General features: G+C 40.1%; 1 protein-coding gene across 1 annotated transcript; it reads right to left on the reverse strand.

The window, feature by feature from the left end:
• Positions 1–7,215: 7,215 nt before the first annotated feature.
• Nbdy (negative regulator of P-body association) lies at positions 7,216–24,558 on the reverse strand. Its single transcript, XM_051141586.1, has 3 exons — positions 24,194–24,558; positions 22,296–22,432; positions 7,216–7,501 (listed from the first exon to the last, which is right to left on the reverse strand). Exon 1 carries the CDS (start codon positions 24,427–24,429, stop codon positions 24,223–24,225), a length of 207 nt encoding a protein of 68 aa, XP_050997543.1. The 5' UTR covers positions 24,430–24,558; the 3' UTR covers positions 7,216–7,501; positions 22,296–22,432; positions 24,194–24,222.
• Between the last annotated feature and the right edge of the window lie 30,505 nt (positions 24,559–55,063).

A 55,063-nucleotide genomic window follows, 5' to 3' on the forward strand; every position in this document is an offset into this window, starting at 1 on the left:
TTGAAATGTTGGGACTTGAGAGATGGCTCAGTGGTTAAGGGCAAAGGCTGCTCTTCCAGAGGACCTGAGTTCAGTTCCCAGTACCCACATGGAGACTCGTAATTGTCTATATTGAGATCTGATACCCTCTTCTAGTGTGCAGGTGAGCATGCAGACAAAGCACCCATATCATAAAAATATAAAACAAATCTTTTTTTTTAAAAAAAGAATTGAAATGTCATCTTGGTGAATTTTTCCTTTGATGAGTATATAGTGCCCTTTTTCATCTCTTCTGATAAGTTTTGGTTTGAAGTCTATTCTGTTAGATATTAAAACTGCTACACCAGTTTGCTCCTTAGGTTCATTTTTTTGGAATAAATTTTTCCGATCGTTTTTCCTGAGGTAATGTCTATCTTTGGTGTTGATATGTGTTTCTTGGATGCAGCAAGAGAATGGATCCTGTGTTCACATCCATTCTGTTAGTCTGTGCCTTCTTATGGGGGAATTGAGACCATTGACAGTGAGAGATATCAATGATCAATGTTTGTTGGTTCCTGTTATTTTGTTGATTTTGTTGTTTTTGCTTTGCTGTTGTTGTTGGTCCTGGTGGTGGTGGTGGTGGTGGTGGTGGTGGTGGTGTGTGTGTGTGTGTGTGAGAGAGAGAGAGAGAGAGAGAGAGAGAGAGAGAGAGAGACAGAGAGAGAGAGAGACAGAGAGAGAGACAGAGAGAGAGAGAACAGAAGACAGAGAGACAGAGAGAGAGACGAGAGAGAGAGAGAGAGAAAGAGACGAGAGAGAGACAAGACAGAGAGAAAGAGAAGAGAGACAGCAGAGAGGACAGAGAGAGACAGGAGAGAGAGAGAGACAGAGAGAGAGACAGAGAGAGAGAGAGAGAGAGAGAGAGAGATGTGTGTGTGTGTGTCCATGTGTTTCTCTTTTGATTTTGCTGCTCTGAGGTTATTTATTCTCTGTGTTTTCATGGTTGTAGTTAACCTCTTTAGGTTGAAGTTTTTCTTATTTTCTCTTCTGAAAGGCTGAATTTATAGATAAATATTGTTTCAATTTGGATTTATCATGGAATATCTTATTTTCTCCATCTATGGTGATTGAGAGTTTTGCTGGGTATAGTAGTCTTGACTGACATCTGTGGTCTTTTAGCATCCCCACTGAGAAGTCAGTTGTAATTCTAATAAGTCTTTATGTGTTGCTTGGTCATCTCCCCCTGCAGCTTTTAATATTTTTTCTTTGTTGTGTATATTTAGTGTTTTGATTATAATGTGCAGAGATAACATTCTTTTCTGGTTCAGTCTAATTTATGTTCTGTATGCTTCGTGTATCTTGATAGGCATCTTCTTCTTTAGGTTAGGGAAATTTTCTCCTATAATTTTGTTGAAAGTATTTCCTGGGCCTTTGAGCTGGGCTTCTTTTCTTTCACTTTTTCCTATTATTCTTTGATTTGGTGTATTCATAATATTCCAGATTTCGTGAATGTTTCATACCAGGAGTTTTTTAGATTTTATATTTTTTTTTTGACTGATGTATCCATTTCTTCTATTGTATCTCCAATTACATCTCTTACATTCCTCTCTGGGTTTTAGGAGAGTGTGGTAGCTGTGTGTTGCCTGTAGAAAATTAGGTTTGTGGACCTGATAGGTGTCGTGCTGAGGATTCCAGGTAAAATGCGTTTCTGGGTATTGGGAATTGACACTTAAGAAGGGAGATAAGATGGGGACTTTGGGAGTTCACAGAAGGGGGCAGAGCAGAGTGCTCTATCAGAATCTGCGTATTTAGTCTCCTTGGAATGGAGGTAGATTCTAAAGAGCGGTCACCCCAGGAGGTCTGCTATAGAGCTGGGGATGAGACTAAATTATTGGCTTTTCAGTCAGCCTAACTGCTTCTCTGGCAGGTGTGGCTCTTGGACAGGGGTGCTGGAGTTGGGGCAAAATATCGAATGGAGTTAGGGAGGTTAGGAGTGGAAGAGCTGTGGGATCCTCAGGTGATGTGGTAGGCAGGGTGGGGATGCTGCAGCAGGTGTCCTGTTGCAGAGCTGGAGGTGAGATAGAGGGCTTAGGTCTGGAGGAACAGAGGGAGAGGTGAAGATCTGCAGTCACCCTGCCTAGTTCCCTGGCAGAAGTGGCTTGGGATTGTCAGAGTATGCCTGCTGGTGTAAGAGGCTGGGATAAAACAGAGTAGAGCGAGGGCAGGAGAGTAGGAGTGTAGGAGGGGAAGGTCTGTGGGATCCACAGATGTGAGCAGAGTGGAAGGAAGGCTGAAGCAGTTTGTCTGCCGCAGAGCTAGAGATGTGACTGGTGGGTTGCATTTGGAGGAAAGGAGGGAGTGGTGAAGGTCTTCTATTAGCTCACCTGTTTCCCCGGCCTGCTCAGCTGGTGTGTTCTCAGGGAATGCCAACTGCTGGTGTTGGAGGATGGGATAATGGAATAGTAGTTGAGGGAAGGACAGTTGGAGAAAAAAGATCTTTGTAATCATTTGGGGATATGGTCAGACAGAAAGAGAGGCCAGGGCAGGTGTTCCATTGCACAGCTGGGGGTGAGACTGAGGAGACAGGGACTGGGGTACATGAGACCCTGCCTCAAGAAAGCCAAAACTAATTCAGTAATCCAGTCTCTAGCTCATAGATTCTTTTTTCACTTTATTAGGTCTCTCTGATACAATTAGATTTTTTTATCTCATTTTTCCCTTTAGAATGTTTTTGTTTTTATTTGTTCAATGCCTAGTATGGGTCATCTAATGTTTTATTTTTCTTTATTTTCCTGAAGTTCATTGAGCTTCTTTGGGGTACCTATTTTAAATTCTTCAAAAGGGATTTTTATATCAAATCTCTAATTCTTCACGTTTGGCTACTAGGTTAGTGCTGTGTTTTGGTGGCTGTAAAGTTTTTAGAGGAGTAATAGTGAGTTGCTTTTGCTTTCAAGATTTGTTTTTATTTTATGTATGTGGGTATTTTTTTTTTGTCTCGTGTAGTGCCTGCAGAGGCCAGAAGAGGGCATCAGATCCTCTGAAATTGGAGTTACAGGTAGTTGCCATATAAGTTCTGAGAACTAAATTTTAGTCTTCTACAAGAGCAGCAAATGTTCTTAACCTCTGACCCATCTCCTCCATCCATCTGCTGTTTATATTTCTTGTATTACTATGCTGCGATGTGTGTTTGCATTAAGATAGCTATTTCTTAAGGTTTTATGCAAGGACCATCTTAATGAGTGGCATTCAAGACACACTATCACTCAAGGAGGGGAGAAAGCATACAAAATACTGAAAAGAGTAAGAAAAAAGTTGAAATAAAAACTACATCCATAGTAAGAATAGAAGAAAAAAATAGCTAAGATAAGGTAAGGTAAAACTAGAAAGTTGAAATATCACAAGAGTAAAGTACTAGTGAGGTTTTTTGTGCCTGGTTCTGGGATTTTTTAGTCTATGGTTCTTAGGGGGAACATTGTCAATATAAATTTAGGTAAATACTAAATAAATTGATTTCTTGCCGATTCATCAAGCAACTGTGGTGTTTGTGCATCATCCCTCCTTTCCTTTCGGTATAAACCTCTTTCTCTTTCCTCCCCAGTTGAACCCCTTCCCTGTTGTTCCATTTCCTACTTCCTATCACCTGTATCAGAAGCAAAGCCCTCCCTGTCTGTGGTTCTTTATGGTTTCTTGGTTTCTCTGGATACTCCATGTTGTATATTCACACCTGAAGATCTGGAGCATAAACAAGTCCAGAACAATGGCAATGGCCATGGCCATATTCATGTGAAAGAGGGAACCTTTACACAGGGTCTTATCCCTAGACAAAAAACTAGAGGCAACCAGTGATGGCTGGGAGAAGGGTAATTAGCCTCCCCCAGGGAGGAGCCTCTTATTGGTTGTACAGTACAAAGTGGTCAGCCCTGAAACCATTTACAAAGAGCAAAGTGCACTCAAAAGGTTGTATTTTTATATATTTGTACATACCAGTGTGTGTGTGTGTGTGTGTGTGTGTGTGTGTGTGTGTACACGTGCGCGTGCACGCGTCTGTAAAACAATAATAAAGAAAATGAGGCTATCAGCTTGAGGACAGATAGCACAGGAGGAGTTTGAGGGAGGGTAGCCAGGAAAGGCTGGAGAGAGGCAAGAGAGGGGGAAAGTAATAAAATTCTATTCCATTTTTAAAACATGAAAATATTTTTAAAGTATTAATAACAAACTAATAAAGGGAAATGCAGGAAGTAAAGGAGAGAAAATAGAGACAAGAAGGAAATTTAATGGTAACAATTACAAAGTGTGTGTGTGTGTGTGTGTGTGTGTGTGTGTGTGTGTGTACATACACACTGGTCCCTCCTTGCTGTGATGTAAGAAGGGAATCCTCCACTTCCCACCCCCAAGTCTTTTCCTTTTAAAATTACTAGCAGTAAGTGCAGGTCTGGGAACCATTTTCTTTCTCAGATGCAAACAGTTGAACCAGAGGCCTTCATTAGGCTGAGCCCCATTTCACCTTGCTGACAGGCCTGTGACCTAAGAATGACTGTTGCTAAAATGAACTTGTGTCCATGATTTCTCTAACAGTGAGCAGTAGAGCCACCCTCAAGCCACTTGCGCAGGCTGAGCCCAGGTCCTCGCACTTAGGTGCCCCCCTTGTATAGAGTCACAGTCAGTGTGCTCCAGGCATCGCAAATTCCCAAGCAATGGCTGTTTCCACAAAAGTCTAAAGATCTGAGACTAGAAAAGCCAACAAACCAAAGCAATCTGTACTGGGGCAGGGGGACACAGCATATGAGGCAAGCACCCTGAGCGATCTCTGCCCACATCATGCTTGTCTGCATCCTAGCACCTGCCCTATATCTACACACAATGGCTCTCATTCCTCTTCCAAGTGCCTCTTGGATGTTCCATACTGAAAGCGATGTCTTCTTTCCCCTTGTGAATATGAGCCTGTATCCAAGTCACAAGTTTCCTGGGGCCCTCAAGTTCGGTCTCAGTCGATAAAGAGTGGTTGGGACTTGAGACTCACAATTGAAAGTACCCCTGACTCTTAGGTTTGATGGTGAGACCTCTCTTTGTGATTCTGTGCCGCTGTACCAGTGAGCAAGCTAAAAGCCCAGCAGACTCCTTCTCCAGTGTTTAATGTCTGTGTTGGTCGCAGGTGTCCAACACAGGTTTTTAAACGACATTTTTGCAGAGCGCCAGAACTGTGGCGTTTACTGGGTCTCCTTTGTCTACAGCTCCACCTTAAGGGCATTTTGCCTTCTTGCCTAGGGTGTTATCAAATGCCAAAGCAAGTTGTTTCTCTCTTCTCTTACCTTCTGCTCCCAGTCTGAGACAAAATCTCTTCATGTAGTCTCCCAGTTACCCTGGAATTCACAGAAATCCACCCCTCTGCTTCCTGAGTGCCAGGAATAAAAGCATGCAACACCACACCCAGCCTTTAGGGTTGTTTCTTTTACAAATCTAAGATCCAGTACTTCTGGATTTCACATGGTCTCTATTGTTGCATGCCAGTACCTTCCCATGCTACCCCATCTCCCTGAAGACATAATCCTGCCTTATTTTAATATAGAAGAAATGTAGAAAAATGCTACAAATCTCCAACTCACTACTTTCCTCCCAATAGTGTTTTTTGAAATAATGCTTTAATTTTTTGAATAAACATGTAATTGTACCATAAAAAGTACCCACATTTTCATTGTCACTTTTTCTTTATGTATAACATCTAAAATAGCTAATTTAAGCTTACAAATACTCCCATTTCTTTCCAAAAAATGTGTAACCATTGGCTTGATGTCTTTGATATGTTTTATGTTAGGTTTTGGATGCTTTGTCAAGTGAGGATTTAGCTTCATTCTTTTGCATGTGGACGTCCACTAGTCACAGCAGTAACTGGTCGAAACACTGCACATCTCAGTCTTGCTTGGCATCTGTTTATAAATTATCTATAAATATAGCTTATTTCTAGGCTGCAAATTTATTTCATTAATCAATATATCTATCCCATACCATCTTGCTCAGTGTACTCCTGCAATACATTTTCAAATGTGGAGAAATAAGCTACTCTGGAAATGTTTTTGCCTATTCTGGTTCCATTGCTTTTCTATGATTATCCAGTTATCTTGGAACTTCTTCAGAAGGCAATCTGAACTCAGATACAGATTGCACTGGATATTTTAGAGACTGGCATCATCTCAGCCTTTGGACCTATAACATGCCTATCACCAGTGATCATTTGGTACAAGAAGTTCGTGACTTCATTTGTAATGCTTGTGTTGCTTCAAAAGTTTTAAAGCTCTAAAGTGCAATGAGAGATAGTGTCTTTAATGTACTTGCTTACAAATATATTAATTGGGCACTGTGTAACTCTGGATTAAAAATGATTATTGCTGTATATTTGTGATTTTGTTTTTCAGATTCCTTGTTTCCAAAGTCAGGGACTAAGTTCAGTGCTCTGAATCAAATACTCACATTTCACACTTTCAAAAAAATATTTGTCAGCTTTAACTACTTATTTGAACAAACTATATGGCCATTTTATATACTAAGTGTGTTTATATGCTGCTTTCAGATACACTATGTACTCAGAACAATGTACTTTTCCTTATTAGCATTCAGAAGATAGGATTCTCCCTCTTAGGGCTCTGGCTGACAATTGTTACAGTGTATACACAATTTTCCTGTGAATCTCCAATCCCACTCCCCAAACACTATTTCTGCTTTAGGTTCTGGCAAGTTGGAGTATTAAATCCAGGAACTTGAACATGTTAGGCAATTGCTTTACCATTCAGCCACATCCCTAGCCCGAATTCATGAATAATTAATGAACAAATAATTCACTATGTGAAGTGTAAGAATGTGAGTAACTAAAGTTTTCCTATACTATGCGTAGTTTTGCCATATCATACATGTTTATAATTAGGATACCGACTGTGTTTAATTCGCACCATTCTAGGAGTAGAGAAGTAGAAAAACAAGCACATAAACCATCTTGACCAAGAAAATAGTTAAGATGTGGAACACAAGGTGAGGGTTAATACAATAGGCTATGCATGCATGGCAGGGATAAATTGGTGGTAAGCTTCCATTTACTGGCAACCCAACTATTTTAGGATTTTACCTACCCATGCCTTTCCTGCCATAGTCACACTACAGTGATAACTGGATGGCCATCTGTAAGAAAAAGGTCAGATTTGGGCACTAATTTTAGTAATATTTTATATTTAGAATTTTTATGGAATATTTATTTTAAACTCAAAATTTAGTAGCTAATAGTCATATATCTCTAACATAGCAAAAAGACAAAACTTATTTGGACTTTAATATATTTATGCCATTTTAATGTAATACAGCAAAGACTGGGTATCAACAAAAGAGAGCGATGATTGGCTTCGGCAGGAACATCTCAAGGGCATTACTTGCTTTGGTGAGTTTACCATGATCCACACACACCATGGCCTTCAGTCCTTGAAGTCTACAACCTGATCTTGCCCATGTCCTAGATTCATCCAAATTCTGGAGGTGAAATCACAGTTGTTACATCATAATACTGAAAGATATAAAAAGAGAAGGATACTCATTTACAATGAGAAGTGCAATTATACAGGTCAAATACACCTATTCAGAAGACAAGACTTCAAATTCCCTTCTAAGCAGAATATGGGAAAAACAGATCGTAGGATACGGATAATCTGCAAATGCTTCCTACCTAATGCATTTGAATGCAAAAAAGGCTTTCCTGTCAACTAGATCAGATGGTTTTGCTACCCTAAGCACAATTTTCTCCCAGAAAATGGCTGGAATGCATGCTTCAGTGGCTCTTGCTTTTCTATGTATCCATCATGGATCACCTGGGCCCAGCATTGCTTCACTGACCTTGGCCAACTCAGATTCTTTAGAAAATTCATATTTAAACAACATGGATACAAATCCTCATCATAACACTTTCACCATTCTTTAATTTTTCCTGTCTCTGGATGAAAAGTACATATTTACCATTGTCTAAGCCTTTAAATATATGTATACATACATAATATTGATTTGTTTAATCAGTCCTTTGGATGGCATTGAGAATGATATAGTTACTACAGATTAGGAAAAGGTCCACAGTGGTTGATTTATGACAGAATGAGGTGGGGCTTCTGTTTGTATGTTGTTTTTATCTCAACAGATTTAACTGTAAAGAATGCACAACATCATTCATCATGGTTGACCATATACATTCTGTCTTCTATGACCTCTCTCTCCTTTGACCACTTTTGTTTTGTTTTGTTTTGTTTTTTGAGACAGAGTCTCTCTGTGTAGCATTGGATGTCCTGGACTTGCCTTGTAGACCAGACTGGCCTCGAACTCACAGCGATCCGCCGGCCTCTGTCTCCTCAGTGCTGGGATTAAAGGCATACGCCACCATTGCCCGACACTTTGACCACTTTTTAAAATCATGTTTTTGTACTACAAGACAGGGCAGTTTGATATGTTATTAGAAATAATTAACAAAGTATCCACTATACATGTTTGTGTGTATTAATGTGCACACCACAGTGTACATCAACTGTCTCCAAATTTATAATTTATTTCTTTAGATCCAAGTCTGAAAGGTTTATAAAATTTATTTTAAGGTAGGCGTAGTAAGAAGGGATAAAACATAAGCTATATAAAGATAGTATTAGAAGCTGGGTGGTGTTGCATGCCTGTAATCTTATCATTTAGGAAGTAAAGACAGGATGATTAGAAGCTAAAAGCCAACCTGGGCCAAATGAGACCCTGTGTCTAAAAAAATAAAAGAAAGAAAAATTTTAGTGATTTTCCCCCCAATAACCCCCTTCCCAATCTCTGCAGGTTGACAGATATAGTCTAGAGTAAATGCCCCACATTTTTATCACATTTATAAACTGATTTATTGACAAATATGGAAGGTTCTCTATTTGCTACTAAAAATGAATTTACATATTATACATTATTAGACAGTGTTTTCATTATTAACTCATATTCAGTAAACACTATAGATTTAATATGATCTTTTGAATATGCGTACAATAGTAGAGCATAATATTTTTACAATTTAACCAATAATTCTCTAAATAAGGGGTATTGAGTGTCTTTCCAATTGTCTTCATAAATATCCAAATACATTCTCAGCCTGTTAGATGTCAAGGCAAACCAAATTTTAAGATTCCCTAAGTATCTGTCAGAAAACTCTTGTTGATACTTAACTTCCTTATGTAAAATTGTATTGTACTTCTATATAGGTGACATGCATGCTTACATTCTTATATATAAATATCATAGATTATTTTATAATACATAAAATGATATGTATGATATATAAATAGTTGTTATATTGTTTAAGTGGTCTTTTAAAAGAAAAGTCTCCAAGCAAACTGATCAGATTCACTAATACAGTATAAGACAATCACAGTGACAAAGGAACCTCGTGGATCTGAGATGGGGGCTAATTGAATCCATAGACACAGAGCCTTTAATGGAGGGCCAACTGTGCTCTCTTAAAATAGTTATAATAGCCTATGCTCTGCATGTTTTAGACAGATCTCAGACAAAACTAGTTGCTCTTATACTTTAAATTTATGAAACATAAAATAACATGATATTTGATAATTATGTATCAGCAGTTATGAAGTTACATAAACAATTTTAAAATAATTTACCTTTAGCTACTTTAAAATCTGGTATTTTGTGCTCAAAGATGAATTAGAGGCAGGGTGTGGTGACACACAACTGGAATCCTAACACTTGGGAGTTAAATGCAGGAGGACCAGGAGTCTGAAATCAACCTGGATAACTATAGTGAGATCCAGGCAAGCCTGGGCTCCATAGCAAGATGCTACCTAAGAGAGATTATACTTAAAATTCCATAGGAAGCCTTAGTCAAAATTACTACTCTACTAAATAGATTCAACTTTCTTTCCCAATATAAGATTTTGAAATATGCCACACCAGTTCTTGTATTTATATTTTAGGAGGCTTCGTGGTACTATGAAACAAACCTAGGGATTCATACAAGCTAGGCGTGTTTTCTATCAACAGGCTATATGCTTAAGCTATGGTGCACTATTTTATGCACTAATAGTTTAATATTTTATTTTGTTTTTCAAAAAGTCTATACAATTGAAAACCAGAAACACAGAACGCAAGCAAAAAAAAGTGTAGTAATAAACACATTGTGGCTGATGTACTAGGGGAAAAACTCTCATTCCTACCAAGTAAATGTCAACTGACACAGGCAATATGGACAAATCAGAGAAAGCAATGTATTTTTCAAGTCGAAAAAGTACACAAAAATATATGGAGTGAAAAAAATAGAAAAGAGTAAGAGGTTCACCATAGTATGCTTTTTAAAAGGTAGGACAAAAGCCATAAAAAAGATGCAGAGATCACAATTTTTTTTTAAAAGAATGTGTGGCATTGCAAGCAGGAATTCCACTACTTGTTTGTCCAGATCCCTGTACTGCTTTCCAACCTCTTATCTCCTTCAGCTGAACTGCTGGCCGTGGAACCAGTACAGATTAGCAAAAATTCCTGGGTTGTTGACAAATGACAAACAGGAGTGGCTCCCGTTTGTGTATTTGGTTTTGGTTTCATCAGATTTAGCTATTGCTCTGCTTCCAGTAAAGAATGCACAGTATGCTTCTTTCTCAATTCCAACAGTCCACAGAACAGTGCCGGAATGTGCTGGGAGGATAACTTTCAAATTTGTCGTGAAACTCTGTGTGTTCCCAGTGTGGCCGACAGTTCCAAAGAGGTACAGGTGAACAGAAAAGGTTGGGCCTTGTGTTTAAGGCACTTAGTTCTATAGACACCCATCACCCCTAAAGGCACTATCCTATAGTTCTCCCTTTGGCCTCCACCCATTCCAGAGGACCCAGATCAACTGAGCCCAACAAAGGTGCATGTCCTTAGTGTGCATAGAGAGAGGGGTGACTGTCATTTGTCATCCAGTGGACATGGTATCTAAAAGGCCCAGGCAGCAATGATGTTTGCCTTCTGCCAAAAGCCAGATATTAGGCACCGGAGTGAACAAGGACAGCTAGGCTGAGCAGACCCAGGCTAAGCCTGATCTCTCATCGTGAGTCAGAGGCACCACCCAGAAAGAAGCCTGCATACCAGTGTGGTCCACAGGGCCAGTAGGCACTCCAGTTGCCCGAGGGAACACAGGCAGCAGTGTGGAGGCCAAGCAACAGGATTAGACCGTTGACAGTAGTATCCTTTGTGAAGACCTGCAGTGGCCCCACTCCTGAGAGCTACAGGCATGCTGGACCAGGTGTCTCCTTTCCTCACAGGATCAGAGCAGCGGACATGGTGGTGACGCACTTGTGCTTGGCACTTCAAGGCCTCAGTCAGTGGGAGCCTACCACCAAGCCTGCCTCCTTTTTCTTGCAGTGCTCCCATGCAGTGGAAACAAAGTGTCTTCTCTTCTTGTGATAAGCAAGCGGCCAGGGAGACACATGCTGATGCTTCCTCCTTACCGTCACTGATGGGTTTACACCTGCTCTTGTACTTGACTCTCTCTACTTACACTTTCCTCTGAATAGACATAGATCACACACAGATCACAGCTGAAACTCTTTCCCTGTCCATATACTGATGTGGGTCTGAAATCTTTCCAACCTCCAGAAAAGGCCAAGAAAGTCCTGAGCAAGGGGCTAAGAAACTAGGCTAGAGGACTTAGAGGACTTCTGTTCAGGCAGCAGACTGACCCGCCCCTCTGGCCTTCTCCATTTCTCTTGGTTCCTGCCCTTACAAGAACACACACACACACACACACACACACACACACACACACACACACACACACACAGAGTGTGACCCCATAAGAAGACACGAGTCATAGTCCAGCTCTCTACAGCATGAACTGCTAGTCCCAGTACTGGCTTAATCATAACTTTGCTGCAGGCCTTCTTTCTAATAAATTCCTCTAATAAATTCTAGTAAATTCCTCTGGAGGCCATACCACCTTGGGCTGAGACAACCAAACAGTCAGGAGAGGCTTTTACCCAGACAGAAGAAGAAAGGAGTGTCTTATATGAATGAGCACCAGGCAGCTTACTCCTGTATGACTGAGCAGAGTGGATGAACTATCACCAGAGAGCCCAGAAAGTCACCGGATATCTCAAAGCTCAAAATATCTCCTTAGCTCTGTCCTCTGAGCAGTTAAGAGTCTCTAATCACAGGAAAGGCAAAGGATGCTAAGTATGGGCAGAAAGGAAAGAATGAGACAAAGAAGCAGAGGAAGACTTGGTAAACTCATGCTAACTGGATGTTTCCTGGATCCAGTCCTTTTGAATGGGTGGAAACTCACATTCATGGTGAAAAGACAATACAAATGCCCTCCTTCCTGGTAAGGGTCATTATACCAAAAGTCCTCTTGTCGATGTGATGTTCCTTTAATAAGGACAATAAGGATACAACTGTAGGCCTGAAAGACCTAAAGATAGCAAAAAGACAAGGCTGAATTTTGCTCTTGTTATGGCATCAGCACACTTTAAGGGGATGGATATTGCTATGTCCCTGTATCCAATTGCGAACATCAGTGTAATTAAATGCTTCAGTGTAATTAAAGGAACAAACAAAAACCCAGTAGTAGTTGGTTTTACCCTAGGTCTCTGGGCTACTTAGTCTCAGGTTCTTGACCACTTAAGCAGTACCGGGCATGAGTTCCATCTCATGGAGTGGATCTTCAGTCAAATCAGACATTGGCTGGTTACTCTCACAAACTTTATACCACCATCGCTCTAGCATATTTTGCAGGCAGGACACTATTGTCAAGTCAAGGGTTTGTAGCTGGCCTGGTGTTTCCATTTCTCCTTTGGTAGCCTATAGAGTACCTTCCCACACAAGACACTAGAACAGAGTTAAAGGCTCTATGTAGGCACCAGGTCAACTTCTCCATGTTCAATGAGTTGTGTAGGTGTTGTCTTCGGCAGTGGGGCCTTGTTGTCAGTTCCTGGAGAGCAGCATATTGTCTTGGCAGCAACCTAGGTTCTTTAGGAATTTCCATGGGACACTTTCTACTGGTCTTAAAAGAAAGTAGTAATAAAATGGCTCCTGATGACATTCTGCTATACTCACAGATCATTACCCTGCTCAGCCATCATCAGAGAAGTTTCCTCCTGCAGCAGATGAGAACAAATACAAAGACCAACAGCCAGACAGTATATAGAGAGTGAGGGACCTTGGAACACTCAGCCCTAGATGGGATGCCTCCATCAAATCCCTCCCTCAGAACTCAGGGAACCTGTGCAAAGAGGAGGTGTTAAGAATGTAAGAACCAGCTGGGCCATGGTGGCACACACCTTTAATTCCAGCACCAGGAGGCAGAGGCAGGAGGCTCTCTGTGAGTTTGAGGCCAGCTTGGTCTACAAAATGAGTCCCAGACATCCAGAACTACACACAGAAACCCTATCCCGGGGCGAGGTCAGGGTCAGAAGAAGAGGCCAAGCCTCAATAGTTGAAGCTGTTTTAAAGAGTGTAAGAGCCAGAGGGGCTGGAGGACACCAGAACATGTTTCTATAAATCAACTGAGCAAAGCTCATATGAACTCACAGAGACTGGGGCCACATGCACAGGGCCTGCACAGGTCATCTGCATATATATATTACGGTTTCCACTTTAGTGTTTTCGTGGGATTCCTTAGTGGGTCTCTGACTCTTGTTCCTTCCCTTGGGCTCATTTCCTTCTGTTGGCTTGGCTTGTCCAACTCTGATGTGCTAATTTTTGTTTTATCTTATTATAACTTTATTGTATTTTATTTAAGATTTTACTGTAGAAATAAGGAAGTCATTAAATGATTTTAAGCAGAGAAACAGTATGGTTATATATATTTTAGAGATATCATTTTTCAATACTAAGCCCTTTACCATAGGACACTATTGCTTTTTGAATTTTCTTTAAAGTCAGGACATCAAACTCTCCCAGAACCTCTCTTCTACTTCCCCTTTGTTCATCTTGTTCTAGGTACTCTTGAGATTTTGGTGATCCAGGAGTTTTATTCATATGGTTCTCTATAGGTATTAATGTTTTAGAGCATCTAGTTTCCTCCTTTGGCTTCACGTATCATTCTTGATGGTTTATAACCTAGTTATCAAAACTTCTCTTGCCCCCTCAGATCTTAACCAGGCTTGCCAGGAATCTTCACCTAGACTGCTAACTTAAAACAGTGAAAAGGATTGCATGTACTAGGTCTTCTATCTCAGTGATTTCACATCATACTAAGTCCAGAAACTTAAGAATTGGGTTCCTTTATATAGAAATCTTCTCTGCCATGAACATTTGTCAAGTTAATTTGGCAAAGTTAGAATTCCAGTTACTCAAACAATGACTCCAGAACAACAGTGAAGGTGTTTTGTTTTGTTTTACCTTGTGAATAACATCTACAATCAACTGGCTTTAAATAATGAGAGAGAGGGATAATCTAGATAGATCTGATTTAGCCAGTTGATAGGCTTGAAAAATAGAGGCAAAGCTTTCCTAAAAATGTACATATCTGTTATAGCCTGTGCCTGAAAATTCCATGTACCCTTCCTCTGAGTCCAGTCTATAAGCCACAATCAATACACCACAATTGTATAAAATTTCTTAGTACATATCTCCTGTCTATGTTTCCCAGATTAAATCCCAATTAATATATCATCTAATCAATATTACATACATCTTTTTAAATCCACTTATCTGTTTCATCCCAACTATCAGGAATTGAGCTAAGGCTTTTGTTATTTGAAAGAATTTTCACATTATTAACCATCTTTTCAATCCAACCTCTTTCTATGCTATCTTCCATATGAAGATTAGTATGGTGTGTATAAAATATGCATGTGAACATAGCACTTTCCTTAAAAGGTTTTTTTTTTTTTTGAAGCAGGGTCTGACATCTCCCTATATAGCCCTGGCTAGCCTGGACTTTGCTATGTAGACTAGTTTGGTCTTGAACTCACAAAGAACCACCTTCCTCTACCTCCCAATTGCTATTATTAAAGGAGTGTGCCAAACTTGGCTTTCCTTAAAAATTTTTAATGACTTTCTATGTCTTATTGATTTATCTGGAAACTATTTAATAAAGAACACAAAGTCTTCATATTCATGTTCCAGGTTACTCAATAGGCTCATCCCTACATCCCAAGAAGTTCTACGAGTTGCAGATCTAGCTACTATTGTTGGTACCCTCTAAAAGAACAGGCTGTCTTGAACTCTGTATTTTTGGTCTCTACAATCTCACTACTTATTCTCCATTTTTCACTGTGAGGGTTTAAATGAGAAATGAACCCTATATTTAAATACTTACATCCCCAGTACCTTGATGCTGTTAGGAAATGTTATGGACCTGCTGGTGCATGCCTGTAATCCTAGCAACTCAGGAGGCTGGGGCACGATTGGTGCTTGAGAGTTCAGTGCCAGCCTCCTGGGTTTCAGGAAATGTTATCAAGCCTTTTTGAGGTAGAGTCTTTCAGGAGGAAGCAAGTAAGTAGGGGTGAACAGTGAGGGTTGGTAGCCTTGCCCCACTTCCTGCTAGCTCTCACTGCTTCCTGGATAAAATGCAACCAGCCAGCCTCTTGCTTCAGCTGCCTGCTGTCATGACTTCCTTACCATTATCGACTCTATCCCTCTGGAACCTTAAACCAAAATAAACCATTTCTTCCTTTAGTTGCTTTTCATCGTGGCATTTTATCACAGAAACAGAAAACCAATACATCTTTTAACTATTTCCTACCCTTAATACTTAAGACTACTTTTAAAGACCAGCACAGACACTGATCCACAGAAAAATCCAGCTTGGTACTCCTAATCTAAGCAGAATAGCCTCTTGCATTCTCTTACAGCATTATGTGCCAATCCCTAGAGAACTTACCAAACCAGGTTATGCCTTTAGTAAGTGAGTTAGACATCTTATTTTTTGCAGGATTGGCACCGGGCACAATGTCTGTAATGTAATACATGTTTGCTTTAATACATGTTTTTAAAACTATCTGCTAGTTGAATGAAAGAATGCATGATCAAGCACTGAGTGTTGGATTATAGTTAGCTGCTATAATGGAATGTGAGGAAAGCAAAATAATAGCTACCTAAAGGGGCTCACATCATAAGTCCCAGAATTGGCAACTATACCGATTACCTAGATAAAAGAACCCTGCTGATGTAATTCGGCTGCGGATTTCAAGACAGAAGAATTTCCCCCTGGGTTAATTGGCTAGCATACTCTGATAGAATGTCCATTTAAACACAGACGTCCTTTCCCTAGGTGAGTCAGAGAAAGGATAGATGAGAATAGGAAATGGAGAAATTTTAAGTATGAAAGGGACTCAACTTGTAGTTGGCTTTGAAGGCAATGAAAAAGGATCACAACTGAAAGGATTCTAAATGCTGGAAATGCCCATCACCAGACATCCATCATGAAAATGGGGCTCTCACTCTTACTTTTGTAAGGAACTCAATTCTGCCAACAACTTAAGGAACAGAATCCAACTTCTCTTCTAGAGCTCTGGAAAGGCATGCAGCAGGCCAGCACTGTGATTTATCAGATAAAACTTATACCAGGCTTCTGATCTACAGCAGTATAGTATAGTAAAGTTGTGCTTTTGAGCCTAAATCAATAATACACTCAGGGATGCAAGAAAATACAATATACAGCAAAAAAGGGGGAGTGGGCAGGGCATGAGGTGCACACCTTAAATCCCAGAACCCGGGAGGCAGAAGCAGGAAGATCTCTGGGAGTTCAAGGCCAGAGTTCCACACCAGTCAAGGCTAGGTCAGCAAGACCCAGTCTCAAAAAACAAAACAAACAAACAAACAAACAAAAAAAAAAACCCAAAGTTTCTAGATGGTCTAACAAGAGGTCAGAAAGTATGATTGCTAGGGAAAGAGCCTCACCATTGTAAAGATAAAGTATTATGAAGAAGTGAAAAAATGGGCTGATGAGATAGCCGAGCAATTAAGAGCATTTGCTGCTCTTCCAGAGGACTCAGGTTCAAGTCTCAGCACTCACATGGCAGCTCACAACTGTCTATAACTCCAGTCCTAGGGAATCTGATGTCCTCTTTTGGTCTCTGCAGGCACCAGGCAAACAATTGGTACATAGACATGCATGCAGGCCAAACACCCATATGCATAAAATAAAATAAAATGAAATCTTTACAAATAAATAAAATGTGAAAAATGACCAACCGCCTTGAAATGTTGAAGAGAGTGTAGGTGAGACTGCTTAAAAGACAAAACAAACAAAAACTCTGAACCAGCCAGCTAAATAAACACTCTGAAGCAAGAAAACATGAAGGCAGAATATGAGAACCCCCTTTAACATTGACTGCTTCTAGCCAGGCATGGTGGCTCAGATCGCTGTGAGTTCAAGGCCAGCCTGGTCTAAAAGCGAATCCAGGACAGCCAGGGCTACACACAGAAACCAAAAACGGAAAAGAAAAACCCACTGACTGCTTCTGCAAAGAGGCAACCAAAAGGAAGTATATGGTATTAAATATAAACTATATTTCTATGTGTGTCCCATAGAATAAAACTACGTAGGAAATACTAAGAAAATGTGCCTGCCTAGCTATCCATGAAATTACCAAAGGCATCAAAATCCTGTGATAAACTACCATTTGGCAACCCCTCATGCAATGTGATAGGAAAGACAGCACATCAGCTATGTAATCTTCTTGCTAAAAACGTCTAAATTATTCATGGTAAAATGAACCAATCAGAGAAGCCGAGATTATGAGCATATACAGGACAACTACCTGGATACAAGAATGGCCATATCACGAAGAACTGAACACAGAAAACAAGCAAATGTAGTCTAGATTTTAGAAGACCAAAGATTTATGATAAGTAAATGCAATGCATGATGATGTAAACAAATGAAGCCTACACAGGGCAATGTTAGGTAAAATTGATATGGAAAATATCTTACATAGCAGTACTGTAGAGATGTTATAATACCAATGCTTTTGTTCTTCAGAATTTGAAGAACTACTTAAAGGTGAAATATGGTAACGTCTAAAAGTTACTTGTAACTTTTGGTTTGGCAAAAGTGTGTATATATGCATGAATGCATGCATATACAAATGTATGTATGTATGTGTATATTCTGTATATTCAGAAAAAAAAGAGTTTATATGGTAAACTGTAAACAATTGATTGTCTATGAAAGATTTTAAACATATAAAAAGTATTTAGACATAGCTTATCCTTACTGCTAAATATAAATCTTATTGGTAAACTAAAAACCAAGTCACTGCATTCACACTTTTGGCAGAATGTTTTCTGAAGGATACAATCAACAAAATAGAGTGTAAGTAGAGTGAGCAAGATGGCTCAGCAGGTAAAGGCTCTTACCATCAAACCTGACAAAGATGAGTGTTGGAGTCACCCATGAGGTGGAGGGAGAAAACACGTTCTTTAACATTGTCCATCAATCACCACAAATGAGTCATGGCACACATGCCCTCCCACATGCATGCACATACCCCCATCACACATATGTACATAAAGAATAAATAAATAACTGTAATCTAAAATACTGAATGGGGCCAGGCATGGCAGTTTACACCTTTACTCTCAGCACTTAGGAGGCAGAGGCTGGTGGATGTCTGTGAGATCAAAGCCAGTCAGATATACATAGTGAGTTCCAGGCTACCCAGGGCTACATACAGAGACTTTGTATCAACTAAAAGGTGACCAGATTAAAGAACTGAAAAAGAAATGCCATCTCCACAATGCAGACTTACTGTTACTGTATTAATTGAAACAAAATAGATTTTAAGAAAAGGTCACAAAAATGATTTTTTAAAAAGATGCATCCTATACTTTACTAGGGATATAGAAGCTTTATACAACAAGGTAACACATTTAACAGATATTTATAGACCCTTACATATAATAGGTGGAATATACAAACCCTTTACAAACACACAAGAAACAGTAATGATTATGTTCTCTAAGACACAAGGCAAATTTCAACAAATATGAAACAATGTTTGTACTCCAAAATTAAATGTGAAATAAAAGATAAAAAGATCCATTGATCCACACCTCAGCTTGTAAATACGATCTCCCAGTAGCACAGTCAAATAGAGAAATGGTCAATGGGGTAGAAAATATAAGATGAGCCTGAAAGTAAGGAAGAAGAGAAATATTAAAATAAGTCAAAATATCTGTCAAAGAATGGTGAGCATGCTAGAGGATAGAGAAGACAACTTGAATAAAATAATTATGATGGCAACAGGCAATGAACTAACACAAAAATTTAGGTGCCTAAATATAATAAATAAATAAATAAATGGAGAAAAAAGCTTTCTCTTCAAGTAGAATATAAACTAGTGAATTCAGTAAAAATGGTGGAGCTTGAAACATTATTTTGTAGTCATAGTAAAAACATTTAGTAAAAAATAATCAACAGATGCCGAAACTGCTAGAAGATAGTTTGGTGAGGAACAGAAAAGTTATGCAATCTCCAAGTAGTCACAGCAAAATTGTTGGCTACAAAAAGAAAGCAATGGGTTAATCTAACAAAACCCCAACAACTTAACCAAGAAACCAAAGCTGAAATCACATCTGCATCATGAGCAAGCTAGAGCTATGATGCTGAGAGAAAAACTTCACATGATTTCTGTGCTCTTCTTGCCAACGTACATCATCAAAATATAAAAATAGGGAAATGATACATACACACACCTAAACCGAGGAGCCCTCTAACAAAACAATTGTCTTACGTTTTGAAAAATTGTCAGTGTCAACAAAGACAGAGAACTGAAGCAATTGAAGAAACTTCCTGATCAAGGACTGGAACGAGACACACACACACACACACAGAGAGAGAGAGAGAGAGAGAGAGAGAGAGAGAGAGAGAGAGAGAGAGAGAGAGAGAGAGAGAGAGAGAGAGAGAGAGAGAGAGAGAGAGAGAGAGAGAGAGAGAGAGAGAGAGAGAGAGAGAGAGAGGGAGGGAGGGAGAGAAACTAAGTGTAATACATCATCCTGGATTGAAATTTCAACCAAGAAACAGGTAATTAATTATGAGAAAGTATTTACTCCAAGTAAACACAGTGAAGCATTAAGAAGGAAAGCAGAGATACAGCCGCATGAGAGAACAACTGTTGCAAAGTATTGTTTGATAAATGTGGCTAAAGTTTTCTGTAATATCCTCATAGTTTAATCAAGGACTTATTCAGTATACAGCCTAACCATAATTTCTGTATCTATTGAAAGAAAAAAAAAAGCTTTCAGTTTTTGTTTTGTTTGTAGACAAGGTGTCACTATGTAGCCCAGGCTGGCATGATGCACTAGTAGACCAGACCTGCCTCCAACTCAGAGATGCACCTGTCGGTTTCCTGAATGCTGGAGTTAAAGGTATGCACCACCATACCTGGCAAGAAAAAGTTTTATATTACCAAACTCTACAGAGATGTACAGCAAGTATATAAATTTCTTTTTTGTTGCACGAAAGATTAAAAAATACTTTAGTGAAATTTAATTATACTTTGGTTAATGGATTCATAATGGGATTGTTTAAAAGAATGCATAAATAACTAGACATTTAAAAAACAAAAAAAAATGTCATAGGCTAGGGCTGGAGAGATGATTCAGTGGTTAAGAGCTCCCGTTGCTCTTGCAGAGGATGGAGTATAGCTCCCAGCACTCACATATAATCTCACATCCATCTGTAACTCCAGTTCCAGGGGATCTGAGGCTTTCCTCTGACATCCATAGGGAACAGGCATACACATGGTACATACATACATGCATGCAAAACACCCATCCATATGAAATGCCCAAATTAAAAAATTCATCAGAGATATTGTAAAGTGATAATTTGTTGAAGTATAATAACAAAACAATATATACAAACCTGTGAAATTCTTACAAAATGTAGAGAATACTTTGTAGTTTAAACCTTTTAATTTAGAAAAGAAATATTAATGAGCTAGAGTCCAACTTACTAAATTAGAAAATGAACAGATAAAAAAGAACTAGAAGAAAAAAATATAGATAAAAATAAAAGAGAAAGCATGGCTGGAGAGATAGCTCTGTAAGTGAGCCGCTTACTATGCAAACACAAACATCTCTAGCACTAAATATGAGCTGGGCACAGTTGCCAGGCTTGTCAACACAGTGCTGGGCAGGTGGAGACAGACTGATCACTTGGGCTCCCTGGCCAGGTAGCCCACCCTGATCTGGTCACAGTAACAGCTCTTGTCTCAAAACATAAAAAACAACCACAAAAACTCAATAAAACAAAAGACCAAAAAAGTGGATGATTCCTCAAGGCTAATATAGGGAGGCTAATCACGGCCCTGACCACACCCCCAAAGCATGTGAAAGCCTTGTCAAAATCAAAATAAGGAAACACATTAAAAATATTGCAATTTATCACATTGTCATGCTGTCATATGAATGAGGAAAATATGCTTATGCAAATAGATATAGACAAAATATTCAGTAGGAAAAAAAAAGCCTCCATACCCCTTCACAATTAATCCTCTCAGCAAACAAGGAACACAAACTAATTTTCCGCCAGGCTGTGATGGCGCACACCTTTAATCCCAGCACTCAGAAAGCAGAGGCAGGTGGATCACTGTGAGTTCGAGGGCAGCCTGGTCTACAGAGCAAGTCTAGGACAGCCAGGGCTATACACAGAGAAACTCTGTCTCAAAAAACAAACAACAACAACAACAACAACAAAACCCCAACTAATTTTCTTGGACAAACTACAAACTAAAAACAACAACAACAACAACAATAATAATAATAATAATAATAATAATAATAATAATAAATATTATAAAAGAAGGCAGTTCCATTAAGATATAATTTAAAGCGCCGGGCGGTGCTGCATGCCTTTAATCCCAGTGCTTGGGAGGCAGAGGCAGGCAGATCTCTGTGAGTTCGATGCCAGCCTGGTTTACAAAGTGAGTCCAGGACAGCCAAGGCTACACAGAGAAACCCTGTGTCACAAAAAAAAAAAAAAAGGTATAATTTAAAAATAGCCCAAGATAATTTATAAATTACCAGAAAAAATATAATCCAGAAAGGATACGTGTTATAAAATTAATATAAAAGTACCAATCATTTCCCCCTTTACTAGTAACAATTAGAAAATGGGGTTTAAAAAGGCTCACTTTCCAGTAATGACAGAAACCATAAAGTACATTTACTAAACTGCCTTGCAAATTTATGTGGTTATTTTTTTTTTGTTTGTATGGTTTCATATACTATAGAAAATGTTTTAATTGTATCATTAATGCTAGCTTTTAGGGTTTTGTCTGGTTATTTTGAAGATGCCATCATCAACTCCTTTTTTCCTCCTTTACATGAATTTTCAGTTAAAAAAAAAAAAAGATTACCTTTAGCATCACAACTTCCAGGTGCAGGACACCAGCAAAAGCAGGGTAGCATTGGAAAAAATCTTTATGGTCTTCAATGAGTGAACTATTTTACAAATGCACCAAGGAAATGGAATCATACTGCAATCTTTCACAGACTGAAAAAAAAATAACACAAGGTGAAGTCATTTCTTCTGTCACATGTAGTCTGTCTCATATTCCCCTGGCCTCTTCAGTGCCTTATGTTCCCTTCAGCTCCCAATTCAATGGCACATTCCCAGTAAATAACCGGCCGCACAGTACTAGGGGTTATTTCTGCACAGCAGCTTACGGCATCAATTCTGAAAGCAAGCATCTTCCTTTTTTTAATCAAATCGTATCATGGCCACTTAGTGTCGCACAACTTGTGACAACTTACAGGCCTATATAAACATCCTCCAGTGGATCGGTGATTAAACCCAAACACGCAAAGCCCTTTAGAAAAATATGGCATACAAAAAATTTCAGCAAGTATTCGCCATGACAGTTTTCTATGATTTAAATCACTGGGGAGAAATGATGCCTCTCCTATGTACTTCTTGCCCTGAACAGCCTCCTTTGTTTTCCAGGTGAGCAATTCTTTCCCTATAGCTTGCTAAATCACCACATTTTCCCTTTGAATAGAGGTAAAAATGAGGCAAGGAAGGGCCTGAGGAATGCCAATCATCTGCTTTTAGGTGAAATGGGACTCCTTGTTATGCTTTAGCAACAAACCTGGTATCTAGAACAGTCACAATTGCCAGTGTTATTCATTGACTTGCTCAAAATATCTGTTTCATTCCAGCTTTGTCACAGCCACTGTGCCTTGCATCTGTCCCCCCACATCCTCCTGTGCAAGGCCTAAGCACAGCAAGGACTCCATGATGGTTTATGGTATGAGATGAAGAAGGGCTTATGAGCCTTGAGTCAAACTTGGTGGGTTTTTGTTTGTTTGCTTTTTTTTTCAACATTCTATAAGGCTCATTTAAACAGGCTATTGGTTTCCAGAAAGGAAGAATTTGAGTCTTAAAACACAAATAGTACTTGTCTGGTAATCTCCTACGCTATTCATTCTTCAAGAATAAACTGCGTACTCTTTAGCAGAACAGTCAAGGCCCACAGCCCTGTGTCTCACTTCTTTCACAGATTCCAGACATGCTGCCCCAGAACAACCCTGCCCTGCCCTCCCTCTGGCTTTTATCCTGGAAACACTAGGCCTAAAAAGCATTCCATCCCATATGGCACATGTCACTCACCCTTTATAAGGCCCACCCAAAGTTCCCCCTTCCTCTTTGATGGCTCTTGATTACTAACAGGCAGTGATTTGGTCCATCCTCCATGATTCCTGAATACCTTGAACAAGCAAATTTTTATAGTACTTGGGTTTGACCATCATATTATAACTTTCATTTTCACTTATTAAATGCCATCATACACGGTAAAAAGAAAAAACCCTAGTTCTCAAAGCTCACCTGACAATCTCCTCTGGGCACAGGCATTAGGCCTTGAGTACATCCTTGCTCTTGGTCTTGAACTAAGCATTTTTAAATAGAAAAAAAATTTGCCAATATACACAAAAACAGAAGAGTATAGTAAATCCCCACCCAGTTTTAACAGCAACCAGTGAACATTTTGTTACTATCTCCTTACACCTTGGCCTGTCATGAAAAATCAAAGTACTGCAGTTTATTTTTAAAACTACAATTATCTCATGTAAAATATCATAATGACTCAATGCAGTCAAATACCCATTTCATCCAAGCATACTTTTCAACGCCTGTGCTTTGTTTCTCTTCTTTTTGAATTTGTGGAAAGAACAGGAAAGAGGGAAAGACTTGGGGAAAAGCATAGTTAAGTTTCAGAGAGCCTGGATGTCCCAGATGAGAAAGAAAGAATCTGACCTGATTTAGGCTGGGAAAAATCTATTTCACTACTTCTCCGGAGGAGGAGGGTGCGACTTCAGTCCAGCAGATGCAGGAGGAGGCGCCGAAGGGAGAGTCGTACTACCTCCACTGGGAGTCCCTTCTGGATAATCCCACCGCGGAGCCAGGAGACAGCGCTTTTTTGGAGGCTTGGGTTCCCGCGTATTTCCTGGTGGGAGCGTGGATCTCCCGGAGGCACAAGGTTGGTCCCCCATAGGTATGACAGGACCAGAGCGTCAGTTTTCTCTGGTGGGCCCTGGCAAGGCCGAGAGATCTGAGATGGCGGCGGATCCCCTCCAGGCACAGGGCTGGCTTCCTCCTGGTTTCGCTGTTACCGTATTTCCTGTATCCTGAGACGTATATCCCTTCTCCGCCTCCGCAGCGCTCGGTTCCCCAGCCCATTATAACCTTTCTACGAGAATGGAATGCAAAAAAAAAAAAAAAAAAAGTGCACATTTAGTAAAACGCTTTTCCATAGCACATCTCTCCCGCAGTTTAATTACCTGTATGGACAGTTTTATACAGTTTAATTTAAAAAGTATCAATTTGCCTGTAACTGGCCAACCAGGCATATCTTAATGAATGGGTGTGTGGGATGGTCGCGGGGGGTGCTGTAATGAAAGAAATTAAACGTTTTGCAGTGCAGTCGCTTATGCACATCTCAGAGGCTTGAAAGCCAGTAAAACCATCTAAAAAGCTGTATACAAACATGTTAACTGACTGATTGCAGTTTTAAATTGCAAGCCGATTATGGAAAACGGATGCACAATAAATTTATCATGTGTCATAAAAAGCAAGAACTGTGTTTACTTAATATTTTAAAATTTTTCTCATCTTTGAAAACTCACTGTATTTTTTCCCCTCATTCCAACATCCAAGATATCTCTGAAAACAGACAATTGGGGTCATTCCTTGTTTAATTGGCAAGATTTTATTTCTTTCTTAAGGCTATGGAAAACAATGACTCATCTTACTATTGTGGTATGTTATATTCTATGTTATATGGTAAGGAACCAGAACCAGCTACCAGAAGGTGCTAGAAAACTGAGAAAAGTCTTCTGCATTTCTTTGATAGGCATGACTAAATAATCTTAATGTCTATGCTACTTTGCCTGTTCTCAAACTATACCACACTTTCCACTACTGCCCTCATTGTTTTCTGATGGAGAAATTTCAAATGTCACAAGAACTCTCTTCACAAATTACCATTTACAAGTTCTGGTGTATTTAATTAAATTATTGGAATTTTGCTTTCAATCTATGATCATTTATGGGTGATCTATTTAAAGCACTTACTATCTCGTACCTCAAAGATAGCTACCTCCCTCCAAGCACTCAGGGCAGCCTTTTGCACAAATTAGGTGTCAATAGATATTTGGTAGAATTCAATGACCTTATGGGTTTTTTTAATTAAAAAAAAAAAACAAAATTAAAATCTAATGACATTATTTCTCTTTTTGCTTTTTCTACCTCCAATATGCCCTCCAATTAAGCCCTGTAACTAAAGATAGCCATATCAATTGCTACTAATATAACCAGAAAATCTTAATGAAAAAAAGTAAGGGAATATTAAGAGAAAATGCTTTAGAATCAAAAGAACATTTGTACCTGAATAATAATATAGGAGCCAACATTATAGAAGTAATAGTCCAAGTTATGGGTGTGAATGCTATGCCAAGAAAACACTAGAGAGAAAATAGAACTGGCTAAAACTGGAATGTGGGTAGGTAATGGCAGATGGAAGAAAGGCTGCTGCAAAGTTTGAGGAAAAGTGAACAACATCAGAAGACTCTGGCCTAGGACTTCTGAAACTTGATGCTGTTGCCTTTGAGGGTCCGTCACTTTTTTGTGAGGGTGATCTGTCAGTACACTGTGGGATGTTTACTAATATTCTTTGCCATGACTCTACAAGGAGCACTTCCTATACCTTACTTATAATAACCCCAAATGCCACAAGACGTATGTCTTCTGGGTAGCTGATACTCGTCATCGAGGATAATTAATCTATGTCTTAACTTCTGCATGTGCCTTTCAGGGTTAGTCCTCCACTCTGCTGTACACTGCCGCTGTTATATTCAAACTGAAGACCACACCAGGTCTCAAAATACTTAACATTTTCATAATCTTTTTACACATGTTTCTATTACTAATATGCAAAGCCAAATATATCCGAATAAAAAATGAAGTTAAAATTTTTTGAACTATAGTTTTAGCAAGTTTAGAGAAATGGATGATAGTTCTGGTAAGATGGCAAGAATTAAAATGTATAGAAATTTCAGGAAGGTTGGATTTATGATAAATTTGACTTGAGGTGACAAAGTCATGACTTAGACTGCTATCATCACTGTGGACCATTTGTACTACAACTAGACTGTTTTGAATTTTGCCTCTTTTTTTGAAATAGCATCTCAGTGAGGCTTAGAGGATAACCTCGAACTCTTAGCCTCTTGTCTCCACCTCCCAAGTGCTGGTGTTACAGGTATTTGCCATCACTCCTGGATTATGTGTTGCTTGAGATGGAACCCTGGGCCGATTGAACTATATTCCAAACTCTTATTTGTTCCTGTTGTGCAAAAAACACATTCTATAATTTTTATTATCTTAGCCATTTCTCTTTTTTCCCATTAGTTAATTAACTTATTCACTTTACGTTCTGATCATAGTTACACACACACACACACACACACACACACACACACACTCCTCTGCTCCCAGGGCCACACTCATGCTCTCCTTGCCCCATTCTCCCTCCCCTCCCACATGGGTACCAACTGACCCTGGAATCTCAAGTCACAGCATGACTAAGATCACCCTCTCCCACTGAGGCCAGATAAGGCAGCCCAGCTAGGGTAAAGGGATCTAGAGGCAGGCAACAGATCAGAGACAGCCCCTACTCCCATTGGTAGGGGACCCACATGATGACCAAGCTGCACATCTGCTACATATGTGTAGGGGGCCTAGGTCCAGCCCATGCATGCTCATTGATTGGTGGTTCAGTCTCTGTGAGCCCCCATGGGCCCAGGTTAGATGACTCTGTATGTCTTCTTGTAGTGTACTTGACTCCTCCGGCTCCCTCAATCCTTCCCACTCTTGCACAAAATGCCCTGAGCGCCACCTATTGTTTGTCTGTGGGTCTCTGCATGTTTCCATGAGCTGCTGGATGAAGCCACTTACAAGACAGTTATCCTGGGATCTTGTCTGTCAGTATAACAGAGTGTCATTAATGGTGTCAGGCTCTCTCCCATGGATTGGGTCTCAAGTTGGGCCAGGCATTGGTTGGCCATTTCCTCAATCTCTACTCCATCTTTATCCCTACATTTCTTGTAGGCAAGACAAATTTGGGGCGGAAGGTTTTTGTGGGTGGGTTGGTGTCCCCTTTCCCCCACAAGGTGTCCTGCCTGGCTACAGGAGGTGGCCACTTCTGGCTCCATATCTCCTGCTACTAGGAGTCTCCCCCAATAGACTCCCTAGAGCTTCCCCTGCCCAGAGATGCCACCCCCCACTGATTTCCTTTCTCTCTACCAGTCCTCTCCCACCTCTACTCTCCCAACATCTGATCCCCACCCCTGTTATCCTCCCCACCCTCTCCCATCCAGTTCCCCCCCATCTATTTCAGATGTCTGTTTTATTTCTTCCTCTGAATAAGATTCAAGCATCCTTCCTTGAACCCTCCTTGGCTCCTTTGGGTCTGAGGGTTGTAGCGTGGTTATCCTGTATTTTGTGGCTAATACCCACTTATAAGTGAGTACAAACCATGCATCATGTCTTTCTGGGTCTGGGCTACCTCACTCAGGATGATCATTTCTAGTTCTATCCATTTGCCTGCAAATATCCTGATTTCCTTGTTTTTGATAGCTGAGTAGCATTGCATTGTGAAAATGTACCACAGTTTCTTTATCCACTTTTTGGTTGAGGGACATCTAGGTTGTTTCCAGATTCTGTCTATTACGAATAAAGCTGCTATGAACAGAGTTCAGCAAATGCCTTCTTGGTATAGGTGTATGCCCAGGAGTGGTATAGCTGGGTTTTGGGGTAGAACTATTCCCAACTTCCTGAGAAGCTACCAGATTGATTTCCACAGTGGTTGTAGAAGTTTGCACTCCCACCAGCAATGAAGGTGTGTTTCCCCTTTCTCCACATCCTCTCAAGCATGTGCTGTCACTTGAGTTTTTGATATTAGCCATTCTGATAGGTGTAAGATGGAATCTCAGAGTTGTTTTGATTTACAGTTCCCTAATGACTAAGGACATTTAACATTTGATACTCCTTTGCTGAGAATTCTCTGTTTGGTTCTGTGCCCCATTTTTAATTGGGTTATTTGGTTTGTTGGTATCTAATTTCCTTTTTTTAATAATATTTTTTATTTTTTACATATACATTTATATTATTATACATGTATAAAATAAACTATATACTGCAGGAACCATGAAACAATCAGGAGTTATATTAATGGTACATTCATAGTGTTTTGGCTATTTATATTTGGCAACCTTGAAGAAAACATTTTCGTACCTTGGTGAGTCTAAAATTCTGAATGTAAATCAATATCTATTATATCTCATCTCTATGAACTTAAAACATCTATCTAGACCTAAAAGCATCTTAACCCCTAAACAACTAAGCTTAATAGTGAAAATAAACTATTTGGGCTTCAACCCCATCAGAGACTTGAGAAGGAATAAAATTAATTACCTGAGTGAACAGAAAGTCCAGGTTAGCAGCTTCCAAAATGAAAAAAATGACAGAGACAGTTTGCTGCCTGAACAGTCAACCATAATTCTCTATAATGTTGGAGCATCATCTTCAGCCTTCTGGGCCAATATATCTGACAGACATTATTTGTGAGGCAGGAACTATTGAGGACTTGTTTACCCTGTCTTGGCAGAGTATGGCCATCGACTCTACCTGCATCCAAGCTTGCCTACTTTTAGGTAGAATTCCCTCAGTGGTCAAAATGAGGACATTTTGCCCAGTGGCTGGTTTGCCACATTGCAAGCCATCTCCATAAGGAGGGTCTTTGATGCTTATCATCTTCTTTAAGATAGACTGAGTGTTGTCAGGAGTTAACCTGTCTTATTGTCAAAGAATCCTTAAAACAATAAAAACACCCTTAAATGTCATATTCTGTAGGACTCTGATGTTTTTGAAGACCTTATCTAACTATTTTATCTTATCTGTCTATAGAATCATATCTATCCATTACACCTAGTATGTATACTCTTGTGATAAAAATAGACTAGAAATTGACATGACCATGACTTGATCAATTGGCAATTAACTTGTCTAACTTATTCTGAATAGCCTGTAGTAGCACTTTCAATGTATTGGAAGTAAGCCTGGTATTCTACTTGAGTTGTATGGGTACAATACCTCATATCAGAGTAGAAATATATATATAATGTGTGTGAAGAATAATCTTACATTAGAATTTTATACCAATGTATCAAAATTAAATTGATTTTGCTTCAAAATACAAATTTCTATATCAATAAATTAAAAATAACCTTGTGAGGACAATTAAGGCTTTAAGTTGAGGATAATAATCAATAATCTACTTTTTGTCCTACCATCCCTATATATTCTCCCTTCTTTCTTTTCAAACCTCTATCTCCAAACCTAAGAACAGAAGACAAAAGAAAAGAGAGACATCCCTGAGTCCAACCTCGTTTTCTCTCTGGATAAGACCAATAGTAACTTATAACCAACTCCCAATGAAAATAAACATCTATAGCCCAAGAAAGCAACCAAAAACCTACCCAATCCCCCTTAAGGGAAAGGGGCATTGTTCTCTAGGGTTTCTTCCAGCTGATTTGACATGAATAATACCTTTGTAGGGGCCCAAATAAAATTGGGGGAAATGATTAAACAAGGTAGGAATAGCATTTGTGGTCCAGTTTCTATATGTTGAAAAGTTCCAGGCTTAATAGAAGTCCTGTGTGTGACAGTCTGAAATGCTGGACCAATTGAGAGCAGAAGCTTTCTTCGAAGCCCTCTTGGGAGCTGTCCTGTTCTGATGGAGAACAGCAACTGAAGCACTTGGAGCTGGAACATGAAGGATGCAGGATGTCAGTGTCCAGCATGATGAGAAGAGGAATCCTGTCAGGTCTGATCCAGCTTCAAAGTCTGGTTCTTTTGTTCTGAAAACATATCATTTCTCACAAGCATTATACAGTCCTAAAATTATAAGTGTATGAAGTGTGCAGGGTTCACAGAACAATTAAGGCTAGTTCTCTGCTCTTTGCATGAGCAGAAGAAAGACATCTGTAAATCTTCATTTATGCCATATGAAGAATGGCATCTAATCATAAATCACAGGGATTCTGTAACCAACAAGAAGCATTGTCTATGCACAAACATTAATGTCTCAGCCAGTCTCAGAGCTATTCCCATGTAGTGGGATTAGGACTATAAATTACCTGCTTGTTCTGCAGTTTTATTTCTTTAGATCCTGATTGTAGTCACCTCCCTCATCACCTCCTGATCCCACCCTCCCTCCCTCATCTCCTTTTCTCCTCTAGACCTCAGAAAGGGGGGGGGGAGCCCTCCTCCTCTAACATCTGATCTCAGCTCATCAAGTGTCACCTATACTACCAGTATCTTCTTCTTCTGTGGCCGGGCCGGGCCACCCAGCCAGGGGGAAGTGATCCACCTTGGGGGACCAGAGGACATGTCAGAAGTAGCCCCTACTCCCCATATTGTGGGACTCACAAGGAGACTGTGCTGGCTATGCACTACATCTGAGCAGAGTGTCTAGGTACTCACCATGTATGGTCCTTGACTAGTGCATCAGTCTCTGCAGCAACTCTCTCCTCCATCCAGATTTTCTAAGTGTATATTTTATTTATTAATTTATTCACATTACCTCCCAATTGTTATCTCTTACTTCTTATCTTCCCATTGCCACCCTCCCTCCCTCTTCTGCTTATTCCCCTCCCCTAGACCTCTGGGAACAGCCTATCATCAGGGTATTCTGCATCCCCTTCCACTGTGTCCCCACCAAACCATCTTACCAAAGGGCCGTGACCCAATAGTGGGCTCCCTAGTGCTTGTCAGAGGTTCAGCAGCAGAGCCCCTCTTCCCCCCCCCCCACAGAGGATCAGCAGTTCATTGGCTACATCTGATCAGGGGGTCTAGGTTCTCCGCATGCATTGTCCTTGACTGGTGCATCAGTTTGTGCAGACCCCCCTGTGCCCTGATCCGCAGGCCTTGATGGGCTTCCTGTGGAGCCCTGCTCCCTCCCAGACTTTCCATGCCCCCACTCTTCCCTACAACTCTCAGCATTCTCTTCAGAGTCCAGCTTCTAGACTCAGTATCTGTCTGTCCTCTTCGATCCCTCATTGGGTGGAGTCTCACAGAGGACATCTATATTCGGCTAATATCCACTTGTAAGTAAGTGTATACCATGTGTATCTGTTTTGGCCTGCGTTACCTCACTTAGGATGATCACTTCTAGTTCCATCCATTTGCCTGTAAATTTCAAGATTTCCTTGTCTTTAATAGCTGAGTAGTATTCCATAGTGTAAACGCACCACAGTTTCTTTATCCATTCTTTGCTTAAGGGACATTTCGGTTGTTTCCAGGTTCTGGCTATTACAAATAAAGCTGCTATGAACACAGTTGAGCAAATGTCCTTGTTGTATGGTGGAGCATCTTTCAGGTATATGCCAAGGAGTGTTATAGCTGGGTCTTGAGATAAAACTACTCCCAATTTTCTGAGAAAGCGCCAGATTGATTTCCAAAGTGGTTGTACAAGTTTGCACTCGTACCAGCAGTGGAAGAGTGTTCCCCTTTCTCCACATCCTCACGAGCATGTGTTGTCACTTGAATATTTTATCTTAGCCATTCTAATAGGTGTAAGATGGAATCTCAGAGTCATTTTGATTTGCAGTTCCCTGATAACTAAGGACATTGAACATTTCTTTAAGTGTTTCTCAGCCATTCGATATTCCTCTGTTGAGAATTCTATGTGTAGCACTGTACCCCATTTTTTTCTAGACTAGGTTTCTCTGTGTAGCCTTGACTGTCCTGGGCTTGCTTTGTAGACCAGGCTGTCCTTGAAATCACAGCAATCTGCCTGCTTCTGCCTCCCAAGTGCTGGGGTTAAAGGTGTGTGCCCCTGTACGCCACTTTTAAATTGAATTATTTGGTTTGGTTGTGTTTAATTTCTTGAGCTCTTTTACATATTTTGCATATTAATTAGCTCTGTCAGCTGTAGGGTTGGTGAAGACCTTTTCCCAGTCTGTAAGCTGGTGTTTTGTCCTATTGACAGTGTCCTTTGCCTTACAGAAGCTTTTCAGTTTCAAGAGGTCCCATTTATTAATTGTTGATCTTAGAGCCTGAGCTGTTGGTGTTCTGTTCAGGAAATTGTCTCCTGTACCAAAGTGTTCAAGGCTCTTCCTCAGTTTCTCTTCTATTAGATTTAGTGTATCTGGCTTTAAGTTGAGGTCTTTGATCCACTTGGACTTGAGTTTTGTGCAGGGTGATAAATATGGATCTATTTGCATTCTTCAAGGTGCAGGCATCCAGTTAGAACACCACCATTTGAAGATATTTTCTTTTTTCTATTCTATGGTTTTGAATTCTTTGTCAAAAATCAAGTGTCCATAGGTGTGTGCATTTATTTCTGGATCTTCAATTGCCTTCCAATGATTGACCTATCTGTTTTTATGCTAATATCATGTGGTTTTTATTATTATTACTCCCTAGTAGAGCTTGAAATTCAGAAGTTATTTTATTGTACAAGATTGTTTTAGCTATCCTGGGTTTTTATTTTTTCATATGAAGTTGAGAATTGTTCTTTCAAGGTTTGTAAAGAATTGTGTTGGAATTTTTATGGGAATTGCATTGAATCTGTAGATTGCTTTTGGTAAGATGGCCATTTTTACTACATTAATCCTACCTATCCATGAGCATGGGAGATCTTTCCATCTTTTGATACCTTCTTCAATTTCTTTCTTCAGAGTTGAAGTTCTTGTCATACAGGTCTTTGACTTGCTTGTTTAGAGTTACATCAAGATACTTTATATTATTTGTGCCTATTGTGAAAGGTATTGTTTCCCTAATTTCTTTCTCAGTCCATTTGTCTTTTGTATACAGGAGGGCAACTGATTTTTTCAAAGTTAATTTTGTATCCAGCCTTTTGCTGAAGGTGTTTATCAGCTGTAAGAGTTATCTGGCAGAATTTTTGGGGTCACTTATGTATACTATCATATCATCTGTGAATAATGATACTTTGACCTCTTCCTTTCCAATTTGCATCCCCTTGATCTCTTTTAGCAGTCTTGGTACTCTAGCTTTGACTTCAAGAACTATATTGAAGAGATATGGAGAGAGTAGACAGCCTTGTCTTGTCCCCGATTTTAGTGGAATTGATTTAAGTTTCTCTTCATTTAGTTTGATGTTAGCTATTGAGCTTAGCAATTTCTAAATATACAGGTCAATAGTGTTAAGTATGTTCACCTAATTCTACAAACAATCTCCCAACATTTTTATTCTCATTAAACACACATTCCTATCTTTGCCTTTCCCTAGAAACTACCATCACACTCACAGGCATTTGTATATTTGTTTTTTGTTTCAGTTCGGGAGCACAGCTCTTTTTCCACAGAGGTTTCTAAATTATTTTCCTCCTTACTCTTCAAGTTATTCTTCATTTCCAGCTCATAAAACCAGCGTACTGTGAACCACAGAACCAGTAGAGGGCGCAGTTGGGTGGCTGGTTTCTTAAGCAGGTTGTTGAAAAAAACAAAAAGCCAAATTAAAACAACTCTGAGATTCCATCTTACACCTATCAGAATGGCTAAGATAAAAAATTCAAGCCACACCACATGCTGGCGAGGATGTGGAAAGAGAGGAACACTCCTTCATTGCTGGTGGGAATGCAAACTAGTACAGCCACTTTGGAAATCTATCTGGTGCTAGCTCAGAAAAATGGGAATAGGGTTTCCTCAAGACCCAGCTATTCCACTCCTTGGAATATATCCAGAAGATTCTCCAGCACACAACAAGAACATTTGCTCAGTGATGTTCATAGCAGCTTTATTCATAATAGCCAGAACATGGAAACAGCCTAAGTGTCCCTCAGTAGAAGAATGGATAAAGAAACTGTGGTACATATACACTATGGAATACTACTCAGCTATTAAAAACAAGGAATTTCTGAAATTTGTGGATAAATGGATTGCGCTAGAAATGATCATAATGAGTGAGTTAACCCAGAAGCAGAAAGACTCAAATGGTATATACTCACTTATATCTGCATACTAGCCCAAGGGGCATGTCCCACAAAAGCCTTCACTTACCAGGAAACTGGGACAGAGGGGAAGGCATCCTATTGGGACTCTAAATGAGAGAAGCATGGGAGAATAGCAAAGTTGAAGGATCCAGAGGGTCCTAGAAACCTACAATTAGAACATTATGATAGGCAGATTTGGGCCCAGGGGTCCCGCTCATACTAAGGCACCAGCCAAGGACAATACAGGCTGTAAACTTCAAACCCCTACCCAGATCTAGCCAATGGACAGGACATTCTCCACAGGTGAGTGGAGAGTGGGGTATGACTTTCACACATACTCTGGTGCCTCATATTTGACTACGTCCCCTGAATGGGGAGACCTGGTGGCACTCAGAGGAAGGATAGCAGGCTACCAAGAAGAGACTTCAAACCCTATAAGTATATACAGGGGGAGGAAGTCCCCCTCAGTCACAGTCATAAGGAAGGGGAGTAAGGGGGAAATGGGAGGCAGGGAGGAATGGGAGGATACATGGGAGGGGATAACCATTAAGATGTAATATGAATAAATTAATAAAATAAAATTAAAAAGAAAAAAACAAAAAGCCATGGCCCCAAATTGCTTTCATGCTTACAGTGCTCAGAGGAAAAAAAAAATACAGAGAACAAAAGTGATCTCGCCCTTGGGTGATATTTGCTTGTTTATATAATAGATTCTGTCTTTGTTCATTGCTTTTAAGCACAAACCAAAGGACAAAACGCATAGAATTCATGCAACATTTTCATGAAATGAAATAAAAAGAAATGATTCAGAGGGCTATTACACAGTTTTTTCCTTTGCTTCATTTTATTGAACAAATAAAATCTAAACATATAAGATATAAATATTATGAGGCTAGGAAGGCTTATTTATTTATTTAGTTTTTCGAGACAGGATTTCTCTGTGTAACAGCTCTAGCTGTCCTGGAACTCGCTCTGGAGTCCAGGCTGACCTTGAACTCACAGAGATCAACCTGCATCTGCCTCCCAAGTGCTGGGATTACAGCCGTGTGCCACCACTGCCAGCCAGCTTTATTTTATTTTATTTCATGTGTATGAGAATGTATATCTGTGCATCATGCCCATGCATTGCCTACAGAGGCCAGAAGAGGACACTAGATCCCCTGGAACTGGAGTTCTGAGCATTGTTAGCCAACACATTGGACCCTGAAATTGAACTTAAGTCATTGCAAGAGCACTAAGTGCTCTTCAAAACATATCAAAAAATTATGAAATGAAAAGCCGAAGGCTACCCATTATGACTTTTGAAAGGTATTTTGTTTTCTTTTTTGGTATGTGAGAATATATTTGTGTGTGCCTGTTTATATGCATGCACACATACTTATGTGTGAAATTCTTCTACCAAGATATGTATTGCTTTATATTCTCACCTCATAGCATGTGTTTTTAACAATAAAATACTTTAGCACATTTTCACATGGCATATTCTGTCTCTTCACTGTTTACTTTTGCTTTTTGTTTTTGTTTTTGTTTTTCGAGACAGGGTTTCTCTGTGTAGCTTTGGCTGGCCTGGACTCACTTTGTAGACCAGGCTGGCCTCGAACTCAGAGATCCGCCTGCCTCTACCTCCCAAATGCTGGAATTAAAGACATGCGCCACCACACCTGACTTGTCTCCTCACTGTTTAATAGTTCTTTAGTGGCTGCATATAATCTTATTATGTAGACCTACTATACTGTTTCTTGTAACTAATTTTTATGAAACCTTTGTGGACAAGTAACTTATTTCTAGGTTTTTAAATTGAAAATTAATCTAACAATTAATTTTTCTAACAATTAATTTTTATAGTATACATTGATATTTTAAAATTATATTCAGCTAGCTATATCTCCACAACATTATTTAATCTAAGAATATTTTTATGACTTCATAATACACTATGTACTTATAAGAAATCACTTATAATACTCCATGACCCTTAAACTCTGGTAAAACTAGTGTTTTCAGTCTGCATGTGTTTGCTCATTCTGGACATTTCATATACTAATATCATACACTATATGATCTGATTTTTTAAACACAAAGCATATTCAAAGGTTATGATATTTTTCTATATAGTAATAATTCATTTTTATTCTTACTGTGGTAAAATACACGTGAGATATATATCATATTAATGTTTTTGCTTAAAACACTTCTCATTTAAAGTTTTTGTACAATATATTTTGATAATACTTTTACTCCCCCAACGGTTTCCTAATCTTCCCCAACTCCCTACCCATCCAATTTCATGCTGTGTGTCTTGCTCTCAAAAAGAAGAAAGGGAAAAAAAAGAAAATCAAGACAAACAAACAAACAAAAAACCCCAAAAGTTATAAAAAACTAAATGCACCTCTTCCATACACGTGGAATCTGTGTTGTGTTGGCCTTCCCTGGAATGTGGTTGGTATACCCACTGACACTCCATCAGAGAAAACTGATCATTCATTTCCCAGAAGGCATCAATTGTAAAACATTTCTTGGTTAGGGATGTTGACTAGGAGTGGGACTTTGTGTCCACCTTCCCTTGTCAGTGCTGGCACTTGACCCTATGCATGCTGTCACAGTTGCTATGAGCTGACATGTGTATCATCCTTGTAGTGTCTGGAAAACTGTATTTCCTTGGAGTTTTCCACCACGTGACATTCACAATGGCAGGGTTTTGCGAAGTCATCTCATTCAGGACTGAGTGTTTCATACTCTCTTACTCTCTTTATATTGTCCAGTTGTGGGTTTCTATGTTAATTACCATCAACTGCAAGAAGAAGCTTCTTTTATGCCAGTTAAATGAGGCACTGATCTGGGGCTATGGCCATACATCTTTAGGAGTTATTTTATCACTATGTTCCTTTAGCAGAATAATAGTAGTAGGTTTTCCCCCTAGGCCCATGACCTATGAAGTCTCAACTTCTTGGCCATGTCAGCAGTGTCAGGCATGGGTGGGTTCCATCTCATGGGATAAAATAATCATGTGGACTGGCATCTGTGACTCCTTAGCACTTATAAAACAATTGCCCAGACCATTCTGGCTTTTAGCATCTCCACTGAGAAGTCAGGTGTAATTCTAATAAGTCTGCCTTTATATGTTACTTGGCCTTTTCCCCTTGCAGCTTTTAATATTCTTTCTTTGCTCTGTACATTTAGTGTGTTGATTATTATGTGTTGAAGTGAATTTCTTTTCTGGTCCAGTATATTTGGTGTTCTGTATGCCTCTTATACCTTGGGCAAATTTTCTTTTATGAACTTAAAATATACTTTTTTCTGTGCCTTTGACATTAGTCTCTTTTTTGTCTATCCCTATTATTTATAGGTTTAGTCTTTCATAGTGTACCATACTTCCTGAATGTTCTATGCCTCCATTTTTTTAGAATATTTTCTTTGATTGAGGTATCCATTTGTTCTACACAGACTTCAAGACCTGAAATTCTCTCTCCCATGTTGCCCAGTCCATAGGTGGGACTTACCTATGAGCTTTTTTTTTTTTTTTTTTTTTTTTAACTTACTGAGTTTTTGTTTCCAGTTTAATTTCAGCTTGGTGTTTCTTTGGTGATTATATTTCTTTGTTAAATTAATCTTTTATGTCATAATTTTTTTCATTATGTTACTCAATGACTTCTTTTTAAATTTTTAATTTGTTCAATTTACATCCCAATTGTAGCCCCCTCCTTCACTGTCTCCTGATCCCACCCTCCCTCCCTTGTCCTCTCTCCCTCCCTCCCCTAATCCTCAAAAAGGGCAGCCTTCCTCCGCTAATATCTACCTCAGCCTATCAAGTCTTATCTGGACTCTCTGTATCCTCTTCCTCTGTGGCCTGGCAAGGCTGCCCCACCAGGGGGAAGTGATCACTGTGGGGGAACCAGAGTCTATTTCAGAAGTAGTCTCTATCCCCTTATTGTGGGACCCAAAAGGAGACTGTGCTGCCTATCTACTACTCAATGGCTTCTTAGTGTTTTCATGTACTTCTCTGTGCCATTTATTTACATCCTCTTTAAGGTCGCTGAACATATTCATAATTGCTATTTTGAAGTCTTTGTCTTGTGCTTTAGCAACTATATGGCATTTTTCAGAGCCTACTGCAATAGAGTTGCTGGCTTTTGGAGGAGGTATAAGGTCCTTAGCTGTTCGTGTTGGTGTTGCTCTGAGATCTACACATCTGGAGTCATGATATTTGAAATGTTTCTTAGTATAGATGTCTCATTTTTCTTGGGCGTGTGTTCTGTTCTTCGGTTGCTGTTGCCCACTCTTGGTTCCTAGCCGAGTGTGGTGGCTGTGGGGTCCTTGATAGGGAGTGGCTTTGTGGGTTGGCAGTAGTCACAGAAGAATGTAGATGGGAGGGAAGGTAAGACTGAAAGAGTCAGTGGGGAAGAAGAAGGGGGACCCTTGGTCTGTACCCACAAGCTGAGTCCCTAGGGGGTGGAGATGGGCTGGGAACAGGGCCTCCTATGGACAGACTGCAACAGCCACTAAGAGTAGGTCTAGAGATGAGAACGGAGGTCAGGAAGGACAATAAAGGTCACTTACTTGAGTCTCAGGAGTAGTGTAGCTGCTGTGGGTCCCTGGTAGCAAGTGGTCTGTGGGTCAGAAGGGAGTCATAAAAGAATGGACACACTCTACAAGAAAATAGTAAAATGGCCAGTGGGAAAGAACTATGGGGAAATTAAGTCTGTACCAAGAGACTGAGTCCCTAGTGGATGGAGATAGGCTAGGAAGAGGGGCTCCTGTGGGAAGGTTATAGCAGGACTAAGAGTAAGTCTAAAAAGACTAGAATGGAGAACAGGAAGGATGATAAAGATCACCTACCTCCTCTTAACACTTTTTTCTTTCTAAACTTTTATTACATTGATTTATTTGTGTACATATGGAAGTCAGAGGATAATGTATAGGACTCAATTTGGCTCTTTCTTTCTACTTTCTAGGGCTCAAACTCAGGTTTTCAGAAGTGGCAGCAAGTACTGTTGCCACTGAGCCACCCTGCTTGCCTTCATTTTAGTGTACATCCACAGTATTCTTTTATAATGTTTTTTTTGAGACAGAGTTTCTCTGTGTAGCCTTGGCTGTCCTGGACTCGCTTTGTAGACCAGGCTGGCCTCAAACTCACAGTGATCTGCCTGCCTCTGCCTCCTAAGTACTGGGATTAAAAGCGTGTGCCACCACCACCCAGCTCAGTATTCTTTATTGTATTGAAATGATAACACTCCTCATTATCCTCTCCACTCACATTCTCTTATAACAGGGTCTAAGACCTTAGTAGACCCTCAAGACCTTAGCACAACTGACTCCATAATGGAAGTATCATTTAGACCACAAAATTCAGCATGTAGACCGTAGCACCTGCCAAAACTAAAACAAAGGCCTAATCCATCAAAGCCCACACTTCTGGGAAAGTCTCTAAATGTACTGACCTTGCTTTTTAGCTTCTATAGTTTTGCTTCTGCCTAACTGTTCTTGTTAACTGAAGTACGTCAACTCAGAACATAGTTTTGTGCTTAAAAGTTCACCCTGAGAAAGGCTCATGGCTACACTAGGATCCTGAATGCCCAGTGTAGTTGCTGGCCAACTAATAAAGACCTTCTGTTGGCTTAACCCATGTCCAAGCAGTCTTCTCTGGTGAATACCCCACAACATTTCTGGAGGTTCCACCAGTATCCTAGAGACCAGACCTTGATATTCTCTTTGCTCCAAGGGACTCCCCCACTACCTTTGGAGGTAAGTTTGGCTAAGGAGCCTTCTGTTTTGTCACATTGGAGAGATCGAATGCAGCTGCTGATCCAGTGTTCGGGATCATCTTCTAGATTCATGTGACACATCACTGGATCCCTCTGTCCCTAAGAATGTGTGGTTGTTTTCAGTGTGTGTGTGTGTGTGTGTGTGTGTGTGTGTGTGTGTGTGTGTGTGTGTTGTTGTTGTTGTTGTTGTTGTTGTTGTTGTTGTTTATGTCAGTTCTGTTTCCCTGTATTGACCAATGACTTTCTCTGATATGAGAACTCCCTGTCCCCTCCTGTTGATCTGAATCCTTTATGCTCTGCCAGGTCACAGAGAGGAGATTGAAAAAACCACCTGTCCTACTTCAAGAGCCTGAGCTCTTGTTTGGTTCCTGCTCACAGTCAGGCTTAGTTCCTGTGGGGAAGGGCCAGCCTTCTCATTCAGGGCCCCCTGCCATCTAAGTGGAGTGCATACAAGGAGGTGGAAATAGTTCCTTGAGGTGAGCATTCCATCTGCTCCTTGCTTGATCCAAACAGCCCCAAGGAAAAGGGGAAAGTTCTCTTGGGCTGAGCCCAAAGGAAAAGAGAAAGTTCTACTCATTTTTCATTCATGATTTGCATCTCTTTAACCAATAATCTGTATAATTGAAAAACTCAAAACCCACCATTCTCTGGAGTGTGGGGTGTGGGGAAGAAAAACTGCCCCCAGGGATGTGCAGGGGGATTGTTGCTAGTTAACACAGGCTGAACAGAATAGATTTTCCCTTCTGTCTACCACTGACTAAGGATACTTTAAACAACTTTTGCTAGGTCCCTTTTAAAGGATTAAAGACAGCCACTAAAAAGATTTCTTTTGTCACCCAGCTGGCCCCAAGTATTAGGAAAAATGTATAGAAGTTAAAGGTATAAGTAGGTCCCAGGTCCTGGAGGTTTAATAACAGAGAGCTGACTGGGGAGAGAGCTTTTGTATCCTTCCTTTTCTTCACAGGACCAGAACTTAAAGTTTAAGTCAGTAAGTATGGACAATATGGAATATGGATCTCAGGTTTGGAGTCACACTAGCAAACACCTTCCCTACTCTTCTGTCTTCTGTTATGGGTATGAATACAGTGTTATGGTCCAACCCCCCATTCCTCTCCACAGTCCTGGACTGGAAACTCAGGAAGATAGATACAAAGAAGGTATTAGCTAGTGTGATTACAAACCAGAACCTATATTCTACATTCCAAATCCATAACCCATATTCCATATTGACCTTTACTGATGTCCACTATAAGTATCTAGTCTTATGGAGAAAAGGAAAGACGTAGGAGTTTGTCTTTTGAGATAGGAATGCAAAGTTTACAATCTATTCATGCTCTGTGACTGGGCCCCTGATAGTTTACAGAACAAATGACTTTCCATTACAAAAATTTGGGTTGTAAAACTTAGCCTTCCTGAAAAATTCCTTTAAAAGATTCTGGCCTTTGGAAAACAGGAAAAACCTGGGCAGACTCCATGCCACAGGAAGGGACCCTAGGGACAGAGTTAATCATTCCCAGCCAGAAATCAGCCACCAGCATTGCTGTTATGCTTAGACACCCAGCCCCCACACTACATAGGGACAGTATGTAACCCAACTGTCAGCCCATTGATTGACAAATCTCACTGTGACTGGGGGCAGCCCAGATTAACATTAGAGGGCTTACAAGGGGTGAAACTTGTCTAATGTCCTAAACCTTTAACCCAGGCACGTCTCCTTATTCTGATGTCTGCTATCCTACCTTGTGGGTTCATTCATCTGGACAACAGCAATATTACCATTGTCTGGAGACCACTTGGTGGGCATGTGCCAATGGTTTGGCTAACTGTGCCTCTTCTGAGGCTTCCAAAACTAGGGAGAGAGGTTCATCAGGACCTAGAGGTATTAAAACTACAGTCAGATCCCCTTGCAGAAATGGCCCTACAAAACTGGAGAGGACTAGACTTTTAATGATATTAAAAAAATAAAACTATATATGGCTTTTGGAGAAACCTGTTGTTCTATTCTAATTTATCAGGAGTAATTAGAGAAAATCCTGCCATGGTTAGGGAAATAATTGGTGCTAGTCTCTGTTCTGTTGGTCCCCCTGGCTAGCTACTCTGCTATCAGCACTGGCTGGGCCTTTAATTCTTATCCTGATTGGATTAACAATGGGGCAGTGCATCTTAAACTAAAACAGGATAAGTCCATGATTTGATTCTTTCATTAGACCAGTGGGGGATGTAGCAGGGTCCCACATCTTAGACAACTGACTCCATGATAGAAGTACCATTCAGGCTGTAAAACTCAGCCTTTTGGCTTCTGTAGTTCCACTTCCTTCTAAGTGTTCTTGTTAGCTGAATATGTCAGCTTAGAATGTGTGTGTGGTAGGTGTTTAAAAGCTCACCCTGAGAAAGGCTCGGGGCTACACTGGGATCACAAATACACTGTGTAGCCACCAGCCCATGAATAAACTCATATCCAAGCAGTTTTCTCTGGTGAATACCCCACAACATTCTCCGTTAAATCGCCATTCAACTTTCTATAGTGACAAACTTTGACTTCTTGAGAGATGGTTCAGTGCTTGCTCTTCTTCCGAAGGACCCAAGTTCAGTTTCCAGCACCAATGTCTGGTCACTCACAATTGCCTGTAGCTGTGGTTCCAGGCGATGAAGATCCTCTTCAGTCTTCCTCCATCACCTGCACATATGTGCTATACATTCACACAGACTCACAATACATGTCAAAGAAATTAAAATAAAATGTAAAAAATATGTGATTACTGTGGGCAGTTTATATTGTTAGAATTTAAGCAGTATTTGTCTTTTCATGACTCAACTTTTTTTTTTCGGTTTAGTGCCCTCAAGGCTTGTGCATTGTTGATAATTTTCTTCCTTTTAAAAAACTAAATATGAGGTGATGGAGAGATAGATCTGTGGTTAAAATGTACTGTCTGTTCTTCTGGAGAACTCAGGTTCTATTCCCAGCACCCCCATGCCAGCTCAAAACTATCTGTAGTTCCAGTTCTAGGAGATCCATCCAATACTCTCTTCTGACCTCTATGAACACACACACACACACACACACACACACACACACACACACTAAATACATACATACATACTTTTAAAAAATAAAAAAATAAATATGAACCAGTGAAATGGCTCTACAGGTAAAGGTATTTGCCTCTGTGGCCTGAGTTGGGTTCCAGAAACCAACACGGTAGAAGGAGAGAATCACTTCCCACAAGCTGTCCTCTTACTTCAACATACATGCTGTGCCAAGTGCACACTGACTCATCCTGAAATTCTTTCCTGTGGTGACAGAGTCAAACCTGCAGGCTTTGCCTGAGACAAGGTCTCAGAAAAGAACAGGTCAGGCTGCTGCAGGTGGCAGTATGGAGCTGTGTCTCAGACTCCTGACCCGTGGCCATTGCCAGGAAGGATTCGTGAATTCCTGTGTTACCCCTACCAGACATAGGACATTCTTACACAGTTGTGGACTCCATAGCTTGCCTTTTCCCTCTGTTAACTGTGCCATGCCCTATGATACACTTAGGATTTTCATTTAATATAATTCAATTCACCTCTTCGTATTCTTGTTAACTGTGATTTTGATGTTGTATCATGAAATTAGCCCACTTCTCCCTTCCTCCGTGACTTCCATATTTTCCTCTGAATATTCTGTAAGTTTAAGCACATATGTTTTGGCCTTTGAGCCTTTGTGTGCTGCTTTTCCTATGTCATTTAAGGTAAGGGGCTAAATTCTACTTTTCTTTTATCCTTTCTTTTTTTTTTTTCTTTTTTTTTTTCAGATAGCTACTTTCCCAACATAGTTGTTGGGGAATACTGTCCTTTTCCTGTTGAATCCTCAGAACATACTTGTAAGAATAACTTTGTTACTGGATTTATTAAGGGTCACAGAGCCGTGGGCCTGAATAGCCCAATAAGTCAGGTTCAGCTATTCATCCTTAATAAGCCAATTAGCAAACAAGTAATAGCAAAAACTGAGATTTATCCAATGTGGCTACATTGAGAAAAGGAACAAAAAGTTTGTTCCATACATCTTGCTTATAAATTATTGATTATTTGGTATGGTTAAAAATCTCTAATATCTGTAACAAACGTTAAGTTAAGCTTGCAATTTAGGGTTGAAGCCATTCCTAACAACAAATGGCATGAGCCAACTAAAGAAACAAGTCTCTAATTTAAAAGGTACTTTTAAATTGGGATATGCTTTGTATATAATTTTATATAATTCCTGTCCTATCAGACCTATAAATGATAAGATTTAAAGCAGTGTTTTTTAATGAGGTATTAAAGCTACACCTCCATGCATTTGTATCAACCAAACTTTGTAACATAAAAATAACACACTTGGAATTAATTTTAGAGACACTAAATTGTTTACACTGCTAAAATTTGGTTTTGCCTTCTAAAAATTATGGTTATGCTCTGTGACTTCATTCTTTTAAAAGGCACATTATTACAAAAACAGCTTTTTGAAAAATATTTAAATATATAAGGCTATGAGGCATTTTAAAATTTACCAAATATTTTGTAATCATGTCTTTATTGCTATATGATCTTAGTAAATAGATAAACTAAAAACGCTTTCACTCTAAAAAAAAAATCCAATGTATAGGTTGGTTATCATAGACAAATCTCCAGTATAGGCCTCAGATATCATCTAATGACTTTCTTAACCTTTAGGATGGTGAAAGCAATAGGGTCTGTTTGTCCATTCCGAAAAGGACTTCGCCTGATAGTCATCAAGCAGAGAGGTGGGCTAAAGGTGGTCTAAAATAATTTGGCTCCTTACATGCAGCCTTTTACAATCATAGATGTGTTAATCAGTCAGTTGGCCTTGTGTAAACTTTAACACAGGCATGAGATGCCACACTGCACTGGCAACTTCAGTTCATAGTATGTGATGAAGCACAGTTGGGGATTTTATTAAAAGATTATTTTGGGGGATTTTTTTGGTAAAAGCTTAATCCTGGGAGTTAAGAAAGGCTCTTAGAAATATGCACCAGAAAATATGGATGTGGGCTCTTCCAAAACTACCATAGAAAGTAAGGTGTACCAAAGTGTGGGTACAGGCTCTCCAAGGGAGAGACGCATTTCATGGTTTTAGCAAGAGCCATTTTTGTGGGTCTCAAGTTAAATCACACAAAGTGGCTATGAAATTTTCTTTGTCTCTCTTTTGATAAATGAGATAAGGGAGGTGTCTCTGAATATAAAATTATAATCTGATAAAAGGAAAGCAGGGGAGCCGGGCATGGTGACACACGCCTTTAATCCCAGGACTCGGGAGGCAGAGGCAGGCGGATTGCTGTGAGTTTGAGGCCAGCCTGGTCTACAAAGCGAGTCCAGGACAGTCAAGGCTATACAGAGAAGCCCTGTGTCAGGGAATGAAAAAAGGGAAAGCAGGAGCCAGGAGGGGTGCACAAAGAATTTAGTTTGTATCCTTTCACCTGTCAATGGGTTTTCCAGGAAGGAAGACTTTAAGTAGTCAGCAATTGTGATGGAATTCATGGTTTTTCTTGCTTCTCTACTACCAGGAGACCAGGGTGAAGGCTTCTCCGTTTTTTCCTGACTCTTAATCTTACTTTGGTTCTCTTGTTTGATTTAAAGATCATCAGAGAAACAGGTATTTTTTCTCTTTCAATGACTATTCCACAGTCTTCACTGGAACTCATACCCCCTAGCATTGCACATGCAGTCACCATTTCATCTCAGGTCATATCAACCGAAGTACAAACCTCATTTTGATAAGAATAAGAGAAAGAAAGAGTCAGGCAGTTTGTAGGCAGGGGACTAGAAAATGAACAATTCGGCTTCTTCCCACTGACAACCAGTTCTGTCCTGCCTGGGCTGGAGACATCTTTGATTCGACAGAGGCCAGAAATGCTTAGAGGCACTGACTCCGCTTCTGGTTTCCTACTTGTATCTTTCTTCTTCTTTTATATAGAGTAGCTACCTGGTGCCATGAGTAGGATTAGATACTTTCATTGTCCTTTTAAGATATGACAAAAACTCCAGTCCTGCCACCAGGATGGAAAAGGACACGAGCACCCCATAGGTAACAAAATTAGACTTTTTGGTCACCCTCCATTTTTCAGTCCAATAAAGCCTTTTTTACCTTAGTGGGGCATTCAGTGGCAACCTATTCTTGTACCCACTCTTGCTATGTAGACCTCTGTTTACTTCCTTTCTCCCAGTCTCTCGCCTATAATAAACTTCATTCTGCTAGTCATCTTTCCATTGTCCATGAAATGTATTCTTTGAGATCCAGAGACAAATGATCCGGAAGCTACTGGCCCAGGTAGTCTAGTGGCCTGTTGGTTCTCACTCCAGCTCCCTGAGTTATGCTTACAGGAGTTGAGAAAGCCAACATCACAGTCAGGCCATCCCCAGCTTTTCTCCCATATTGTCATAGAAATAACGTGCCTTCTCAATGAGAAATCACTCCACACACTTCAGAGGTCCAGCTCTTTTCTGGAAAAATGTGCAGGGCCATCTATCACTACTGCCTATGTTGTCTCAAATAGAGGATTTCACCAGCTAAGATACACCTTAGATTGTTATCTACATACGCTATTTTCCTTAAATCTCTTTCAGGTCCTGGCTCTTGGTTACACTTTGGACAATTTAAACAGAGGCAATTTAAACAGAGGGCAGATGGAAGATTTACACAGCAAAGATATCACCAGAACTATGTTTTAAGTGCAGCTGAGTTGGTCTTTTCCAATAATTGTTACCCAGGTTCATCTGCCCACCTGGAAGAAGTATGCTTTTCCTGATAAGGGTATAGGCAGACCAGGATTTAATGGTAGTTGTGACCCGGCACTGTCCCCTTGAACTACCTTGGGCCTGTTTTTTGAGGATGGGTCTAGGGGCTGGTCAGTCCTGGTGAACAAGCATTTACATCCTAGCACTGTAAATTTCACTTAACTCAAACAGTCCTGGTGAGCCTACTACTGATCTTTGGGGTATTTCGGAGGCAGTGCTCCTTTAGATAAATTCTACTTTGTGTTATTTAACGCCTCCTACGCTAACCTATTAGTAAATCCTTTATCACATCAATTGTATTACATTGAATTTCTCTTATATCACTGTCACATTTTCTCAGTTCCCACAAAAAAATTCCATTTTCCCCAGACATTGTTTGACTCATGTTGTCTTTCTCAAATACTTCAAAGAACACAAGGAATAGCTCAATTAGCCCTTTGTGCTCTTTCGGCTTCTTTTTCTCTTGCCTCTTCACTTTCCCTTTTCTCTTTGCTTCTCAGCTTCATCCTCTCACCATCCACCCATAGTTCAGAATCCCCCTACCTTCATTATGTAGATTAATAAACACAGCACCCTTTTAGCAAGCCTGCGTACAACACATTGACACTGAGAGGATTTCCCTAAAAAGGATCTGTCTCTAAAAGGTGTTCTCTCTCTAGTTGTTAATACAATAATTTGAGACATCTAAAAGTCTCTAGTGAGGAGCAAAAGGATAAAAACTCAATCGTAGTTTCAATGTGTCACCTTCAATGCATTAGAGAACTTCTTGCGACTTTCCCGTTCCCCATGATCCTGCTATTCCATACTTCATAATGGCAACAATCTCAGAAATATGGAACACTCAAAAGTAGAGAGACTTCAACATAAAAGTGAGAGCTGATCACACACATCTTACTTTTCTTAAGAATCCCACTTAATTTTACTCAAACAGCTAATGCAATATGAAAAAAGGGATGATCAGCTCAATTATAACATTTGGAGCACATGACCTTCACACACTGAATAAACACAAGTCTCAAATTCATCTAAGCTACTAGTGAGGGAACTGGCAGAGTCATGCATTGTTTCAGTGTCAGCTGGGAAACTAGATATTTTTACACGCTCAATGCAAAATGTTAAGAAAAGTATGCAATGCTAGAGACAATACTGTTTAATATCATAGATACCATACATATAAATAAACCACACTTGTTGGGGTCATGATTTTTTCATCAGAAAAAGATTATTTGTATCTACATAAGATAAAAAAAATACACAAGCTAACATCCAACTTTAAAGTCAGGGCTTTAATTTGTCAAAAAGCAAAATCAGATATAGCCACATTTTCTAAGAGAAATGGATACTTCTAGGGTGGGCTTGTTTAGTAATGTTCCTTTGAATAACCATACTATAATGCACAGACCTAAAGAAGCTAAGTAACAAGGACCTTAGGGAGGATGCTTAATTCTCATTCAGAAGGGCAAATAGAATAGACGCTGGAAGCTGTTGAAGAGAAGGAATAAGACAGGAGCCCCTCATAGAGGTCCTCTGAAAGACTCCATCCAGCAGGGGATCCAAGCAGATGCCGAGACTCACAGCCAAACTTTGAGCAGAGTTCAGGAAGTCTTATGGAAGAGTGAGGGATGGAAAGACCTGGAGGGGACAGGAGCTCCACAAGAAGACCAATAGAGCCAACTAACCAGGGAGCAGAAGGGCTTTTGGAGACAGAAACACCAACCAAGGACCATGCATGGACTGGGCCTAGGCCCCTTACACAGAAGCAGTTCAGACTTCATGTGGGTCCCCTAGTAAGAGGACGAGAGGCTGTCTCCAACATGAATTCTGTTGCTTGTATTTCAATCACTTCCCCCTGGTGGGGTGTCCTTGCCAGGCCGCAGAAAAAGAGGGTACAGGCAGTCCTAAAGAGGCTTGATAGGCTGGGGTCAGTTGGTAGGGGAGGAGGGCTTCCCCTTTCTGACTATTGGCAGAAGAGGATGGGGGGAGAGGGAAAGATGGGACTGGGAGGAGAGTGAGGGAGCTACAATCGGGATGTAAAGTGAATATTTTTTTAATTTAATAAAAAAGGTAAAAAAAAAAAAAAAAGAAAAGAAAAGAAAGAAATATGAAGCTCCCTGAAGCAGCCACAGTTGAGTTGGAGTTGCTGCAGACTAATAGACTAACTAGAACTGTCAGATTGTGAAGAGATAGGGTGTTGCACATGGAGTGTGAAACTCATCTCAGACTGTGTCTGGTCTCCTTAACTTCATGATGGGTGATGCAGAGCTTCTTGTTTCTTGTTTCCTTGAAGGAAGGAATTCAGTCAAGAGACACAGACATTTGTTTCTTCTCTTCTGTTTTCTTCTTTCAGATGCTAGCCAGAGCCTAAGTATGGGGTTTCTGGTCAGGTTTTGTCACTGTTTTTTATAAGGTTCCCCTCCCCTGTTGTGTGGCCGCTTGTCTGCCACATGGCTGACCTCCCTGCCTAAGTCAAACGGCATGGCTGTTCTCTTTCCCTATGAGTCTATAGTAAATATTTTTCCCTAAAGTTTGCCTTCTGTGGTTTGTGAATTTCGTTTTTCAAATTCATGAGACAAGAACCCAAAAGCCACTGTCTCAGAGCAGCTTTGGTGGCATTGGAGTTTTCCAGGACCCCAATAAAGGCTCCATCATTCTCAAAGACACTCTAATATTTCAATATAATTTTGAGCAAACATGTATATAGCAAAGCAACAGAAACAAAGTCAAGCAAAACAAACATTCCAAAGAGAAACTGGGCAGCATCCTAGAAAACAAAGCCAGCCTTAAAAGAGGTGGTGGAGTAGACTTCAACATACGGAACAGGATAGAAGGTTCTGTACCATAGGTGATAAAGACATTTAATGAATATTTATGAGTTAATTTGCATATTCATGAGGCACGATGGCTGCTTTTCTATCCCAAATGACTGACCGGATCTTTCTCCTAAGGTATTTTCTTCCATGATCTCCACCCACAAAAGAAGAAGGTGTCAAAATCACAATGCAAGTGACAATATAATGGCATTGGGTCTTTTGAGGGAGTTAGAGGGCGTGTTTGGTTGCACGGCCTCGCTCCTTAGTCTCTGACATAGTGGAAACAATCTAATAACAGTGTTAGCATTGTTTAACAGCAAAGGAGCAGTCTGACCATCAGGAGGCACAACTATCAACATTCAACTAGTTTGCCCTGATCATTTCCTATCTAACTTGTTGTCTATAGGGTGGTATGCACCAGGAGTAGGTAGAGACTTTTTCTGTAGAAGTCATCTTTACCCACAGCTTAGTTATGATTAGATACAGTAGAAGAATATGTAAAATGGCAGAAGTGCCTTTTGAGTGTTCCTAGGGTGCATGGGCAGGGCGAGGGGGTGTCTGTGAGTGCCACTCAGAGCCTACCAAGAAAGAATTAGGCTAAAGTCTTGCTTGTTCCTAGAGCCCCATCCTCCCTCTTATCTGGTCAGCTTTGCAAGCTCTCTTATTTACCTTCTTTGGGGTTCATGACCTTGCCATTTTAGTCCTAACACTTTAACATTTATTTTAACCCTAACATTTTTCTACCACAACAATACCATTCATTGCCAATCTTGCTATATTTGACATAACATCTTCATGATTATTGGGTATAGCTTGTGGAATGTATTACTTAGCAGACCACTAGCTTTCACCAACTCTAAAGCTAAAAATGTAAGAAAGCATCAGAAACATATAGAAAAATTCCAGTCTACTGTAATTCCTGGACTGATGTGCCAATCAATGAATGCCTTTGGTAACTGGATTGATTTATGACTTTCTTTTTTTATGAGACTATAGAAGTTCATGTTATCTCATTCGCATCATTTGAAGGAACCCAAACGTATGTTCCTGGTCCATGCTTTAATACTTTGTTGGCCCACAATAAGCTATTTTATACTTCTTTGTAACAAGAGCTGGCTTCTGTCTGGACAGAGAGGCATGGTACGCTCCTTTTAGCCTACACACACACATACACACACACACACACACACACACACACCAGTTCTATTTCTCTAGAGAATCCTGACTAGTCTTTTTTTTTTTTTTTTTTTAACTTTTCTATTTTTTTGGTTGCTTGGTTTTGGTTCTGTTTTTGGTTTTTCAAGAGAGAGTTTCTCTGTGTAGTCTTGCCTGTCCTGGACTCACTTTGCCTTGAACTCACAGAGGTTTGCCTGTCTCTGCCTCCCAGCCCACTAGTGTTTAAAAAAAATCATGCACAAACCATATCTTTCCACAGCCACTGCTACAATCTCTTTTACAGCCTTCCTTTATGCACTCACTACCTCAACATTGGCATTACCAAAATTCCGTGTCTATGTTCTCCGTACATGCCGTGTATTCTATATCTCCGTGCTTTGGCCATGATGTGTGACCCAAACATTTCTGGGACAATGTACTAGAAGCTTTTAACATCAAATTAGAAAATACTATGGCCTTCTTTCTTTCTTCTTTTTTTTTGGGGGGGTTGTTGCTGTTGTTGTTATGAAATCTAGAAATCTAAGTACTCCTTAAGGGACACTGCCACCTATTCTAAAGTACATAAAGCACTTTCAGTTGTACGTGGGATAGCTATATCACGTTAAGTGAAATTATGACCTGGTTCTTATTTTCATTTGGAAATTAATATGGCACAAGAATATGTTCTTGTATGTCAAGTTGACAAGGGGTGGATGGTGATAGTTAATCTTGACTGTCAACTTGACTACATGTGCAGTCAGGGAAAGGCCAAGCAGCCTTTAAAAATTTGTTCACTTCATAGGGGAGGGGAATAATGGGAAAATGGGGGGGGGGAATGGGAGGATACAAGGGATGGGATAAACATTGAGATGTAACAAGAATAAATTAATAAAAAAAAAAAAGCATGGAAAAAAATTTGTTCACTTTACACCCCAATTGTAGCCCTCTCCCTCATCGCCTCCCAGTTGCACCCTGTCTCCCTCATCCCCCTCCCCCTCCCCTCTTCCCTAGTCCTCAGAAAGGGGGAGCCCTTGTCCCCTAACCTCTGACCTCAGCCTGTCAAGTCTTATCTGGACTGCCTGCTTCCTCTTCCTCTGTAGCCTGGCAAGGCTGCCCCATGATGGGGAAGTGATCAACATGCAGGGACCAGAGCCCATGTCAGAAGTAGTCCCTACTTCCCATATTGTGGGACCCATAAGGAGACTGTGCTGTCTATCTACTACATCTGAGCAGAGGATCTAGGCCCACACCATGCATGGTCCTTGCTTGGTACATCAGTCTCTGGAACACCTGCCTCCTCCACCCAGATTTGTTGGCTCCATTTTTCTCCCTGTGGAGCTCCTGTTCCTCTGAAGGACTTTCTTGATTGAACTACTTGAAGTGGGAAGACCTACCTTAAATGTGGACCACACCTCTGGTGGCAGCTCACATGAAAGATCCTGGAAGAAGTAAGCTGTGTTTTGCCTGCTTGCCCTCGCTCTTGCTGGCAAGTTCATCTATCTTGCTCCTAGGGTGTTCCTTTACTGGATTAAGCCAGGTGTGGTGGCGCACGCCTTTAACCCCAGCATTTGGGAGGCAGAGGCAGGTGGATCACTGTGGGTTCAAAGCCAGCCTGGTCTACAAAGTGAGTCCAGGACAGCGAAGGCTGCACAGAGAGACCCTGTCTCAAACAAACAAACAAAACAAAACAGAAATGGATTAGGATCCACTTCTTCGGGATTCCAATGTAAACTGAAGACCAACAGTTGTCTAAGAATCCTCTAGGACTCCAGCACCAGACTGAGACTGTAGATACCTGTTATGTGGTGATGGTGGTGCTCTCTCTCTCTCTCTCTCTCTCTCTCTCTCTCTCTCTCTCTCTCTCTCTCTCTCTCTCTCTCTCTCTCTCTCTCTCTCTCTCTCTCTGTCTCTCTCTCTCTCTCTCTCTCTCTCTCTCTCTCTCTCTCTCTCTCTCTCTTGATTCATTGATCTAGAATTATTTATTCCTTCTATTACCTGGGTGGTTAACCTCTTTAGGTTGGTGTTTTCCTTCTAGCTCTTTCTGAGTAGTACTAGATTTGGAGAAAATAAGGGAGTAGTGAAGATCTGCAGTCAGCCTGCCAGCTTCATAGCTTTTTAAAAACTATTCGGCAAATTCCAAGACTCCAAGTTATCTCCAAACTTTCCCTTTACGAATTTATCCACAGAAATGATTTTATTAATACTCATCCTGTTGAAAACTGCTGGTAGTAATTTGAAGTTCTGGGTATATTTGTGATATAGCTTAGATCAGAGTTTCACTTTCTTCAAGGCAATGGAGTCTTGGAATACCATGCCCATAAACTGAGAGTAGACCACCCCCAGTACAACTGTTTTGTGTCAAATTCATCTGCAGATTCTAATGTTTGATTCAGTTATGACTAGTTAATGCTATAGAGTATATAGTTACTGCCATATTCATCCCAGCTAAATGGCATCTGCTGTCTATGTCTGCCTCTGGTTTGGTTTTCCTCTGGTCTAGTTTTAAAATTGGGTTATTTGGGGCTTGGTTTGTGTGCTGGTTTAATTTTGCTGTTGAATTGAATGAGTTACTTGTGTACTTTCTACAATTACTCTTATTGGGTATATGCTTTACAAATGGTCTTTCAGTATAGGCTGCCTTCTATGTCTGTTCCCTTTGCTGTACAAAAATGTTCATCATGTCACTGGCTTACTTCAGCTTTCATTGTCTGTGTCTTGGATGTCAAGTTTGAAAGATCATTACAAAGACCAATGCTCAGGACCTTTCATTGTGTTCTCTAGTTTGTGGTCTTATATTTAATTCTTTATTCCATTTTTGAACTGATTTTTGCGTATATTTATCATAAAGATCTAATTTCTTTACGTATGAATATCTTGTTATCCCCAAATCATTATGCTAGTTATTATTGTCAGCTAGAAGTACCTGAGAAGATAAACCACAGTTGAGAAAATGTTTCTACAAGATTGACCTGTGGGCAAGCCTGTGGGGTATTTTCTTGACTAATAAAAGATGTGGGAAGGTCTCTCTCACTGGAGATGGTACCATGCCTGGCCTGGTAGTCCTACTATAAGACAGAAGGCTAAGAAACCCAAGGGGAGCAACCCAGTAAACAGCACTCCTTCATGTCTTCTACTTCAGTTTTTGCCTCCTCTGACTTCTTTCAGTGATGGACTGTGATGTAGACCGAAAGGTAAAATAATCATTTCATCCCCAACTTGCTTTTGGTCATGATGTTTTGTTACAAGCAACAGAAACCCTAACTGAGACATAGATAGATAGATAGATAGATAGATAGATAGATAGATAGATAGATAGATAGATAGATGTCTGATTGTGTACACTGGAGTTTACAAGACTGTGCTCAAAACACCCACTCTTCCAAAAGAAAGCCTTGGCTTTCTATTCTGTTCCAGTGGCCTATGAATCAGGTTTTATGCCCAAACCCTACTGTCATGATTATCAGTGACTTCTAACATAACTTAAAATCAGAAAATATGATGCATGTTGTTTTGTTCTAGGTCAAGATTACTTCAACTGTTTGGAATTAGATCTTTGACAAAGGGTTAAAGCCAATATGGTGGGGGCAACAATGGACTATGCAGCAAGTGATGCCGGAACAATTTGACACAAACATATCAAAGCCTGAAACTTGAAAACAGACCTTACACCATTCATAACATTTATCTCAGAGTAGAGTTCAGGATGGGGCTGACCCAGAGCTGTAGTCCCTGGCCAGCATCCTGCACTGTGTGAAGGCCTGGCTGAAGCAAGTCTGGTATATTGAAAAGAACAGCTTTTTTTTTTTTTTTTTTTTTTGAGACAGAGTTTCACTATGCAACTCTGTTTCACTAAGAGTACAGGATGTAGGTGCCAAGGTGTGAAAATTCCCTCTACAAAGAATGACACAGCTTTGGTAGCCACACATCCTCTATTATGAACAAGAAATCATTTTGTCAAGTGATTTTGAAGTTTGTGATTGTACTCCATTAATTTTAAATTCAGATGAGCACTATGGGAATTTTGCAAATCTCCTTTTCCCTGTAATTTTTTCATACAAGACTACTGAGAACACCCACTCCTCCAAAAGTAACAGCAATTCTAAGTGACAGTCTTCAG

This window comes from Acomys russatus, chromosome X (genome assembly GCF_903995435.1).
Source record: "Acomys russatus chromosome X, mAcoRus1.1, whole genome shotgun sequence".
Lineage (NCBI taxonomy): Eukaryota > Metazoa > Chordata > Mammalia > Rodentia > Muridae > Acomys > Acomys russatus.

What these genes read in the sequence shown, in the direction of transcription:
- Nbdy (XM_051141586.1), bottom strand. Translation starts at nt 24,429, where the DNA reads ATGGGGGACCAACCTTGTGCCTCCGGGAGATCCACGCTCCCACCAGGA.